Source organism: Buteo buteo, chromosome 20, assembly GCF_964188355.1.
Source record: "Buteo buteo chromosome 20, bButBut1.hap1.1, whole genome shotgun sequence".
Lineage (NCBI taxonomy): Eukaryota > Metazoa > Chordata > Aves > Accipitriformes > Accipitridae > Buteo > Buteo buteo.
In genome coordinates this window covers 23,788,312-23,860,023 of record NC_134190.1, presented here as the reverse complement: position 1 = coordinate 23,860,023, position 71,712 = coordinate 23,788,312, and the positions used below count along the sequence as shown (strand labels likewise).

General features: G+C 43.9%; 1 protein-coding gene across 7 annotated transcripts; it reads left to right on the top strand.

Annotated features, from left to right (window-relative positions):
* Window positions 1–15,464: 15,464 nt before the first annotated feature.
* BASP1 (brain abundant membrane attached signal protein 1) lies at window positions 15,465–66,461 on the top strand. Of its 7 annotated transcripts, none has more exons than XM_075052266.1 (2): window positions 15,465–15,694; window positions 64,857–66,461. In XM_075052266.1, the coding sequence occupies exon 2, from the start codon at window positions 64,866–64,868 to the stop codon at window positions 65,595–65,597; it is 732 nt and encodes a 243-aa protein (XP_074908367.1). In that variant the 5' UTR covers window positions 15,465–15,694; window positions 64,857–64,865; the 3' UTR covers window positions 65,598–66,461. The 7 variants fall into 7 exon arrangements, with proteins under 7 accessions (XP_074908367.1, XP_074908371.1, XP_074908370.1 ...); XM_075052270.1 differs by lacking the exon at window positions 15,465–15,694 and adding an exon at window positions 17,027–17,106; XM_075052269.1 differs by lacking the exon at window positions 15,465–15,694 and adding an exon at window positions 22,383–22,472.
* Window positions 66,462–71,712: the final 5,251 nt, after the last annotated feature.

Below are 71,712 nucleotides of genomic sequence, written 5' to 3'. Positions count from 1 at the left end.
GCATCTGTAAAAACTGCCCCCAAAGCATTTCCTTTGGCTGATGTGGAATGCTGACTATTCATTAAATCAGACACAGAAAGACATTTTTTTTTTGGCCCTTATGAACTTCTGAAGCTTTGGGGGCTAACAGCTGCTTATCTTGTGAACAGAATTTCCTGTTAGCATCCTTCCAGCCTATTTGTTCACTGGAAGCACAACAAATGTCAACAAAAATAACACACTATGTTCCAATTTTTAAAGACAATTGAGAAATCTCAGATGTTTTACACTTCCCAAATAGACTCCTGTTCTATTAATGAATGTGCTATTATGGCCTTGCTCAGATCCCGTTCAGTTCTGGTGACTGTTAGCTGGAGAGAAATTATAAAGATGTTGAGGGACTGAATATAAACACCATGTTCTTGTAACATACAATGCACTTCCAATAGCAGTGCTAGCAATCATTTAAGGAAAGATTGAATATTTTTATTTCTAAAACCCCATCTCTTTTCTTGCTATGACAGTCAGATTCAGAGTAAATCTGTTGTTCTGAGTCCCTTCAGGTTAGCTAATGAGCAGTGACTTTGGCTGACAAAATGAGGTGTCTCCCAGTCTCTCTACCCTGTAGAAAGCTGCACTGCCTCCAGAGCTACCTCCCTCAGCTAATTCCTCTTATAGTATCGGTGGAGGATCTGTGGACTAACCCGTTCAGGACATCAGACTATTAGAGTGTGTCCAGAGGAGGGTGACCAAGGTGGTGAAAGGACTCAAGGGTGAGACTAGGAGGAGCGGCTGAGGTGACGTGGTCGCTCAGCTTGGAGAAGAGAAGGCTGAGGGGTGACCTCCTCGCAGTCTACACCTTCCCTAAGGTGGGCAGCGGAGGGGGAAGTTCTGATCTCCTCTCTCTGGTGACCTGCGGTAGGACACGAGGGAATGGCGTGAAGCTGCATCAGGCCAAGTTCGGACTGGACATTAGGAAAAAGTTCTTCACCAAGAGGGTGGAATGATCACTGGAACAGGCTCCCCAGGGAAGTGGTCATGGCACCAAGCCCGTCAGAATTCAAGGAGCATCTGGACAACGCTCTTAGTCATATGGTTTAATTTTAGGTGGTCCTGCGAGGAACAGGGAGTTGGACTCGATGATCCTTACAGGTCCTTCCAACTCAAGATATTCTATGATTCTTGGGAGAAAAGGCAGAAAATGCTCTGTAGCCAATACTCCTGATGCTACAAACTATGCAGTACAGCTTTCACTTGGCCAAGAAATAGAAGATGGGAACTGTTCCTTAATTCCTGTGTGTGGAAGATTGAGTGGGCAGGACAATGATTTTCCAGGAGTCCCACTCCAAGATAAGGTAGGGTAAGCCTGGGCATAGCAAGAGCCCAGAACAGGTAGACAATATTCATCTGTGTACCTTCTGTAGTGCTCCCAAAACTGGGAGTTAGAATTAGCTATCAGACCCTGCTCTAGGAGCACAGCAGCACTGCTCATCCCAGCAGGCAGCCTGGGATGTTTGAATTACTTGAGAGCTGGTTTTGGCCCCACTTGCATGAGCTTAAAATAGAAAACAAAAGGTATCAGATTCAAACGGAGGGAAATTTGGAATCAGTAACTGCTATTTTTGTAGGACCTAGAGATAAACATGCTACTCCTTCAAAAGTTCATTCAGATTGCAAATAGTTGAAATGAGTCATTCCCCTCTGGTCAAAACTGGCCCTGATGGGATTCTGCTTGATCTTTTGTTTGGTGAATGAGCAGAAGCATGAAGCTTTCTGATAATGCCATTTCTAGCAATGCCTGCTGCATAGAATGGCGCTGATCTACTCTCTCCAAGGGTACTTGTCACCAAGAGTAAATCATCTGGGTGGCTCCCCAGTTTCCATCAGAGCAGGACACACAACGGCAGCAAACAGTGCTGCTCTGCTTGTTCCCAGGGACGTAACCTGAAAGCTACGCCTGCTTTCTCAAAGAGGGGACCAAACACATGACGAATCATTCATTTTGCTTAAGATGCTACTGGAGAGTGTTCTATACGCTGCTGCAGAAACCCAAGTGTCTAAGAAGACCACCCACCACCCTGGACCTAGAACTACATTGCCTTGAACTTCTTCAAAAGCATTGGGTGATATTTGTAGCACGCAAATTTGTGGTGCTTTGTGATCCCACCCAAAAGGCAGGAGCCAATTGGGAAGCTGTGAGAATCATGCACTGCAGGGCTTCACAGCGCTCGGAAGGAAGTGATCCTCCTGCTCGCCTTGCTGGATTAACAATATCAAGAGAAATGGCTTTGTGCAAGAAAACAAGGAGCTCTGTGAGCAATCGAAGTTACTGTAACAAGTGGAAGTTTGTTTTCCAGATCCCTGTAGCTGATGCTCAGTGTCTACCACACATGTGTTAAGCTGCATGTGCACACAGCAACTGCAAAGCACGTGTGTAGTAAAATCAGACCATCCAACATCTGTACAGCAAACCTGGTCTCGTTTATGTGAGCCATTGACTTGCTATGTACATGTGCCACAAGAGAGACGTTCTTAACATGCCCTTAATGCTTTTGTGCCTCCTGACTTCACTCTCCACCTAAAAATGTGTTCAAAGTTTTTCCTAAACCCAAGGCATTCAAGATGCTCATACAAGCACTTTCCGATGTCCCTGAGGGGCAAGCTCACATTGCAACCTTTCCCTAAAGTAGAGCAAAACCAGAATTCCTCTAGAAAAGTAGGTAATTTCTTTAATGAACATGTGCAAGCTTTTCATGTGAGATCTCTGTCACTGTTGGGTGAAACTGCCCAATAGGTTCAAAGTTGTGGAGGTGGTGGGAGAAAAGTTTAGACTTTGCATTTCTGCTTGCAAACACTCTATTTTCCATCTAAACCTTGCTACATATAGAGCATCAACAGTGGCACTGTCAACATTGTCCTGTACCCTGGAGTCCAGAAAGCACTTTTTCTTGTCACAGTATGAATTCTTGGGCTTGTCAGCAAACAACAAATACAGAAAACATACATTCTCCACAGTTGTCATTCACCCTAAGACTGAGACAAAAAATCCGAAGTAATGTAAAATGCATTTTCTTTGACATTAGTGATTCTTAACTTTTGGGGGGATATCTGCTTATTTACAACTGTATTTGTACCTTTTCCGTAAGGATGCTGCATTTCTATTTGCAGTGGTGAGGAAACCAGACGCTGTTCAAGATGACGGCATCACAAATTCAAGAGAGATCCACAAGCCACATGCAGTGTGACTTACAGTTTATTACATGGAATACAAGTATAATTTTCCTTGCTTGTAGCTGAAACACACTTTAAATTAGCTGGTTTATAAATAATCAAGTATATAACAAAATCCACCTGAGTACGAACCTGAAGGTGGCTCTGGATTCCTACTCACAAGCTCTACAGTCCAAACCTAATGTGTTTCCCACGTGAAGGGGGATAGTCATTCTTTCCTAAGGATGCTTTCTCCTCTTTGTGTGCATAGTAGTGTCTTGGGTTATGAAGAATTGATTCATTGTGTTCATTAGCATTTCAAAAGCATTTAGCTTGGCTGGAGCTCTATAAAAGATTGCTGTGAACTGTATGGCTGTATGTATATAGGCACTACTGAATACAATAGGAAATAGGATATATTTACGTTTTTATGAGAGTTTCCTGAGTTAAAGGAATGTGCTTACTACTTTGAAGTTGAGAGCAAGTTCTCTTTCTGCTCTTCCTCAGGCTGAACGGTCATGTGTGCAGCGGACCTGCAGTATCACAGCGTGGGTAAAGTCATTCCTGTTCTAACCATTCCTGTATTTTCCATGGGTGCAAATGCAGGTGTGGGTAGAAAACTGGATCTGAGTGCTGGGCTTTGTCTGGTGGCTCATCCTGGCCCATTTCACACCTTTTCTGCGCTTGCGAGCAGTGTCACAGGGAATAGCGGTGTTGTCCCCTTTCAGATCACAACTTCATCCACAGAAGGGTTTGCAGAAGGGTAAGGAGGACAGGTCCTAGATTTCTTCTTCCTCCAAAATATGAAACAACATTTAACCCAACAGGTGTTGCATAACTTGCGTACGTGAACGCTAGCTATAAATAGACATCAAGGTTGGAGAACTTGAATGCGGATCCTGTATTCCCTTCTATAACGTAAATCCCTGATGCACAGAGGCTGAAGCTCATGGTCAGACATGAGTAAGGGCTGTTTAGGAAGGGCAAACAGGGAAGAAGAGAAGGGGGGCTCGTCAAGAGTCTGACTGTCCAGTGCGCCAGTATAAAGCTGGAGGACATGCTCATTGAGCATGCCTCTGGGTCAAGAAGAGAGGAGGAGGGCACACCGAGCATGAGTCTGTAAGAACTACCTGACCAAGAGGACAGAGCGGATGAGGCTTTCTAAAATGACTAGTAAAGGTCTCCTGCATTTAGGCTCTCATCCTCATGTGGTTTTCAACCCTCTAGACACTGACAACATGGCATTATGTAAGCATTCCGGGAAAACCCTAGATTGTGTTGGTGAGAATTTTGCAACACAGAAACGTTAGAGGGTCAACCGTAGCTGATGCTCTACCAGACCTACTGCTCACAAACTGTGAGGAGCTAGTGGAAAATGCAGTCATGGCTGGCAGCTGGGGTTGCAGTAACCACAGAGTGACTGAGCTCAGGATCTGGAGGAAAGCTGGGAAGGAAAGCAGCAGGGCTAGGACTCTGGGATGCAGGAGAGCAGACTTTGGCTTATTTTTAGGGTATTGCTAGGCAGAGTGCCCTGGGAAGCAGCCATGAAGGGGAAAGGTGCCCAGGAAAGCTGGCTAATTTTTAAAGAAAACTTGTTGAGAGCTCAGGACCAAACCATCCTGTTGTACAGGAAGACCGGGAATTCTGGCAGAAGGCCTGCTTGGCTAAGCCAGGAGATTCTCAATGAACTAAAACACACAAAAAAGGAGTGTACAAGGAGTGGAAACAAAGAGAGGCAATGAAAGAAGAGTATAACGATATTGCTCGGCAATGCTTAAGGACAAATGCTGTAGGGACAAAATCGGGATGGTCAAAACAAAAGGTGGGTCTGGAGCTAAAACTGGCCAGGGACACAAAGGGCAATAAGAGATATTACAGGAACATTAGCTGGAAAAGGAAGTTGAGAGAAAAGGTAGGTCAGTGGATGAACGAGGAGACAGTCTAGTAAAAAACACGGAAACGACTGAAGCACTAAAGTCCATTTTTCGCTTCTGTCTTCACAGACAAAACCTGCTCCCAGAGCTCTGTGTGTACCAGCACGTATTTGGAAGGAGATGGTGGGTAGGGAGCACAACAGGTTAGGGGCTACCGAGAGAGGCTGGGAGGAGCTCTGTGGGAGGAGGTGGGTGCTGACAGAGATGGCTGATGTGATTGTGATGCCTCCATGGAAAATAATGACGGTCGGGAGAGGCAGCTGAGGAGCATGTCCTCTGGACATTTCCAAACCCCCAAAAGACAAGAAGGTAATAAGGACTAGTCAACACAGATTTCCAGAGAGCAAATCATCCTTTGCTAACCAGATTACCTTCTCTGGCAAAATGACTGGCTATGTAGGCGAGGGGAGAATGGTGGGTTTAATATAACTGACTTTAGTAGAGCATTTGACACCACCTCCTACTGTATCCCAAATCTCACTCAGAAGCTGAGGAAGTTACTGAAGTTATGAAGATGACAAAGCCAGATTTCTCTTCACAGTAGCAAGCACAAAGCAGGCAAGGGTAAGGGAGATATATTGTGACTTGGGAGGTTCAAATAGGACATTAGGAAAATATCCTTCACCAAGACGGTAGTGCAGCACTGGAAGAAGCTCTGAGGGATGCTGTAGAGTCTCCACCCTTGGAGGTTTTCAAGACTCTGCCAGATGAAGCCATGCTAGATCTAATTTAGTGCTAATGATTGTCCTGCTTTAAGCAGAAAACTGAACTATATACCTCCCAAGGTCCCCTCAAAACAGCTTTTGTGGTATGCTATGACGTGTCTCTAGTCCGAGCTGAAATCTTGCATTTCAAGGAGTTTGTTTTGCTCATGTGCTGTATATCAGTGAAGGATATACAAATCAGATTGTCAGGGAAAACTTCTGGATAAGGAACTCATTTCAGTTTATGGTCTATTTTCGCCTATCTCACAGCAGATGTTTTTTTAGAGTTGTTTGTTTGGAGAGAGAAGAGAAATATTATATTCAGGCACTGTATTTTGAAACGTCTCGGTAACCAATAAAATTGGATTGCACATAAATCCAGAAACTGATAATTAAGCAATCGAGTGGAAAGCAACCTCAAGTCAAACTGCTGACATTTGGTTTTTGTTTACAATACTAACTCTAATATACCCTGGTAAAAATGGCCTGGGTTAGCCTTTCTATCATAATGGGGCAGGAGCTTGCAGTATATTCTTCCCACGGTTCCTTACAGCAGAACTGCCTTGTGGTGGACTCAACATTCTTGTTATTTACTGAGTAACAAAGGTGAATCTTGTTCTAGTTTTCTTGGTATGAGAAGGCTGAAAGAAGTGGAGGCAAATCTTCAGCATCTTTAATTCATCACATGGTATCAGGAATGAGCTGTATCAGCTTAACGTGCCTTTGCAGCTTGTGCTGAAAGCAGCTTTGCAAATGTCAGTGGTTGCAGGGAACTGGAGGAGAAGACAGCCTTCCTTCAAGTTTCCTGTTTCTTTAGCCAGCTGGGGCATCTAGTGGCTTTTGTGACTAAATTGCTTTGTGGCTGTAAAACAAATTGCTGGCTACAGGTTAGCTCCTCCATGAGAAAGGCCTACACTGTAACTGGTAATTTTGGCAAAGGTTTTCAAAATTACACTATAGAAAAGGCTAGCAAGTACTTGCTTCTATAGATAGAAGAAAGTGTTTGAGAAAGCAACATGGGAAAGTTTATGCTTTTGTCCTCTAATATTGCATTTCATTTGTGCTCAGAGGCTTAATTATTCAGCCTGGAATATAGAGTAACTTTTGCTTAAAAACAATCTTTTAAAAAAAGTAACATGTAAAGAAAGAAGTCAACAGGATTTGCTTTAAGTTACGTTACTAAATTCTACAAACAAAAGAAACGGACATTGAGTAGAAGTGGGTGAACAAGAAAACCAGATGTAGGTTGTAGACTGAATGAGATTGGAGCTTCAGACCAGGCACATGGCTGTGCATCGTATTCACTACATACCACTGCAAATTCACCATGAAATTCTCAAAACTAAGTCTGTTACATCTGTTGTGGAAGAGCAATCTTTACTCAGAATATGACTGCCCCAATATGCTCTGGTCAGCTTTTCTTTCTAAATGCAGCTGTAAGGATTTTTATTCTTAGTACTGATGGCTTTCGTGCCAAAAATCAGGTGTAGGTAAGCTTCTTCCCAAACTGATCTGACAGCCCCTCCAACATCCTTCTTCTCATTCTGCAGGGAGGAAATCACCTGCTATAGGTGCAGTTCTGGCATCAGTATATCCTCCCTGATGCATAATTTCGGTCATGCTGGCTATGTTGGGACAAGCAGCAGGAGGTGCCTGAGCCAACTGCACCCTCATTAGGTACCGATAAAACAGAGGGGAACAGCCCCCCCCCCCCCCCAATCCATCCTTGTTGCCTCTTAGGCTCTTTTGTTCCCACTTATAGGGGTGTCACTCATCCTTATGCTTTTCATGATCCCTACACTGTACGGGAGCCTAGCCAGCATCACGATCCTACTGATCTGTTTGACTTGGCTAGGACCTACAGCGCACGGGTGTGTATGAGCAGGAAAAGTTTCTGCCTTGTCACAAAGACCTAACACTGCAGCACGACAGACTGCCCGGATGAAATCACGTGCAAGACTGAAAAGCAAGGTGACTGTGGCGATTTTGAGTTTTGATTATGACTTCATTTTACTTACATTGTGAATTCCTGCGGATCCCTTACATTCCCTTGGCATTGGTGAATGATGGTATGAGCTCCTGCCCTAGCCACGCTGAGTACCACAGCCTCCCTGGCAAAAAAGCCCAAACACTGGTTTGTAAGGGAAGGAAGGGGAGAGGGTGGACAGGGAGAGTATGAAGAAGAGCTGAAGCACCTCTTAAAACCTGAACAATTCATCATTCAGCTAACTGGCAACTGGTTTGTATTATGCTGTTGCCCAGTTTGCTTTCTCAGTTCAGAGAAATAACTGCTTGAGAGCCCCTTCTGCTAATGAGGTGGCTACCATATTTGGAACAAAAACTCTTTAATGATTTGCTTTGAAATCTTCGCTTATTAATAGCTCAGGCTTATGGAGCTCATGGAATTGAGGATACATTTACTAAACTGTGACTTACGTCCAGGTGTGGTATTAGCCTTGTTTTCCTGAGTGATGAATTAAACCACACAAGTTTGCTTGAAACTACAGAGCAGATAGGGTCAGTACAAGATGGCATCTATGAACTTCATTGATCAGAAGTAAAACCATATGTCTCTTCACAGAAGTCCTGTCGGACAATACATTGAGGAAGTCTAGGCTGTCAGGTCGCGCTGTGGCCCGCTGGTCACAGCTCTTCTGGAAGGTGCTGGAGACATCTTGGAAACTATGAGGTGCCAGAAACACTTGGAAAATACTCCTTATAGAAAGTTACAACTTTCCAGCCAAACAGGCTGCTTGTCCTGTGAGCTTTGTGTCAGACCCACCAGTGGTGGGGGCCTCTTTCGGTGATTTTGATGAGAAAAGATGATGCCCTCCTTGCCCTGTTGCAAAGCTCTTTCTCAGCTTTTTAACTCACTAAATAGAAACTGGAGGTGCTCTTTGCACTGTCAGATGTTGTTACCGCAATTAACTCATCTTCACTGAAGGACAGACTGGTGGTGCGGTGACAATAGCAGCCTGTGCCTGTCACCAAGGCTGTTACCTGTCTCTAAACAAATACGAGCTGCTGGGGAAGCAAAAGTGGCATCTGCCCTCATTATCTGAAATCATTCAGTTACACCGGTCAATGAACTGTAGCTGATAAAGCAGGGAATGTCTGATATTTCTGTGCTGGAGCACAATCAGTTATCAGCTTCTGGATCTCCACAGATCCCACTGGCCTTCATCTTTGTCTTTCTGAAGTTTTTTCAGTAAAGCTTGAAACACTTTTTGTGTGTAAGCGTTTGATTTATGCACTGTAACAACCTTGATCCTACCATATGTCAGAACTCCCCATGTGTTCTTTCATTTGTAGTATCCACAAAATTTACCCAATAAAGGCAAAAAGTACAGCCTGGCTACAGATCCTCTGTCATTCAGCTACAAACAGCTGGTAGCGCACATTACAAGGCTTATTTAAAGCTCGAGCACTTTCACCCACCCTCTCTGATAACTAAACTTGGCAAGTAAAAACACGAAAATAAAAATATCAAAGTAGTGTAGCATTTCAAAGAAGCATTCAGGAAGCAGACAGCATGTCTTGCTCCAACACGGAGAGTCCTGTGACTGAATGCATGGTGCATGCTTTGAGAATGTACCCGTCTCTGGTATGGGAAGGACAGGTCATCTAGGTGTGGCTGCATAATTTACCATCTAGCTGCTCACACTTGCACTCGCTAGTCTGAAGCCCTGGGTCCTTTCTGTGACGATCCGCTGCTAACATTTCAATTTCAGAGAAATCTCCGCAATTGACTCTTGATTGGAAGCAGAGCAGTGTTTTCGCACACGGGAGCGGTCTCGACAGCTCGTGCTATCGGCATGCCTGGTGATTGGTTGAGGCATGATGGTTTTGAGGCACGAGTATTATCTGGCTCTCGTTTTCTGGGAGAGCCGCTTCCATCTCAACGTTTACAAACGTTTTCAGCTTTAGCCACCTCAAACGTAGTTATTTAATTTGATTCTCCACAAGTCATTTGCAGCTTGTGCTTGGCACAAATAGCGCAGTAAAGTGCAAGAGGCAGACAGCTTTAAATCTAGTGCCTCCAAGCTGAAGGGATAAAGGGGACTAAGAAAGGCGGCTGTATAGGACTAGAGCTGCTGTAATTTATGCAGCTTTACACTCTTTTCCGTGACCACTTCAATCAGCAGAGATCCTCAGAACACCTCATTTCAGTCAATTGCTGACCTAGAAAAGCCCTTCATTGGGAGAGGGCAGAAAAGGATGGGGAAGGTATATAAACGAGTGCTGCAACCTAGAGCGGTAGGAAGACGACCAAATGCTCCTACCAATTTCTCCCCTGCAATGAACCCCCAGGCTTTCCCGCAGTCAGCTTCCAGGGCAGGAGCGGCAGCAACAACAGAGGGGTGTCAGAAATATTTGGCCCTGTTAGACAAATTTGAGGTGGGCGTCCGTCTTGTCCTTTCTCTGCTTTGGCTCTGTGGTGACACTGGCGCTGTTAGGAGAGTTTTCATTCTACGACTAAGTCTGCAGAAGTACAGATGCAGGTGCTCCTGAAGTGGCCTCACGGGACCCGGTTTGAATCTGAAAGCGGAGCAGTGGTACCAGTGGCATGAGTGCCTTCACCAAGGAGCAACGTGCCAGGTAAACCCGATGGCTTAAGTTGGAGTTACCTCAAGGAACTGCATCTTGTGCCGGCTTTACACAACTAACAGGGCTGCCAGGAGGCACCTGGGACAAACTGGATATCGGGGAGCAGCAAGCGTGCGGTTGCTCCACAGGGGAGGAGGAGGATGGTGAGGAGATAAACCAGATCCAGGGCCCATCCAGGAGGTTCAGAAGCAGCAGAAGATGGGGTCAGAGACAGCGATGGGGTCAGGCACAACTGTGGCGTCGCCGGGCCAGGGACTGATGGCCGGGGCTGAGCTGGAAGGGGGTCCTGGGCCATGGGCAGGGGTGGGGGAAGGCCCCCGGGGAGGTTTGGCAGGGACAGTCAGGGCTAACGGTGCCCTCAGGGCTGTGGCCCTGGGGTTCATAGCCAGAAGTTCTCTTTCGAGGTAGGAATCCCAAAACTCGTGTTTCAAACAGAGCAGTGTTTTAGTCCAGTAAGTAAAGTATATAAGCAGTCTTCATTGCAGAGATTGGATCTGGTACCACGTGCCAGAGCAGAGAATCCCGTTTTTCTTCTCTCAGGGTATTTGACACTCTTTTCTGTGTGCCTCACTTCTCCTCCCTTGTAGGAGGTACACCGTAGCTGTCACATTAGTTAGATCATCCAGTCAGCCATGCACTTGATCCCGCATTACTGACATTCTTGGAGCTGAATGAGAACAGAAGAAAATACTACATGAAAAGCCAATTCTGATCACTATCAAGATATTGATATAGTCACTCCAGCTGTTAGCTGAAAGACATTTTTGTGGCGTTGGAAGCCAAACAGCGAGTATCTCATTCAGCCGTTGCTTTGGTGAAACTTGGAAGTGAAAACAGAGCAAAGACTCCAAGATCTAACCTATAGATGGTCACAGAGAAGCCTGGCATACATAAATCATAAGGGAAGCTTATAGCAGTTGAGCACATTTGCTTCTTTTGTACATAAGTAACTCTACCTCTTCAGGGTAACTGGGGTAAGAGACAGAAATAAGCCAGATAATTGTCCTGTCAGAACAGCAACTATATCCATCTTTGGAAAAACTTGCATACAGACTTCTGCGGAGCAGGGAAGCCTTTTAAAATCGATGGCTAGCGCAGGACCTCCTGGGAGGCACATGTGCTTCGCGTTACAGATTGAGCTGAAGCCAGGAACGTTGGGGTAAAGTAGGGTTCACAACCCACGTATCCCTACCTGGCTACAGGCATGAAGCGCCACTTTTTATGGTATAAACAGAAACACCCAGTCTAGCAAAACTAGACTTAGCTAGGCCTACTGCCACTCAATTTTGCATCATTAAGATTAAAATTGCTATCAGAGCCTTGCGCCTGTCTTCACGTCAGGACTTAAATTTGGATTGAGGTGTTCCACTAGTGATTTATCGACGTTGTTATTTTGGGATTTTATCAAAGCTGTTCATTTTATGAGCTTTGCCTGCAAATCTATGAAAAAGCACCTCGTGTCTGCCTATGCTATTGCAATCAATTTTTGAAATTCATGTAGCTGGTATTTACATTTATGAGGAGAATGATATCCACTGCAAGTAGAAAATTTTACACATGCCTTACACTGACATCTTTTATTTTCCCAGAATAAATGGCTCTATAACTGGGTGAATCAACAGGGAATTAGACTCTAATTACATTGTAGATATTCATTATAAAACTTACTGCAAATGAATAATAATCTTATGAAATGTTAAAAAATTGAATTGCATGGTAAAAGAAAAAATGTTACTACGAAAATGCTTATGGGGGTAAACGGATCTGGGAAAAACCTCTACATACGGGAAACTGCGTTTATTCTCTTCTCGGTACAGCGGCAACTAGGTTTTGCTGCTAAACTGAACAAAATGCTCCCTCTCGTGGTGTGAGCTTGGAAATAGATGCAGCCGAAGTTTTGGAAAGCCCTGAGCTCAGTTATGGCTCTGGGTTGTCTTCTGTTTTGTTGTGGTGGTGAAGTGCGAGGAAGGAGGTGTTTCTCTGGCTAGGCTGATTCTGAAGGAGGAGCACAGGTGGGATTTTGGTGATTTTTTTTTTTTTTTCCTTGCTTGCTGGTCATTTCTCCCTTCCTACAGGGTAAAACGAAAAGGCCCCTACTTCCCCAGAGTAGGTGCTCCTTATTGGTACTAGGTTCTCCTGAGGAAAAAGACCAAATGCGATCAGGCACAGAAATGGAGGTGCTCGTGAGAGGGATGGAGCGATGTTGGCAGGGCGGGAGGAGAAGAGCGGAGGTGGCCTCGTGAGAAGGACTTTGGGCTTGGGCTGCGGTGACGCTGGGCGAAGAGCCCTGGCTCGAGGCGACAAGGGGAGCTGGCTAAGAAGTGGGAGGGAGCTTGGGTGTTTGTCACAGCGCAGTGACAGCATGGATTTCGGAAAAGCAGGGAACTGATCCATTACACAGAAGGACCTGGATGTACCTGTGTTTGCAGACCAGACCTGGTTCTCCATCTTTTCGCAGATGTCTCTGTTCAGTGCTTTTTCTTCTTCCTGAAACCCACTTTTTCTTTCAATTCCTTAGGCATTTGAGGAAAAGGTGGGGATACTTTACACACCCTTAGTTACGACAAAGATGTTCAAACGCTGCTTAGAATCCCCGTTTGGATAAATGTATCGCATTTATCAAATGAGACATCCAGATATCTATGGTATCTTGATGCAGCAAAGTAACTAAAGGGAGCATTTGCTGAATTCTGAATATGGGGGGCTGTCCGGAGTACACAATTTAGCTTGTAGGTGTATTTAAAAAGAATACTAGCTGGTAAACCATGGCTATCATCTCAGCCCTCTAGCTGGTGAAAGTGGGAAACGGATCCAACCCCCTCTCTAATTGGTAGCAGGAATGACTATTTCCATGCCACTTTTGGTTGTACAGGCTTCCCCAAGCAATGACTCAGTACACACCTGGGAATTTTATTTCCTGGATATACTGGGAACCCTGTGTAGCTTGTCTTTCCCCTATCAGGTCAGATAGTGCTTGGCTCCATGCAGGTGAACTTCCACCGCCTAACCCACCTTCAAAGACAGGCTTAAATCCTGGCCGACTTCTTTCCCTCCGTTACATTATTTCACACTGGTTCTGCAGTGGTTGGGCAATTTTACAGGACAATCTCGAGGGTCGAAACGCCACGGTCCCACGGGCACTGTTAACCTTGAGTGCCCCTGCCCAGCCTAACCTGGGCCTTTGCCCCAGCCCTACCTGGGGTCCAGGACCCCATTTCAGCCCAGCCCAGGCCCCCAGTCCCCAACTAAGCTATTCCGTGGGCGTGCTGCCGCGCTCTGCCTGCCTCTGCCCTTAATTCCCGGCTACGTTTCGGACTCATCTTGCCTTGTTGCTTCTCTCCCGCCCTGCCTCACAGCGTGCCTCCGAAATAAAACCGGGGAGAGGGATTTTTCACCCCCCCCCCAGGACCTTGCAGCAGACCACCGACAGCCAGGCGCCGGCGTTACTGCTCCCCCTACAAGGGATGCTCCCGGGTGGACTCCCACTTGCCCAGGCTGCTCGGGGGCTGCCAGCCCCCACAGCCCCCCGTGGGGGGGGACACGGCATCCACGGGAGCAGCTTCCCCCCCACCCCCCTCCGAGAGCTGAGATGTGTCACGCTGCTGCCCCCCCCAGCCCCCCTTTTTCTTTTTTCCTCGATTACCCAATTTAACGGTAAATGCTGCTTGCCTCACCCGTGCGGTGCAGCAGCCCGTTACCGTGAGTGGGGAGATGTCGCGGGTGGGGTGGGGTGGGGGGTCAGGGGGGGTCCCCGCCTGCTCTCCCTCCCCCAGCTGCGGCAGGGCTGGGATGCTGCATTTGGGCAGGTGTGGCATGCAGCTGCAGAGCGAGGGTTAAACCACCGGGAAAAAAAAAAAAAAAGGAGATACGGAGGAGAATTAAGGAACAAAAATAATAAAAAAAGGGGAAAAGGCTGAAGCGAAGGTTTGGAAGGCTGGCGTGTGAAGATTTGCACGAAAACACGGGGAATTATCCCTGCAGTCGCCCGGGGAACCGTGCTCCCTCCTTCCCTCCACGCCCGGGGCTTTTGTGTGACCGCGGGGGGCAGCGGGGGGGGCTCCCACCGTGCCGCCCGCCTTTCCCTGACCCCCCCCCCCGCCCCGGCAGCAACCGGATGCTCGGCGCGGCCACGGGCTGCCCCCAATCCCCCCAATGTATTTTTCCTTGCCGGGTGGTTTTCACCGCCTTTTCCCATCAAGGGGCCCCCGGGGGGGCGGTGACATGTCCCGTCGTCCCCCCCCCGGAGCCAGCTGCCGGCCCGGCCGCCGTTCGGGGAGCAGAGGGCGCCCGAGCCCCGCGCATCCCCCGCCGCCGCCGCCGCCGGGCTCCCGCAGCGCGGAGCGGGGAAGGAGCGGGAGGCTCCGCCGCAGGGCGGGTCGTGCCCGGCGGTGGGGTTTGGGAAAGAGGTTGTAGGAGCGCCCGGGAGACATCCGTTCTCCTGAGGAAACGGGTTGCTTCCCTCTCTATTTTTTTTTTTTTTTTTGTTGGTCTTTTGTGTTTAACGGGCAGACCCCTCTCCTTAAGCGTGCCAAAAAGCATAAACGCCGGGGTTTTCCAACCTCTTCCGTGGGGGCTCCCCGAAAGGACCACACGTGTAGGCAGGCGGCTCCGCTTCCCTCGCAGCTTCCCAGCTCCACCGGGACCGGACCCCCCCCCCCGGGGGGGGGGGGGCACACAACCACCGAGCTCCCTGTTCGCTCCTCGCCGCCATCCTCCCTCTCTAAAATTTTTTATTTATTTTTTTTTCTTTTATTTTGGGGGGGGTGCTAAGGTTGCAAGGTGCATTTGGGGACCTCCACGCAAGTCGTGTGTGTGTGTCCCCCCCCCCCCGCAGCGTGCCAGGCTTATGTCGAAACCCTTGGGTCTGCGCGCCCCCTAAGCGCAAAAGGCGCGCAGCGCATCTCCCGCCTGCAAAATAAATAAATAAAGCGCGTGTGGCTTTTGAACTGCCCACAGACTGTCACAGAGAGGAAAAAAAAAAAAAAAAAAAAAGGGGGGTGTGCGTGTGAGGAGGGGGGGGGGTGGGAGGGAAAGAGGGAGGGGGGAGAGAGAGAGAGTGAGAAATGCAGAGGCAGCAGCCGCGGTAGCGGCGGCATTGCTCCAGCAGGCACCAGTCACTCCAGTCCCGGCGAGCGAGCTGGGGAGAGGCGCAGCGCTGCCAGCGGGGCGAGCGGGCTCTGGGGGGGGTACCCGGGACTCTCTTTGTGACACCCCAGCACAGAAACACACAGAGGGGGGAGCGAGGAAAACCCTAAAAAGGTAAGAAGCGGTGTATGTCGCTTATTGCGGTATTTAGGTAGCAGATCTCGGGAGCTTTGGCGATTTTGATCGGGTCCCCCCCCCCCCCCCCCCACACACATCACCACCAGCACCGTCCCCGTGGTGTTTGGGATGGGGGGAGAGGGGAGTGGGGGGGGTTGGATGGGGAAGAGCGGGGAGAGAATTGGGCGCGTTTTTTTAGGAATATCGCTGCGGGGAGCTCGATTCCTCGAGAGGGAAACCGGCCCCGGAGCGGATTCGAGGGACAAAATGGACTGAAAGGCAATTTCGTGAAATTTAAATGCCCGATAAGCCTTTCTTGGGGGGGTGGCGGTGGGTGTGGTGGGGATAATAGTCATTTATGCCCAATTTCTTGTCGGTGCCTTGAGCCTGTTTCCAAAAGGAGCCTGCTTAAAAAAAAAAAACAAACCACCACAATGATAATTATAAATAAAACCCCTAAAGAACAAACCACCCCCCCCAAAAGCCCCCCAAATGAAGCGAAGCGCTGGGAGAAGAAAACCCACCGCGCTAGGAAGATGGAGGGGGGGGCGGTGGTGCAGGGAGGCGCCGGGGAAGGGGGAACGTGTGTGGGGGGGGGTGCAGGCGGCTTGCGTGGGGGTGTTCGGCGGGGGGCTCGGCTCCCGGTGCCGGGCTGCGGGTGGAGGGGGGTGGTGGTGGTGGTGGGGGTGCGGTGCCGGCAACAATGCGATTGTTCTCGGTGAAGGAGCGGCGCTGCCTTCGCGGTCACGCGTGTGCGTGGACGCGGCGGCGATTCGGATCCCTGCTTTTGGCGGGGGCGTTATGCCAAGGGTTTGGGTTTTTTTTTTGGGGGGGGGGGTCGGTTACCCGAATCCCACCCGGGCGGGGGCTACGAACCGGCCGTCAAAAAAACCCATAGGGACGGCCGCCGCTCCCCTCACCGCGCCTGCCTCATGAATATTCATCGAACGCCGCCCCCCCTCACAAATCCCCCCCCCTCGCCCCACGACATTTTTTATCTCCCCCCCCCCCGCCCCCGCCTCGCCGTGCCCCCCACGCACACGCGTGCCTTTGCCAACGCGCCTCCCGCGAGGAACTTTCCCCCTGCCCCGCCTCACGGTGGGGGAGAAGGGGACCCCCCACCACCACCCCCCCCCTCCTGTCAGGCCGGGTGGGCGCCCCACGGGGGCCGATGGCCGGCGCGGAGGGCGCGGTGCGGCGGGTTGTGGGAGGGACGCCCCTGCCCGCGCCTTTGTCTCTGCCCCGCGCATGCGCGGAGGCGGGGGCGGGGATGGGGCGGCGGAACAAAGGCGCCGCCGCCACCCCCGGGACGCCGCTCCCCTCCCAGCCCCGCGCCCCCCCCTCGCCCCCGGCCTTGCCGGGGCACGCCGAGACCTTCCGGAGTCCGCGCTGCGCCCGGCTTAGCTTCGGTATCGGGCTAGCGGACCCCCCCCCCCGTCGCCTCGCTGAGGCAAAGTGGGGCGGTTTTTTTGAAGGGAAAAAGCAGTTTTGGGGGGGCGGTGCGGGAAAAGGGGGAGCCGGGGGGGGGGGGCCTCTACAGCAGCGCGGGAGCGGTCCGTGGGTCCTTCGGGTCAGGGAGGGGACGTGGGGGCCACGGGAAGCTGCCACGCCGTGGGGACGTGTCTGCTGCCGGGCTCTGTCTTGGGTGGGGGGGACACACACGGGACACTCGTGCTCTGCTGAAGCATCTCCCTCAGCCCAGGGGATGCAGGCTTTCAAGAGGAAGATTTTTTTTTTAATTTTTTTTTTTTAAATTTTTTTGTCTGTGCGTTGGTGCGACATCTTGAGATCTCTTTTGTTCGAATTGTTGCATCTCGCTGCTGGCATCGGTGCGCGTTCCTCCTCCTCCGCCCCTTTTCCTTCCCCGCAGATGCTCTTGTCCAAATCGAGGATGCGTGTCTCTCTGTAGGGTGAGCGTGCTTAAGCCTGTTGGAAGTAGATAATTTTGTAAGCCAACGACTGGTGGTTTCTGAACAGAGACGACTGGGGTGTTTGTCCAGCTGGACGTAAAGGCGACAAAAGAGTACTGCAAGTGGGCTCCTCAAGAGAGGATGGCAGTGGGTTTTATTCCTTCCCCTCTAGGGTGGGGAACATCGGCTGGAAAACATAGACCCCAAGGACTCTCACATTGTGATTTTTGGGTATTTCCAGTGCTTTCAGTTAAGGTCCCTTCTGAAGAAGTGCTGCCATCAGAGCCCTAAAATCTGTCTTAACGTGCCCTCTCGGCAACACGTAGTCCAGTGGCCAGGCTTTGAACACCGAGGGTTTTTTATTTCCCCAGTGTAGCTGTTCCCCGTGAAGCAGGGGAGCAGCGCGAGCGTGGGGTGGGAGTGCCGCACCGGGGGAAGATGCGGCATCTGCTGCTCCTGCCGTCTCCAGCGGAGATACCTTGACCCGCACCATCCTTTTGTATTCAGGGCGTTTCTGAGAATTTTGGGCAGACCCTCGGAGCTTTAGGCAGGGGAGGGAAGAAGTAAGGGCATGGCCAAAGGTTTGTGCGCTTGCTGTCCCTACTCGTTGTCTCGCAGAACTTCCTCATAGGAGGGAGAAGCTTTGCTTTGTGATCTTCCTACCTACTGGGTTGTATGCAGTGAATATTTTCTTTTTGTCTGGGTTAGTTTCACTGGAGAGCGCCAGCTCTGGTCTGCGGATGGAATACACCCAAAGTGATGGGAAATTTGTGGTGGCTCTGCCTATTCTTGTATGCTTCATGTATGAAATAGCCAATTGTGTAATTCGGGGAAATTGTACGTAGCTGCCAAAAAGCAATCATGCAGCGTTTTCTTCTGTTTGTATGAACCTCTGAGCTTATCATATCCAGTTAAAATAAAATCAACATTAAAAGGTAAAACTGGTAAAATTACTCCTCCAGTTATTGCATGAACAATGATCAGGTGCTTTTTTTTTTTTTTTTTCTTTTTTTTCCCCCTCTTTTTCCATGCTGCTTTGCATTTGAAATGCAACACCCACTGAAGCAACCTGGAGATAAAAGGTTGATCTATTCCAGGCAGTGGCACGCCTTTGGAGCATACCCTTCCCCTGAGATTGTAGAGTGTGCATGCCCCACAATTTCAGAACCGTCTCTAGAGCTACCTCTAGTCCTTAAGTATTTTGATCTTTCAACGTCAAGTCTCTGGAATAAATTGTATTTTCCCAGTGAATCTTCTTGTGTTCTGCTGTGTTCCACTGGTAGCTTTGCCCCATGCAGTGAACCATGCAGTCCTTCAGCAGAGCCTCCTGTGTACAGGACGGCTGCCGTCTGAGCAATGCTAAATTCTTCCCTCGAGCAGGCATCCACCCATGCCCCCATGGGGTACACTGAGGGACAGAAGCTGGTTGCAGGGCAGAAACAGTCCTTCCCATGAAATCTTGGGAGACTTCTGTGTGGCTACATTTTCAGGCATTCAGCTACCATTGAGCTACTCATTATTTGGAAGCTTGCCATTGAAAGCTGTTTTTGCACCAATTTTGAAAGCAAGAATTTCAGAATATTCCCTTTTTCTCCCCCCCCCCCCCCCCCCCCCCCCATCTGCAAGAAGAGGATGCTGCATTTGTATGTACACATTTGTGCAGAAATCCCAGGTCTTGATTTAGGTCTGTAGGTGTAAATGTGGTGTCCTTGGGTGCACTGTAAATTAAATGGCTAAAATCTGAGTTCTTCAAATAAGATAACTGGATGCTATTCAAATATAACGAAGAGTTATCAACCAACATTCAAGGCCCTACCTTCTCTCCTACGAGGGTAGTAAAGGCAGGCCATTTTGAAGTACTGTACAGATGCATTGAGACAACTAAAGGAAGAAAACTTAGGAGGGGCTTGGGTTGTTTCTTCTATGTCAATCAAGAATGACAAGAATGAGGTAACAACTAGAGAAATCAAAGAAATTCCTGAAAGCATTAGGGACTTGAAAATAGAAACCATATGCAGCATAATAGAGGTTTCATGCATTAGTAGGAAACGCTTTCAAGATTTAAAAAAATGCAGGGGGAAGAAGGGGGGAAACACCTTGTGCAGAGTGAAAAGGACTTTAAAGTCCTCTCTACAGCATCATCTATCTCCCAGCTGTCTGTCTTAAAAGTGTGATGCCAGCTATGCTTCTTCCTTCAAGATGGAGACATGCGGTTAGTATAAAAATGTATCAGTTGGTTATTTGATATGAAAATTCATAGGTTTAAAATAGAAACTGATTGATAGCAACACGATTCCTCATACATGAAAGATTCCTGACTTGCCAGAATCAGAAAAGAAAATCCTTTGACTTTCTTCAGCACACCAATAAATGTAAAGAGATACTGATTTGTAACACATGTGGAATGGTCAGGCTTTGCCTGGGAGCAAGATGTGTAGTAATTCCCTCTTAAGTATAGTTAATGGAATTTAACTCTGAGGAAACAGTTTTATTAATAAAAACCTTCTGTCTCAGGATATAAATCAGAGGCCGATCTCTTTTGATGTGTTTGGTATTGTGTTCTGCAGAATAGAAATTAAGTAGGCTCTATAGTTGATCTGACTTGTGGGGTATAGGCTGCCAAGTACCTCACCAGTGCTGTAGTGTTGGGAAAGCCACATGCTTTTTAGTCACATGTTGCATAGTTTAGATTTTAGTCTGGTAAGTAGTGCCACATATGATTATGATCTGCTGATCCGGGGACTTTTTTGGTATATTATTTTTTTTTTCTTACCCTGTAGGAATTTGAATGTCTTTTCAAAAGATTTAATTTTATGTATGCTGCCCTAGCAGTTGCTCAGAGCAGCACGCACTTGGTACTTAATGTAAACCGTAGGACTGATGGTATGAGCTTCACTTTGAATAGATACTTGCTGTCCTTACGAAGGATTCAACACTGTGTAATAAGTATTGGGCCTTAACCACTCTACCTTTTGCTGCTTGTAAAGGTGTGCTGGTGGACGCTTGCTAATGATGTCGTGATGGTGGTTGTAGTACCGATGCATTGGCATGAAGAGGATGTGAATGCAATGTTGAAGCATAACCTTTTACTCCAGACAATAAGACGAGTAACTGTAATGTCAAAGCTTCCCATAAGATTAATTTTAATGGTAGAAATCTCTGCCATCATGACTCTACATGACAAATGGAAGGCACTTCTGTACAAATAGTAAAATCGGGGGGCTGCTGGCCATTTCCTGTTTCAGTAGTCCTTAAATACTCAATAGGAGGCAGAGCATAACCCCTGCAGAAGGGTAGAGCCTGGTTTTGGTTTGTGAATTTCTTTTCTGTGGTTACTGTTTTCCTTAGGTAATTGGTTGGTGAAGGAGGGGCTCATATTCAAAATTACGGCTTGATGTTATTAACTGTTTTAGGATGAAGTAGAAGGTGATCCCATAGCAGGATGCTGTACATGTGCATCTGCTAGACAAATTTAAGATAATTGCTCAACTATGGAGAGGAAATGAAGCAAAGTTAGACAAAACCAAGAATGGATCAACAATAATAGAACTGATACATGTCTCTCTCATCTAACTACCTTAGAAAAGCACGTGCAAACCAAGCGCAAATCAGGATGTAGAAAACAGGGAAAACCCAGTTGCAAACATGTAATTAACACAGAAGAGTCAAACTATGAGAAACCCTTTGGTACATCTGTTTGTCCAAGATAGACGGGAGCCTCAGAACTGCTACATCAGCTTCCTGTAATCATCCTTCCTCAAAGTGGTAGAGCACGTCATACGGGGGGGGAAGAAACAAAACCAAAACAGGCTAGGGGTGGTATAAAACTAGGAGTCTGGAAAGGGAGAGGGTGAAACCTGTCACGGCTAGATGCGGTGCTCAGATGGTTTCGGCATTCCCCATTCATAGGCAAAATTTCCTGTTGCTTGTATTTTGGCCGGCACTGGTAAGTGCGTGATTGACTTCTGCTACTAGTTGTGCCGAGCTGGTGGGAGGAAGCAAATTCAGTGAGCTCTGAGGTGGTGAAAACTGCTCTTTTGGGTTTCCTGCCATCACCACAAAAGCTGAGGCAAACGGGGAAGATGTGCTGGCTGCGCTACCCAGCAGGTTTCCGAACCAGATGGGCTGAGAGAGTGGGACTCGTTCTCCTCCAGCAGCATTGCTCGGCCCTCTGTGCCAGCTCTGCACCAGTGAACGTACAGCCTGCGCTGGGAATAGCTGCTCTCACTGGGGAGTGGGTGAAAGCTGCCTGTTGACTCTTGCTTTCCTTTTCCAATCTACAAGCCCCGTGAAGCAAGGGAGACAGCAGCTCCCCAGAGCGTAAAAATGAAAATCTGGCCAGATTTTCCAGGCTTTTCCATTCCATACTTTGCTCGAGACTGAGTAGAGCGCAGTGTTGGTTTGTAGGTTCGTTTCACTAGGAGCTTGCACTAGGAGCACGTGAGGCCTCTGTAGTGTACCCGAGTGCTCAGGATAGCCCCATAGCCTATAATTCAAGGGCCTAAATTAGCAGACCAAAGCAAATGTGGAAACTCTTTCCCTGTTTGCGGCTCATACATGCTCTGCATAACTCCAGCATTCATAGCGAAGAGCATCCTGCTGGCTCTAGAAAGCTGCATGTAGACTGTGAGAGTTCAAGGACAGTGGCAAGTTGTCCATGCAGACAATTCTTTCTGATGGAGCTGGTATCATTCACAGGGAAGGATTTTGGTGAGATGGATTTATTCGTTCTCTGTTTCTGTACACTGTTCCCTTTTCTTATTCCCTACCCTCAGAGAGCTTCACCTTGAAGAAAACCATCCCACAGTGCAGAGGTACCAGCAGAACCCCTTTTAAGCTGCTTGTGGCCATCTGACGTTCCACCGGTATTGTACATTTTAATGATTTCCTCAGTGCTAGTTTCCCTAGGTGATATTTAGAGGAACATTCAGCTTTCGGCATAGCGGCGCGTGCTTTACATCCAGTCGCCTTGAACTGATGACATTGCCTTAATGAATAATACTTTTAGAACCAAGCTAAGTAAGAGCTGCCATGTGCACTGAAATACGATAGCTCACCCAAGTGTACTCTTTTCCCATGCATGTAATATTGAATAAAAGCTTCAAAAGAGCTCAAGAAAACTGATATTATGGTAGTTTTTTATAAGCATGAGAATAATTATTCGGTCACTGGAAGTTCAGCTGTCATCCTCTTCTGTGGATGAGTCAGTGACTGACAGATTCAGGAGCAATTTACTGATGGTGATGGCAAGAGCAATGTGGCACTCCTCATGGTGTCTCAGTCCTGACTGAGCAGTACACTGTATTGGCAATCCACTACGGCACAATGTCTTGGAAGTGGCCTTCAGTGCTGAGGTAGCTTCTGTTACCGAGGCTTCAAACTATACTGCAAATCAGCTACAGGTGTTTTTATAAACATGTCTTGAAACCATGCTGTCACCAAGGCATTATGGAGAAAAACAAACATACCAGTCAACAAATGACAAATATAATGGATCTCCCTTGCCTGAAGCAGGATAAATATTGTGTCTTTAAATACTTGCCATCTCTGCTCTAACTTGGAGTTGATACCTGGAGGTTGGTGTTGAGGGAAAGGAACTGGCTTTGCACGCTCCCCCACAGCTATTGACTGTGTGAGGCAAGAGACTGAATATCCGAGTCCCTCACCGCCTACAACACAGAGGTGGTAGGGAGCGAAGGAAGTTCCGCACTGACAGATTTGTGGTTCAGGAAGAAAGTCTGTCCAGGAGTTTGCTGTGAAACAGTGGCAGTAAATTTACAGTCTGAGAATAGAAAAATTTATCTCAGCAGCTTTTTTTTTTTTTCCTTTCTACTTAAAAACCAAAGTTTTTTGGCACATTTGCTCCTGATTAAAGAAGCCATTGAATACTCTTCTTGATATCAACTTTGTATTCTAGCATGTTGGGATATACCTTATTATCTCTGCACATATTTCTAAATGTGTCACACTAAAAAAAACCCTGGTGTCTTCAAGCTAACTCTGACTCTGTATCCTTCCTTGCCATGTCCGTGTAGATCATTTGCTTCAATTAAATAATCACAACTGCTTATGTTGCAGTACCCCTTGGTTATCCTCTCTAGAAGTCCCCATTTTCCGCTGTGAACTAACTCAACCTATTTCAGAGAACACCTTGTTAATCATACACTAAACATGTAATATGTGCATTAGGAGGTATCCAGGACGCAGTAAGATGTCATAAGGTTAAGTGTGTACGGTCATTCCTGTGTAGTCCAAAACAGGGATATGAGAACAGAACCACTTATTGCAAAACTTTAATTCCAAACTCTGAAATGAATGTTACTAGACCCCAACTGTTTGCATGGGTATGGCTCCCAAATCTAGATGCTCACTAGAGTGAGATGATATCAACATGAGAACTTGATCTTAAACAAAGTTTTATGCAAATCCTGTAACAATGTGGAAATCTCGGAGCTCTGCCAGCCAAAAGCATTCAACACTTTTACCTTCTTATCACTTGAAGAAATATTAATGAGATTTCTCCTTCTGCTGACTGAGAGGGAATAGAATTTTTTCCTCTTTACATGGTGGTTTAGTTTTAAGCAAAACTGGCACTTGACCAAATGAAAAAAAACCCACCCCAAAACCTAAAAACCTGTATGTGATAGCTTGCGTTGTCAGTCTTATTTTCAAGAAGAACTAGATTTGTTTGATTCCTGTAGGACATGAAACAAATTGCTGCAAGATCATAATTAAACTACATTAGTGAGTTACAAAACCTTCCAAAACACACTTTTAGGGGAAACATTTGCTATTATAATAGACAAAGCTTGTCTGTCAAGCTGTGGCTTTGCTGGGCTACATATTGCATAAAGGCCAGTAGCGGTCACAGTCATACTGGCCTGAGTTGCTTCCATAGAGAAACCTTTGGATCCACTTCTAATTGCTTGAGATTTTCATTGTGTCCAAATAAAGCACAACATCTATAAATGATGGAGGCAACAACATGATTGCTGTGCAAATTCATTATGAATGCCATCAGGATGAGTGCCCTGTTCAGGCCAAATGAGTTCATGATGGCAAATATATATGCCTTTTTTCTGAAGTACAAGTTTGTCGCTACAGATAGAGTGAAGACACAAAATAGCCTTTGGTCGCTGTGGAGGGTCCCCAAGTAGAGGGCCAGAGAACTGAAGTGGATTGATTTAGATCATCTCCTGTACGCTGAGCTCCTAAAAAAGACCAAAAAACTCAAAGGAAATTATTTTCATTAGAATTACAACTAGTCATCTCAGTTAATTAACTCCTTAAACAGAGAAAACTTACAGCGATGAGAGAACCGAAATAACAGATAAAAGGTTTATTCACAGCCCGATCTCTGCCCATGAGCCCTTGCAAGTTTCAAATACTAATGTTGGTTTCAAGTACGCAGGGGTTTTCTGCATTGGAGCAAATTTCCACGGTCCTCCCTGGTCCCAAACTTCCTTCCCCACACCTTTGGGGTCTGCCTGTGGGTCTGCTACGTGCTCCTCGCAGCGTTTTTCCAGTTTTGTTTCCAAGATGCAGGTTGCCGGCTTGAATCTTTTGCCTGTCTCACCCTGCCGTCTTTGGAAACCTTCTCTCTTCTGAGCAGCCTCAGGGACTCCTGCGGGGAAGGAGCTCCTCTGGCCGCTCGGCCTTCTCAAAACAAAGAAATAAAATGAGACTGTCCGCAGGAGCCTTCTGTGCCGTCGTGCGAGCACAGTGGCTTTGGTGGGACCGCGTCCGTGGGGCACACGCCGTCTGAAGTGCCAGTCATCGGCTGCTGTGCTAATGATGGTCGTTGACTCCCTGCACTGGAAAGGAGACCAAATAGCTAACTTAATTATTACAAATGCCCTGTTGTATCTTAATTAATCTAGCCATATGATTCTGGTTCCCTGATCTAATTAGCTAGGGAGATAGTTAAATAAAACTTTCATGTATCTAGGCACATTTAGCTATTCGTGGTTAAATCTGCTCATGGTTCCTAAGAGACTATATTTCAAAGCTATGGAGTCGCAGCCGGGAATACTGCCCAGCTGCCCTTCATCTGAAATAAAAATACAGAGTTCACCTTAATTAACATGGTGGAATAATTTTTTGTGTTAACAATACACCTCCTAAGTAATAAAAATGTTAAAGCCTTTCATGGGAACAAGGAGGCATCTTACTCTGTTCTGCCACTAAGGAGTAGCAAGTAACTGTGTTGTACACAAGAAATGGGATTTCCGCTCTTTGAGTAGATAAACGTAACTTTAGATTGTATGTGGAAAATATTTGCCCTTTGCTCTGTAATAGATGGAAGATGGTCAGTAACCTGAGTTAAAATAATCTGTATAATTTGAAATGAATAAGTCAGAGTAAAAATTCCTTGTCCATGGAGGCATTTCTAAAAAAGACTGTATGTGGTAACCATAAAGGATATGTGATCAGAATTACCATAAAGAAGATTTTGTTGACCAGAAAGGGACAACAAGAATAACAGAGGTCCACTTCTTAGTTGTGCTAAGCATTTGCTACCAAAATAGAACAAATTGCCTTTTAACTGTCCTAAAATGGACATCTAAGAATTTCCTTTCATGTACTATGCGTTGAACGTTTAAAGATATTTCTTGCATGGGTCATATGCCACATAAAAGAGATACTGTTCAAGTGGTAAACAATGAGAGTGATCAAACGGGACCTATGAAAGGGAAAAATGAACACATTGGTTTTGTGGAGTATAAAGAAGAGAATGATCATTTTAAGAAGAGGTAAGAGGGTAACCAGTAAGAGGGTAACCACTTAAATGACACTTATTCTGCCTTGGGGCAAGAAGAGGGACTGTCTAGACTTCTCTTGAGGTCCCTTCCAGCCCTATGGTTTGTGGGACCAGGCACACGGGAGACCTTTGGAGTGAGCTTGTTCTTGAGTGCAGAAAAATTAGTTTAGTTGAAACACAATCATTCCCAAGCATACTAATTTATTGGCAGTATGTCTGAGTTCTGTTAAAATAGAGAACAAAAGGTAAACCCTCTGCTAATATGCTTTATGGGCATGGTATATGCTAGAAAGAAATATACAAGTAAGGCTTTTCCAGAGCTGGCAAGAGGAGATTTAATGTCTTGATGCTGAAGAGCAGAGCTTCTTAAACAGAGATTTCTCATAGCACTTTGGACAGAATTCCTGAAATGTGCTGTAAGTTTGAGGCCATTCTTCAAACTGGGGCTGCGCGACAAGAAGGGGAGTAAAGCTTGCAAAAATGATTGAGGCTTTTCACTTTCAAAATTTTATTTCAAGATGGTGATTTGTAGTCATGTGGGTAGGTTTGAAAATTTTACTCTGTAAGCTCAGGGTGAAATTTTGTGACTGCAGCTGAGGACCGCTGTGTAATACTGATTGGTATAACACTAGGATGCCTTTTGTTACTTAATCTATAGGCTGCAGAGACATTTGTTGGGTTGTTCCACAGATGAGTGGAGAATCTAACTGTGTAACAAAGGCTATACACACGTTTTCAACACATGGTTGCTCAAACTTAATGGCATAATAACAATAGCTTTGAAGGTTAAGCCTGACATAAATTAGGCTCATTTCTAAAGAAATCCTTGGTGTGTATTCATAAATGGTTTTGAATAGACTTAATGTTTAGCTGAACAAATATCTTTGTGCAGTCTATCTTTTGTGTGCAGGTGGGCAGCTGCTGTCGAAGTTCCTGGTTCCATACCAGGGGCTATCCACGCCACGGCTACTTTGGACTATGTGTTTGAAATCAATCAACCTTTTTGTACCTGAGGGCAACCTGAGATTTATAAAGTTTCTATGTATGCTTACTGGGCATAGTGTTGTGCTCTTAAGAAGCGCTTGCAGGATTTGTACGTATGTTTCTGTTTAATGAACCAGATTCTTGACTAGCTGCCCATATCTTGGTGTTATTAGAGATGAGGAAATGCTCACCTTCGTTTAGCTGCTAATTGTTAGATTATTCAGTGACGTACGGATTTTGAGCCATGCACAACAGTGTATTGGCATTCTCTGAAGCGAATCTCTCAATGAGGGAGGCACGTTTGGGAGCAGAACTAGAGTTGTGGGCTTGATTCTGGTTTTATTTACGTCGCCGATCAGTGAGTATTTGCTTTGAATCTAACTGAGTTGTACTAATAAAGGCAGAGCTGTGAGCTGCTAGAATTCCACGGTGGTTTGGATGGTAGGGTGGGCAGTACCCATTGGGTCTGATGCTCTTATGTGATATAACAGTGCTCGTGTTTGCAATCGCAACATGTAAGCATTTCCCAAAACATTAAATCCCGGTGTTCTGTCATCTGTCTGCTTTTCTTCATGACTTCGTCATTGGTTCTATTAAGAAAGTAATGGTAGGTTAATTTGGATAGTATCGATGTTGAGGGCGAGTTTCGTACTGCCTGAAGAGGAAGAAGGTTTATCTTTGTAGAAGGTAAGTGTGTGCAGCAGTGCAGTCTTCATGTTGAGTACATAGGTCAGAAAAACATATGCGTGAAGTTAGGATTATTTTGGTCAGAGACAAAATCTCTGACATTGGGTCTTATTACTATTAATAAGCTCATATAAACTGGCACAAAGGGCTGCAGAATAGTCTGTAGAGCAGAGATTTTTTTTTCCAGTACATGGGCCTGTACATGAGAAACAGCAGACCTTGTAATTACAGCAGTGAGGGAGGGGAGTGTGTCCTAGATATACTAGGCTGTGCAAGCACATGCTGCTATGCAATAATATATATATACTAGGGTAGGTAGGGAGCGTACACTAGTGCGTAAATGGGCAGTGCTCTCTTACTTCTCTGCTGTAAGATCTCCGCGTGGGACCTATTGAATGGGGATGGTGGGTTAGGGTGGTCATGGGGCTGGGTTTGAGTCAACCCCCTGCCTCGGAGCTGGGTTTTGGGGGGCAATCTGATTCGGTAAAAACTGTTCCCAAGTGATCCAGCCAAGCCTGTTTTGTCAGCTGCCTTATGGAGCTCTGCAGTACAAGCAATAGGTAAGCGAGATGAAGTGTGAAAAATGGCCACGCTGGAACTTCATTCAAGGGTTGATATGCCCTGGAAAATAGTTTTTATCTTCACGTATTATGTGGGTGCTGATGTTTAAAGTCCAGAGCTGGGCTGATTTGTCATAGAGAAATATCTGACATGTATAAACTATATATGGCTGGCGTGACTAATCTGCTTCTACAAAAACCTTTTCTACTTAAGAGACAGGCCAATGAAAATAAACATGAACTTTAAAATCAACCCTCAGGTTTGTATTTCAGGATTAGAATATGCTTTCGAGACTACTATCTGCAACAGTGGGATAGTAAAAACATTTCCATTTTCTACCATAAAGTAACTAGCCACTTAATAAAGAGTACAGTTCATAGATTTCTGAGGTTTAAGACCTAAAGCATGCAATAGCATACAAAGCCTATGGACTAATGAGTAGTAATTAAAGAAAGGCATATATCACATGCCTATTGGTAAAGCAACCTGAGGATGTGCAGCAATAAGAAAACCTGTTGCAAAAACTATGAGGTGAATTATTTGAAATTTTAATTTATTTTAATAGATTTGGTAGCTTCCTGTGTAGTACCACATCCTTTGCATTTTTTTCACCAAATGGGAAGTGTGATGCTGGTAGGAAGAAAGTTTAAATAAAATCCTATCAGCGGTTTCTAGTCAAGTGAAGAGTACTTCTGATGTTATAATTTTTATTTGCTTTTACTTTTTTTAAAAGATTGTCCTAAAAAGGTTTGAGATTTGGTCACGACAGTGGATCTGGCGGGGAATCTTTCAATGAAATGTTTTCTATTGGAAAATGTTCTTGCAGCTCAAATTCTGTAGGTGTAATCGTACGGGTTTTCATTTCTAGCTGAAAAAAAGGACAGACTTACCCACTTTGAGCTAGCTAATCATTTAGTGCATAAGAAACCCACGTGGACAGCCAAGATCCAAATTTTTGCTCTTGCTGATTCCTGCTGGGGGATTGGACTTGTCTCCTGTAAAGCAAGTGAGTAACATATTCAGCAGGCTATTGCCCAGTTTTGGTTGGGTCAGTCTCAGCCTCTACTGATGGAGCTGCCTACTCCTTGCTGTATAAACTACCAATTGGCAAGAGAATGTCTCTGGTCAGAGCGCTCACCGAGGTGTTGAAAGCTGAGGTTCTGGTCTGAACTGGACAGAGAAGAGTTGAAACATGCTCTTTTGTAGATGAAGTGACTTTCTTTAAGCAAAGGGCTTAAACCTGTGGCTAATTTTTTGCCTGTCTGAGTGCGAAAGCTCATATAAAAATGCCATAAATACCAATCTTTTGGGGGACTGGACAGTTTTTTACCATGTAGCTCTAGTATAAAGCCAGTGTCTTTGTTCGGATTCATAGATTAAATATCTACCCATTTTGCAGTATTTTATTTATAGGAGTTTCTGGGAAGATGTTCAAGTCCCCAGCTGCCAATTAAGTGCCTGGCACGAATCTTAACCACGGAGCTGGTCCCGCTACTTTACGTTAGAGGGAAATTGCATAGCATGAAAATTTTAAATTTACTTTACACCGTGTGGGTTTTTTCCTTATGTGCGAACTAATCCCATCTATGGCGTTGGATCCTTCCACCTCAAGGCTGCAGGCAGGACGGCTGAACTGAATCAGCAGCTCCTGAGGGTGGGCTGGCTGCACGCTCCCCCCTGTTGGCTTTGGTTTTTCTGGCTGGGCTCCTTTTCTCCCAGCTCAGTGAGCTGAATCACCTTGCCCAGGGCTCAGCTAAGAGCCAGACCAGCTGCAAGGGAAGGGGAGCGGGCAGTGGGCCCAGCCCACTTGAAACAGCAAGCTATTTAATTTGGCTTAGCTGTATCACCTAACTACTCCTTCATTTCAGGATATTAATGATTTTTAATGTTATTCCTCTAAGCATGTTTTGCATCTAAACCCACATGTTTAAGACTAGAACATCTTACGGCTAGGACATGGCAACATCACGTTATCGAATATAAAAAAAATTGCACAAACTTTTGCAGATTAAAACCAATTGTGGAATATTCCAATAAAATGCTTTTCGGTTTAAAATCTAGTAAGTGAATTACCTCAGTGCCAAAGGGCTAAATCTGCCCAAAGGTCACGGTATGTCTGAACTGACAAGGGAGTTCCAGTGTGGGAAATCAGAAGTGACTTAACTCAGACCGTGACCTCTAATGACCATCTACGTCTCTTACAGCCATATCTATTTTGTGTAAATGAAGATGACTCAGATCTTAAGCTTCCTTTTTTTTCGTCTTTTTAAATTGTTTCGATTCCTGTAAAAGCAAGCAATAACCCTGATGGTGTATGATGTGATCCTGTTGTTTACACCTGAATGGAGATTGCTGTGTAAAGCTCAGGTGTGAGTGAAGTGGTACGGCGAGTGAAGGGATGCCTCGGAGCATCCGACGCTTCTGTGCCTTGGGCAGGAGCCAGGCCTCTCAAGGGGTATTGTGATCCTGGCACTGCAAGAGAGCTGCAGAAGGCTCACCAAATTCTCACTTTAATGTTGTCTTTTGATTCAAATATTAAAAATAGTGAGTAGGTTGTTATGATAAAGCTATTAGACTGGACTGGAAACTTGGGTTCATCCTTTCAAGTGTTTCTGAACGTTCATTTAATGCTGATGGGGGGGAGTTGGGGGGATTTCCACGAGTTTTAATCAAGGGGACTACATTTTAATTCCTAATACATATTTATAATCTCTTCAAAGGAGTTCTTATTTTTTTCTGTTAGTATAAGAGTCACTCAGAGTTTGCTTCAAAAGAGAAAGGCTCTTTTAGCTCGACCGTTTCATCTGTAATTCCTGATTCCCACTACAAAACAGGTCGTGGAGACTACAGGTTATACTCCTTGATAGAATTAGATCAGTAGAGCAGCAATCAAAATGTGTTGCACATAACAAATTGCTACAGTGGTGCTGGTTTAAGAAATCCTTTATATCGTAAACAGGAACTTAGCACTTTTTATGAAATGTCTTATCCTGTAGATGGCTGCTCAGCGTAATTTGTGAATATGTGTAATTTTCTCACTTGGTGTACTTACAAGATGGCTATAAAACCCAGCTTCATTTTGTACAGGTTTTTTGTATTTATGTCTACTGTGTCAGCCATTTGGCTGCAGGAAAATGGTACCTCTTGCTCGTGGGAGGGGAATTTAGGACTGTTAGCCAAACTCGAGGCAGTTTGTCACATCAGTGAGGTAAGTGCATGCGCTATTCTTGTGTAAAGCTGTATTTTGTGAGGTGAGCCCAGCTATGATATTGTCTTTTCATACAGTAACTCACTGGGTGCTTCCTGCCTGTTGAAACTCCCGTAGAAGTCTTTTCTACCATGTCCTGAGGCAATGCAGTAAAAAGAAAGGACTGTTGATGGGATTTTTGAGAAACCAACTGCAAGGAAATTTCTTTTCTGATTTTATCTGGAAGCGGAGAACAGTTGGGCCAGTCCTAATCCATCAGATCTACAGCTCTAGATCCACAATTTTCTGCTCGTTTATATTGCAGCCATAAAAGTGGGAATATGTCCGTAGTGCATTCGGTAGCGTTAGAAGTGCGGGAGTTAGCTCTGTTCCCAGCAGCACGATAGCCATGTTCATGAGGAAGCTCTGTGGGAGCTAATTTTATCCGTGTGAGAATGTTTAGCCACCTCTTGTAGAATTTCACATATATTTTACCCCACTGCTTCCACTAACGTGGGCACCAGTATGCTACACTGCTCTGTGCCCCGTAGTTCTGCCTTCCAACTGAGTGTTTCAGTGTTGCATTGCCTGGAGTGGTAGGTATCCTTGTTCCATTCTTTTTAATTGAATTAAATTGAATAAAAGTGACATTTAAAGAATCAGTGTTAAATATACCAGTTTTATCTTTCATTATAAAGCTTTTTTGTGCACATAGCTCTCCAGAAATGCTTGTAAAATCCAACAGTCCCTCTTAACTTCAACCTTAAATAACTGAATAATTAGAAAATGGAACCATGAGAGATGACAGTAATGATGGAGATCCCACTACCTTATATTTGCACACTTCTACAAATGAATGTCACTATAGAGACTGAATCCCTCATACAAATGGTGACGGGTCCACTGTCATTCCTTCAGCACAGATAGTTAGCATAAATGCTGTTTACAGCAAACCGGTGTTCCCTCTGTTACAGGCAACAGGACACCGACCCCTGTTTTCTGTAAAACAAACTCACATCGAACGAAGGAATTTAAGCTCGTAAAAAATGTGATGTAACTTGCACTCAGATAACAAGTATATGGCTAAGCTTATCATCCCTGCTATAAATGCTGAAAGCCATCAAGGAGAACAGGCTGAACAAGGCACTCGGTGATTTGGAGTGAAGCTGTCTGTGGTCTCAGGAAGGTTTCTGGCCCGACCACCCCTGGCCGATGCCACGTGCCTTCTTGGTGGTGACGCTCCCCAGCGTGGGGGGCTGCTACGCCTGAGGGCTTACCACTGCCCCCGCCAACAACCTGCACAACCGCGCTGCTGGGTCGAAAGCGGCTTCCTTCTCCTTCTGCCCGAGAATTTGAGGGCACGTCTGCCCGGCCGGTGCCGGTGTGGTGGCTCTGTGACCACCACCGGTTCTGAGGGAGCCCAAGGCGTGGGCTAGGGCTGCGTGGCAGCGTGGAGCTCAGCCATCTGCAGAAACCGTGCTAGCAGCAGTGGGAATACACAAATAGCTAGCCCACGCTGCGCTTTGAGGTAGCCAGGTGACTACCAGCACCTGGTGTAGCTGGTGTTAGAGGTGGGCAGCGCGGTTCCGCGCGGCGGATGCTCGTGTACGAACCTGTGCCCGCCGAGACTTCTCACCTAATGCAGGTCAGAGTGAAAATCCATTTGTTAAAAAGACTCCGGTGTCTATAAAGGCTGCTGCCTCTGAGAGGAAGAAAGGTGACTCGTTGAGAACTTCTTGAGACGAGGAGGAAACTGTATCCGTTTTGAGCCGAAACTCAAGTGCTCATAATACCTAATCATTGCAGAAATCTAATCGGAGTATTAAGAGCCCCCCGTGCTCTTTCGCAAGGACAAACCTTTCTTTCTAAATCTCAACAAAGCAAGCTTCTAATGTGGGTCAAATGGAAATCCTGTTTATTAAAAAGCTGCTAAAGACAACTAGATTTTTAATTTCAATGGAAGAGGCTTCACTGCGACCCTTGAAGGCATGCCAGTGGAGTCTTCCAGCACATGCCTCAGTAAACAACAAATGAATCACTGAGGTGCTCTAACAAGGATTGATGTGTCCACCCAATTAGAGGAATATAAAGAGCGCTCCCTTGAAATTCTGGGTTCATTTGGGTTGCTCTGCTATTTCCGCAATCTAGCGCTGAAGCATCGCTTCAGGGGTATTGTTGGCCTCAACAACTGGCTTGTGTGCGTTGTCCTAGCTAACAAGTTCAAATTTTGTACAATTATTTCTCCTATGAAGTACTCAAAGAGTGAAATAAAAAACCCAAACCTCTGAATATCAAAGTCCAATCAGTCACTAGTGTCTGTTTAAGCTAAGAGCAAGAACTTCTCCAAACTTAGCACTGCTACAAGTGTGATTGATAAGACTCTTTAAACACCTGTTTTCAGGGGCTTACAGTTTCTCAATTTTACATGGGTTTAATTTTCTCATGCCTAAAATATGTGCAGTTCTGGGAGGTGAGAAGGTGTAATGCGTCTTGTCTGGTGTGGCTAATGCAACTGGTCAGATGGAGCAATGCATGGAAAATTCATTAAGTATTTTGAGACTGTTTCCTCTTTCTCTTGGAGCAATGTTTCTATATTCCATTTTAAGTGTACATGTAACTTGCACTGCTTCAGAAAGAATTTCCTCACGTCATCTTAAAAGAAAATTAAAAATTAGACCATTTTCTCACTATACAGAATATTTCTATTCCCAGACAAATAGTCCAATTGTTTGCACAGAACAACACATAAAGTAGCCAAAAGAAGGACATCATGCAGATCAACAATAAAGCAAAGATCCGAGTATGTTTTGTTTTGCAACCAGCTGCTGCCTCAACAATCGTGGAGCCCTTCAAGACTTCAGAGCCTATCTTGCAGGTACTATTTAAGGATTCACTCTGACAAAGTGTGTTGGCAATTTGAAATTCCCTGACCATGCTTCCAGGAAAAAAAAGGAATCATGTTATTATGTCTTAAGATAGTTAGATACTGGCACCTGAAATTTCATTTCCTAGACCACAGATAAAACCCTGACATTTTTAGCAAATTGCCTAGGCCAAGCAATAAATCATTACAAACCAGCTGATTAAGATATTCAGCTAATTGTTACAGTGGATGCTTTAACTCCTCCCTTCTTGTTGCTTCTTTCTATCCCTTCAATGTGACCTGGGTCTTAGTAGGGGATTGTAATTTAGCTGTGGTTAGCAGCTGTTTGAATTCAACTACAATTATATGCCTGGGTTGTATGGTGTTTTGAAGTCTTAGCTCACCATGTGTGAAGGTCCTTACAACAGAGGGCTAGTAGTGCTCTGAAACGCATCATTATTACGTAAAAAAAGATTTTGCTCTGTTCTGCAGTTTTAATAAAAATTGAAAACGTAGTGTTGTGGTTCTCACCGAGTAGCTTAAGAAACAAACTTAAATGCCTAAATTAAAAGCCTTGACATCTACCATTGGGGGAGAAAGCCAAGCTCCTCACTGCTCCTAATTATCCACTGAAGATAATTAGCTGGCTGTACTTGGACATGGTTATCATAACTCAGATACGACAGATGAAAACAATCTGAGGATTTCTTTGAAGCAAAGTAAAGATGAGAAGTGTGAGTTAGAAACAGGTTCTGGGAGGTGCTGCCTTTCCTCTTTGTATGGCCAGAATCCTGATATACCATGTGTTCAGTGAAGCTGTGCATGATATTTCAAAAAGTTGTAGATACTGAAGATTGATTTAAGCCAAATTTACTGGAGCCAGTAACTTCAAACTCAGCTTTGTGCTGTCTTTTAAGCCAGGGAACATTCCTAGCTTGTCTTTTGCCAATTCCTGATTTTTCATACCCAACAAGACTTTATTTTATTAATAGATTGGCTGTGTTGGGGATGATTTGATCTCTTATTTCTACTGTTTACGTAATCGAGTCACTGACCCACTGTGGAAATTCAGTAGCAGGCAGCTGTGATACAGAGTGTATGTGCCTTATGTCACTGACCTTCGTGTCCATAAACTTAAAAGCTGCTGCCTGGCCATGACTCTCCTTGCCAAATCTGCCTGCTTGCCAAGTCCTTGAGGACATAAAAGAATTGATGTGTTTTCTTAAAATTGAGGATTTTTTTTTTGGTGAGGCTTCCCATTAAAGTGGAAAAAAAAGAAAAAAAAAGCAGCACAGTAAAAATATTCTGGAATTACTTCAAAAAGTATCCCACTACAGTAGTGAGTGAGACCTCTGTATTTAAAATAACCTTAATGGAGTTAAATGCTAGAGTGAATGGAAAAACAGATGAACCCTCTGCTTGTATTTAAGCCATTGCTTTCTGCCAGTACATATTTTTTTTTGTAGTGCTGGCGACTGTTTCACCTCTGCTCCTCTTGGGCAACTGCTTCGGGACTGGGCCAACGTAATGGACAATTCCTCATTAGCTCAGATAATGGGAAAGGAAAAAACACAGATGAGGAAGGCTGGGTAGAGAGAAGTTTGATTGTACAAAACTCCTTGATTTTAACTCCTGTTCAGTGCCAGACCTAATCTAGCTGCCTCCAAGCTCTCCTGAATCTTGACCCCACCTTTGTCAGCCCTTTGGGAGGCGGCGTGCGGGCACAGACGCTTACTCTTGCTCGCTATGGAGATTGGAACAAAGACCAAAATCTGTTGGTATGAATTAAGGATTGCCTTGCTGCCTTGAACAATCTCCTTCCTCTTTTATCTTCCTCCTCCCCCCCGAGCCCCTCCACCCCCTGAACTCCAAACCCAAACGAGGTAGCAGAGATTGTTTCCAGCCCGGAGTTCTCAGCCCAGCACGTAATCTCTTCCAGTCCCCAACAGGGTGATTTTCCCTTGTTTGATACTTCTGTTTTCCTGCTCTGGGGACGTTGCCCTTGCAGTTTGGCACGATTGTCCTACCCCTTATCACAGCAACAGCCTCTTTCAAAGACATTGATTTAACGTGCAGAGCCCTCTCTATAGCTATTTACTGGCACAGACATCCCTGCCATTCGGAGTCCCTCTTGTGCACTTTCCTCATCCTTCTCCCAAATCCTTCATGTCTTTGGACCTCAGGGCTTTTCTTGCAGTCGGGTCCCATCCTAGTTCTACTTCTTGTGCTCCCCCACGGTGCGAGGAAATCCCAGACCTGTGCCTGACCATGGGCTCCCCTTCGCGCTCAGCTCTTCTCCTTCTCTCCCTGTGCTCATCCCTGCCTGGGTGCAGCTTAGGTGAGAGCCTGCCTGGTGCTGCCAGGGCTCACGGGAAATACATTTCCAATAGACACGGCAAAACTTGCCAAAACCTTGCGCCAGGGCACAGGATAGTTTGTTCTGGCAGGCTATCTGCCCCACAGGCTGCCAGCTGGCAATGATTCTTTTGTGTACTTGTAGTATCTCCAACAACACTGGTCCTTCCATACTTTGGGTTTATTTTAAATCCTCGCTTACATGTCCTAAATTTTATCGCATCGTTTTTTCCATTGAGGGCTACAGGAGTGAATGGAGCCCTGTAGGCACGCACTAAGTGCCGTAACAAGCGCAGCACGTCCTTGAGCAAGGAGCTCCTTTTGTTCATTGACCATTAGCCACTTCTTCAGTTGCACTGAGTTGAAATTCTCTCATGGGTTAAGAAATTCTCTGAGGTAGTTCATCCTCCCCCCCCCCCCCCGACAGTTGGGTGTTTTGCAAATGAGTACTTCAAAGCAGAAGTCTCATTCTCTGGATTACCTCCTTTGCTGGAGAAAATAATTTTAACTGGCAAACGCTTTCATTTAAATACTTAGAAAATTTCCTATGTGCTTGGTAGGTTGGAAGTAGTGAATAATTGAGGTATATAAAATGGAAAGAACTTACATAACAGAGTTTCACAGGCCTGTGGGGAGACCTGAATTTGCTCAAGCCTGCTCTGCTGCATGAAGCTCCTAAGTTTTTACCTTGCAAATTCAGATGAAAACATAGAAAGTATATCAGACCAGTCATCTCTTCTAGATCAATTATGAACTTTTCCCAGTGTCATTTCTTAGGACATTTTTCACTCTTAAATGAACATTTTCAGCTATCGCTTTTGCATCTTGCCTTTTGGGATACATTCTTAGAAATGAATGACTTGACCCGTATCAGGAACTCCTAATTCTTTGCCTTACCTTTCCTGGATCACCTCACTGCCACCACTGTCAATGTTGAGTAATAATGAGTTTTCCTGCAGTCACTTCAGACCCCTCACTGTAAACAGCTTCTGTTTGCATCCATTTGACTCTTTAAGGACTTTCTATGCTAATCTGTTGGAGTACACAAACAAAAGAATTAAAAAAAAATGGAACTGTCTGAATAACATTCTTTTTCATCATGATGGCATGGCCGATTCCTCTGAAATAATACTGATTAAGTATTATCCACATCACTGTTGTACTTTTTTAATTTTATTTTTCTTTATTGAAGACACAATAAAGCTGAATCGCTTCAAATTGCAAACTTCTTTTAAATTATGTCACAGCTACTGAGATGCGTATCTCTGGGATGATAATCCTCGCTGCCTCTCTGATTTGCAGATTCCTTACCAGAATAACAGTTAAGACTAATTCTCTTGCTGAGTGCTAGTTTTACTGGAAAGCTGCAGACCACCTGCTGTTTATACTTGAATCTTCATTACCATCGATGTAAGCTTCATTTTTGAGACAGTGATCAGAGAAAGACAGTTGGTTGCTTGAGAAACTCTGGAAATATTTATCAAATAATGCTGTGGCACTGACATCCTTGCATGTAAAACACCTTCTTTCTCCTAGTGCAGGTGGGCTAGAATAAGTTACTGCATTTCGTACAATAAACGCAGGATGGAAATCGTGAGGTTGACTCCATCTGTGAGATGTTACTTTCTTTCTCTTCAGGTTGCTGTGCTGAGTCTGTTGTTGCAATGGGAGGCCATTGCGTTACTGGGAGAAAGCACTGCTTATGCTGAACGCACCAGAATGCGTAATTCAGATGGTGGGAGGAGGCCTTCTTCAAGTCATGCCAGGGATCAGAGTGTAAAATTTAAGGAGTAAATTTAATGAAGAACAGAGGAAATGTAATCCTGGATCTGGCCTTTTTTATTGTGTACAGTGGAGTAAATACCATAACTTTTTACTAATAAGACTGGTGCCTGTACGACGGAGTGGCAGTTTATTTTAAGTTCTCTTGCATTTGGAGGATTTCTTTTCCTAAATATATTTCATGTTTCACAAAACTAGTATCTTGGAAGTGTTGAGTTTTGAGGATGCTCACAGTTTACGATTTATTCCCTACAGTTAGTCTTCAGACTGCCTTTCTGGCATCAGAATCCAGTTCACCAAGGTGATTTCCATCTCTCCGTCAGGCAGAAGTAGCAATGGCACTCCTTTCTCTTAGCACGCCTGGGGCAATCCCACAGCAAATTCTCTTCCAGCTTTGTACTTCACTTTTGCAGAGTTCGCCACTAGTATTGAAATAGTCGTATTCATTTGGAGTTCCTGTCTTTGTCTCTTTGCAATGGCCAACATGCAGGAAAGAAGCTTAGGTTTCTCTGGAACCGTGGCTTGTTTTCTGTCATATGGGGACTCTTTGTTTCTAAGTCTTTTCAAGTCAATAGAGCAGGCTAAATCCAGATGAGGTGGGGCCAGTTTCTTAGAACGTTTGGTCCTTGGTTTCACAGAATGGACACACCTTGAAGAAGAGGCAGTCCTGGTCCCCCCCGTCATTCATTCTGGCAGAATCTGATGGTAAAATTGAGGTGTGAACCACTTTGTCTTCAGGTCTGGAAGCAACAGAGTACACGCATGCCCTCTGAATCCTCTTTTCTCCTTGCTTAGGCTTGTACCAGACATGTTTCACTACCCTGGTATGCAGCTGGAATCTCTTATGTTAAAAGATAAAATTTTGATGATCTCCTACTCTTTTTACTTTTGGCCTCAGCACAGTTACTTGCAGGGCGATGGCAAACATTTCTGTGCAGCCTTTGTAAAGCCTTTCCTGGTTCGGACTGAAATTCCAATGGTGCCTGTGCGGCTGCTTGTATGGAGAGCTTGTATGGAGCAGCCTATCTCCTTTTCTGCTGTTAATTCATTCAGAGCCTACAATCATCCCAAATTTGTAGATATTGAGGACTCTAGCAGTGCGAGCTGATAGCTAGCCTTAGATGTTTAAATGAGCTCTGCTGCAGTACTTCAAAGGTATTACAACACCAAGGTTAATGATGACCTGGTGACCTACCACACTCTTATTTAGTTAGATTGCCCAGAGCTGATGCAGTTTTTTTAGATAAAAACAAGATTATTTGGAAATTTGCTTTAAAAAACTTAATATACATGAAGTATCAACCTTTGGGTAACTCATGAAGTGATCTAAATTAGAAAGGACCAGATTAAACAAATGTAAATTCTTTACTGTGTGTCTCTCTGTCTCTCACTATGTCGCATGAACCCTACCAACTCTACTTTTCTTCCACTTTTCAGCTAGCTTGTATCTATATTCAGCTCTGTATTTGAAAACTTGTGAACTTACAGTAGTTTCACTTCCTGCACAGTTTCTGTCGTCCCAGGCTGGTGTGCGGAACGCACGCCTGCTCTGCCGGCGCCGCGTTGTGAAACTTTCTTCTTTCAGAAGCTGTGCCCCGGGGAGTGGGAAAGCTATGTTGTAATGCCAGGAGGGGGGAAAAAATACCCAGCCTCGTCATCTATGAAATCGTCATTTCTCAGAACCTGAGCGGTCATCTTCTCCTCTGAAAAAGGTGAAACCGGGGCCGTGTTTGGATTCTTTTTTCGCTTATTTTTGAATGGGAAGCTGTTGACTCATGACACTTGCTGAAGGAGTAACTTTGTGTACGTGCTACCTGTGCTGTACCTTTCCCAGACAGGAAATAAAATTATCCCGACATTAACCAAATGTCTCTGCAAACCTTAGCAATTCTGACCTGACAGAAAGATGGGGTCTGGAAAAACAATTCTCTGCAGTATTTACTTGAGCCTTCCTTCTGTCCACACAAACCAAAATTAGCAATGTCAGTGTAGACGTTGGGTAGTTATGCCACACATGGATTTGTGAGCTTGCATAAACATCTTGTTATTAAAACTTTAAATATTTACACTGAGATTCTGCTGCCTTCTGGACTCTTCTGAGATTATTTCTGAGCACTGAAGTTGGGGTTTCTTAATTGAGAATATTCTAGAGTTGTCTTTTTAACATAAAACTGCTTCAGTGCTTTTCTAATCAATGGTTACAGATTAATTTACACTATATCAGGGCTTAAGCGTTACTTAATCCTTTCACAGTTCTAGCAAAGACTGACCATTTGATTATGTAGCTTTGAAAAAAAGCAGTTTTAAGCAGGACACTGAAGCAAAATTAAGTAGAGCTCCAGGTGCTGACTTTTGCTGGTATCTCCGCATTTGGATTCTGCAACGATAGGGCATATTTCTTTGTAGGGCCCTTAGGAAATCAAGGCTTGTGCTGACTGTTCCTCTTAAGGACCCAGTATAAATCCCCCTAAGTGAGACTCCCGTTGTTTTTGGTGAGACTTGAATTGGGGCATTAAAGCAGAGATCATTATAGTAGGTTAAACTTTAAGCTCTTTTCTGTTTAGCTGTATATAAATATAACAAAACATGTCCTTGGCTTGCCAAACATTATCCAGTTGGCAATCGCATGGCAAACAACGTGCTGAAGATTAAAAGACACTGTGCTTTAAACAAAACTTTCTGTGCTTGATGCAATATTTCCCTTTTAATTATGCAGAGAACTATCACTGTTAAGTGGAGGCAAATAATTGCCATGAAAATTTGTAGATTTTCTGAGCAGAAGTATTTCTTCAAAATAGTAGTGGGGTAGAAATAGTGGGTGGTGGGAGATGAGAAACAACCGAGTGTACCTGATAGAAGGACTGGCTTATAAATGACTGGGTGCTGCTCTTGAATATGGACCTGGAGGAGCTGCAGACTGCCAAACGTCGCTCATCGAGTAATGCAGTGACAGCTCTCTTTTTAGCAAAGCAGCAATGGCCCCCAGTCAGTGTGGAGAGGGGAACCGTGGCATGAGGCAGTTTGTGCCAGGGAAGCAAATTGTAGCTCCAGTTATCTGCAGTGGATCTCTTAGTTTCAATATTTTTAGCATAATTTGAATTCATTCAAAGATCAAGCTAACCCTAATTTTTTCCTCTTTTAGAAGTTTGGAGGGAGGTAAAAGAAGGATTAAGTAATGACTTAGGAATTTTACAGTGAGCATGGATGTTGGCTCTCTGTTGCTGTAGCTACATCATCCATCTCCACATACAGTAGCTATGGGAACCGAGCTATTGGACCTTGCAAGAGGAATGCAAACATCTCACTGCTGGTTTGCCATTTGTCAGAGTCCTTTTCTCAGAGGTCTTAACATCATTTCCATTCTGGTCTTAGCTTGTTCAAGCCTAAAACTCTAACCGTGGCATCTCCCTCCTACAGAGTCAGTCTCAAGGCAAACAGGTCTCTTTTCTCCTTGTTCTTAGAAGTCTTCCTATCAAATTCTACTTTGTCGACATAGTTTTCTTGGGGTTTCTTCCTCCTTGACCAAGCAAGGACACTGGGTAAAATATAGCTGTAGAGAACAGAGGAAGCCAAACGGGCAGGGAATAGCCTCTCTAGCATCACAAATAGCTTCACCGCTTAGGACCCCTGCGGTTGGGCAGCTTAGTCACAGAATCCCATGGGCGTTGCGAGCCCGAATGCTCTGTTTATCCTGGATCTCAGGGAATACGGTGGTGGTGAGTAATTTAAAAATGCTTGATAGCAGAGCTTATTAAAATAAATAGTAACAATAAACTTACTGTGTTTCAGAAAATGTAGCAATCAGCTGCAAGGAATAAGGGGCATTAAGCAGCTGATCCAAGAAGCAGCTTTGTAAACAAGGAGTGCTTATACTCAGTAGAACCTCTATATGTATATATACGTATATGTATATTTATATGTATACAAATTCTTAAAAATAGTGTAATTTAAATATAGATACAAATGGAAGTTGTAACTATTTAGTGCTCCTTTCTACACAGCATCCTGACATATGCTGCAAAATTCCTGTCCTTTCCTGGCTGAAGGATTGACAAAATTAGGTATGTGTATATTAGGCTACTTTACCTGGGCACTATTAAATGTTGGTGGCCTTGGGGAGGAACAGAAGTACCATAGATATTGCTCTTTCAGAAAGCTACAGGAGAAGAAACGGGGCAGCTGCAGTAGGATACTTACATTGATGAAATTAATGTTCACAGCATGACTCTGTCCAAACTTGGCTTAATACATTGTAAGCGATTTACCAAAGAGAACTGGTATATTCAGGATAAAGCCAGCCACAGTGTCCTGGTTTCTGAGAGCAGAATATAGTTGAGTTTGAACCTCAAGACCTTGATCCAGGCTTACAATTTTTGGCTTCAAATCAAACCAGTAACATCCTACTTCCTAGGAGATGAACTAAAATAAATCACCCGTGAAGCCTGGTTCTGTTTCTTGCTTCTATCTATTCTACTGCAAGTAAGATTTCTTATTAAAATCACCATGGATACATCATCCTTATAATCCTGTGAGTCTTTTTCTGGTTATCTGCTTAGCTGCAGAAAATTAACTACCCTTGTGCCTAAGAGAAATGAGCTGCTGCCCCTCTCCCAAAATCCCAAATCAAAGCAGCTCACTTTTGAATCAACTGTGGGCATTTTGACCCAGTTCCACCACGGCAGATGCATTCGATGGTGCTTCGCCTCCATCCCAGTGGGATCTCCGTGCTGCGTGGCGTTTTGCAGTAGCAGAGAAATAACACGTGGTGCGGGAAGTTGCTTAGGCATCTTCGGAAAGAGTGGAGTAGCAGTTCAGAAGCAATTGCCCTGACACAGAGCTCTTTCGCGGAGGCCTGTGCATACTTCAGCAAAAAAAAAAAAAAAAAAAAAGCCTCTATTCAACAACTGGTATAATTGTTATGGACCAGTTGGTTATTACTGGTAAACTGGTAAAATCAGTGCTCTGATTTGTATCAGCATGTCTCTGCTGTGAAAATAGGAATGTCTCTGATCTACCCTGTTGCTTATAGGCGTGAATTCGAGTCCCTTAAACTCGGTGACATGCAGTACGTTGGGCTACTCAGCTGTTGTTGAGAGCATCTCCTGGGCTGTCCACAGCTGGCTGCTGGACAGGCCGTGATCAGAAAGGCAGGGCAAGGATTGAGGATCCTGATTTAAGTAACTGGGGCAATATTTTGTACATCACCGTACTGCCGCCGTTACCTTCCACTGATGTGGCCTTTCAGTAAAAGGTAGCACAAATGACGCCTTATGCTGTACGTGTCCCTTCTGGGTTCCTCCTTAGCAGCACAGATGCGGTGTCATTATGTGCTTCTCAGCGAAAGAGGCTGCATTAAAAATGACTTCTGTTACTGTTTAACGTACTGCGGCGAATGCTGTGTCGATCTGTAAATCAAGACATTTGCTCTTCATTTTTAGCAATGCCCTTTCCCTGAACTCGTTTAATGAGACAGAGTTGAAAGATGTTTGTATGTTATCCAGCTGGACTGGGCGCACGATTCTTGAACTCTGACTCTTATTACGTTCTCATTTTAAAGTGTCCTGTGTCAATAGAGAGTGGCAGCTATACTCTTAAGGCAGCCTTGTTTCACATAATACCGCTTTAATGTTGCAAGCAGTGTAATAGACAGGAAAATGCCTGAGACTGGGAGAATTTGGGAATTTCTTTGTTACTGAAGTCCTTGGCAGCTGTGTTTCATAAAAGTGAAGGGGCACTGTAAGTGAAGGGGGAGGGTAGTTTATGAAAGGTAGTGTATGAACCAAAATGTGACATACAGCAGAAGGTGACGGTGAAGAAGAGAAGACTGGGCGATTTATTATCCCTGTTTGCCACAGAAAACATGCCCAGAAATCAGTTCCGGCATATAAATGCAGTTTATGTAGTTATAGCAATATAAGCAGTTATGAAAGTAGTTATAGAGGCGTAGATCATTGCCTCTAATTTCAGATATCTGTTAAAGTAAGATAAAAAAAACTATGTTGCTGAGTAACCAAACTATTTTCTATCTGCTCTAGATTAAACTCAAGGTGAGAATTTTTTCAACCCGTTTAACAATTTTTGTGCCCCTTTTCTGCTGAATGTCATGGCAAACGTGGATGGCTCAGACTCCTAGGTCAGCTCCGCTTTTCAACCCAACTACACCGAGTAGCCGTTTACCAAGAAGGTGTTACGTATACTGCTTTTTTCTGTACATTTTCCTCCTAAATTTCATCTGATGTCTTGCTGGGCCTAGTCGTCTGCATTCAGACCCCGCCACCGCCCCCGTGACACCAGGCGCTTTGGGCAAGCCAGGCGTGTGTCCAAACAGATGCCGAGCTCCAGCGCTGGAGTTGCTACTACTGGTCTGAGAGAGCTTTTGTTGTTGGCTGCTTCGCTGTTTTGTTTTGGCGTTTTGCTAACGCTGCACCTTTCCTATCTAGGCCAGGACAACATCTTGCACCCGTGCCCAGCAGCCGGCGTAATGGGACATTATCTGACTCGCAGCTGGGGCTGGGGAGTACTTTTTGGTTTCTACCCCAGGGAAAAGGAGGTGAAGGCCGTGGCAGCATATCATTGCTCTTTTTGAGCATGAGAAGGATAGATTTCCTAGATATCCTTCTCTCTGGTTTTCTGCGCTCCCTTCTGGCCCTCCTCCTCACAGTGGAAGGGTGAACCTCCTCCTCTTTCCATCGAGTAACTCCAGCTTCTTCCGTGGGCTCTTCTGCTTCGTGCCGGGGCAGAGGGAGCAGAAAGACGATGCCGGCTGGTGCCAGGGAAATGAAGATGCGCAGGACAGCTCGGAGCCGAGGGGCGCTGCCGTGGCGATAGAGAGCTAAGCAGCAATATGGACCGCGCTCACCCTGTATACAGGTTGCTTTGGTTTCTTGGTTAGAACAGGGGACCTCTTGCCTTCTCGGCGTGATGGTCCACACTACCCTGCACGCTGGGATAATTTACTGGCTATTCCTTCAGTGAGGAACATGGTAGAAAAACGGAGGAAAGACAGTGGGAGGGAGGTGACCTGCCATGTTCCAGTATCCGCCGTAGAAGCAGATAAGAGACGTCCTTTCCTCAGAAATGTTCTAAAGGGAAAGGGTCGCCCTTTCGTCCTTTCCCCTTCTCTTGCAAACTCTGTTGGACATAAAAGCAGTTTCGCTCTTTAACATTTACGCAGATTGACCTCGGAAGTAATTGGTGGCATCTTAAAATGACTACTAATCCCGGGGGCTGCAAAGACATCTGCTGTTTGTCAGATACTTACACAACATTTGAATAATCAGAAAAGCATAGGCACCAATTTAGTAACCTTTCCTAGCATTGTTTGTTACACATTTGCTGTTAGACCATGCTCAGTATGGACAACAGCAGTGAGTAACTTAATTTTCTGGAGTACAATAATTCTTTGCACTTCAGTAGCTCATGTTCTGGCTAGTGGACTTAGTTTAAATCTAAGTTTTAACTCTCCTCTGTACCTTCAACTCTCAGATTCTACGCATGAGCTTTTCTTGGCAACTATGCTTGTAATGTCCAGGTTGGTTCCCTAATGCCTTAATATTTTTGAGATCTAAACCACTGCTGTAGAAAAGAATTAAAGCGTAGCCTAGAATGAAACAACTATTGAACAATTTTTATGCCTCTTTTCCACAGTATGTATTAGCAAGTATGGGTTGTTCAGACTCCTAGATCTGCTATGCACTGTGACCCAATGATATCGAATACTTATATACAGCTGAGATGCAAAATTCTGTAGCTTCTCAGGAGAAAAAAGTGGTAGGATTGCTTGCATTTTTCTTTTTTCTTTTTGCATTTAAAGTAGAGTTGAAACTTTACCTCTTGGGAAGATTTAGGTGGACAGGAATAATAACCTTCTTGAATCTATTGTACCAAATTTATGCTAGTATCCGACTGGAGAGTGACTCTTATTAGTGCTATAGAAACCTCCCAGCACTATCATGTTCCAAGAACAAAAGCACAGCTTGGAGGTGTTCATATAGTAATTGTATGGAAGTGTCTTCATCTAGATATTGATGTTTCAGGCTGTGACTGGTTGTTCAGCCCACAGTGCCTATAAATCTGCATAGTGCTACTTGTCTCTCAAATCTTAGCAAGATGAGCAGTGGAGCATGGAGCCTTCCAGAGCTGCAAGGTTGCTGATCTTTCCAGGTGGGATGTTAAATGGAAAATGAACAGCTCTGTGATTGGTGTATTCCCATTTTCTGTGGATAACCATTGATTGAAAATGAGCACAGATTGACAGGCTTAATGAAGTTTCCCACATCTGAATAGGAGTGTAGAGTGACATTTACTCTTTTCTTTTATTTTCTTTTTTTCTGTGCCTTTCCAGTACCAGATAAGAAGGGGAAAGTATACCCTTTTCTCAGGTCTTTTTACCTCTTTACAGACTCCAGACTTTGTTTCCTGGTAAATTTAATTGTAGACATGGTCTAATGTCTCTCTTTTTAACACAAGAATGTGTATGTGCACAAAGTTGCTCTCCTGTTGCTCTCTTCTCCTGTCTATTTATTAACAGAACTGTCAACTGCTTGATAATGTCACGTGAGGGAAGACAGGGCTTTATATTTTCTTAGACATTAGTCCAAGATAGAGTTATAGAGCGCTAATGGAAAGTCAGGCTTTTAATTTCATCCTGCTCTAGTCAAATATTTAATTAATTGTTGCATGCTTTTGCAGCTGAGCATTAAAACTTTTGTTCCACACGCTTAATCACATGCGCCGAATCTTCATAAGCCCAGTGGTGCATTCTGCTCCACAGCATCGTGCTGAAGTGCTAGTCAAGGGGAGGCTGTAAATCTCAGCAATTTACAGTGGGGAAGTGGTATTGTACCTTGCAAATGTAAAGAATATGCTTTCAATAACCTTCTAAACAATGTTTTAAAGTCATTAAAGCAGTCTGGGGAGGGTGACGCTCAGTTGAGAAGAGAGTTAATCGCTCTCAATCTGTATAGGCAGGTGGCCATGTACAAGTGTAATACTTCTTTTCTCTGGCTATTGGCTTGCAGATATTGATATCCATCCAGGTTTACCATTGATACTAATGTTTTCCAGCTGCTGCTTGCTAGTATGAGCATATTTCTGGTAACTGAGGATCATATTTGAGTAACTGTAGATGTCATGCAGTTGGGCTGCACATGAAACACTTGATTTTTTGAAAAAAAAACCAGGTTGAATGTGAGGTTCAACAAAGCCAACTGGCTTCAGGGCCTCTGGTTCAGTATGCTTTGATCCAGCTTCTAACTTCATTCATAGGGCTAGCAAACAGTGCTGGAGTCTTTCTGTCTCTCTTCTTGTTTCCTAGTGAAAGGGAATTGTACTGGCAAATGCTAGAGATGTGATCAAAGATCCCAGCTAAATTTTACCTAATTTTAAATTCCCATGTTTTAATTTTTGGATTAATTCTATGCTATAAATAACATAAATAAAATCAAACGATTGTTATAATGCTCCAGCTGGAAAGCCACTCAGAGCACCAAAAATATCAGTTAAGTGCAAATGAGCAGAGGAATTTATGTCAAAACACTCCGGAAGCTCAGAAGATGGAGAGCTAACAGCACAGATCGTCTTGCAGTGATGCACTGTAGCTAGCTTGTAGACAACTACATTGTTCTCAACTTCTTCATTTTAAAGTTAATTTAATTTTTTAGGACATTTGGATTCTCCATGTAGGTCTGAAAGGGAAAAATGGTTGGGAGTGCCTCCTTTCTCTACCTGTACTGATTTTGAGAGACTCCCATCTCTGCACTCCAGACATACCAGTTGCCAGACACTCAGTTCTCTTCTTTTCCATCCACAATTCTTCTGTCTTCCCTGTGGCCTTGTTCTACTGTCCTTTATCAGGTTTATTTCAAATGGTGCTAGTTGTCTTGACTCCTGAATATGTCAGGTTAACTTGTCAGAACTAAGCATGCTAAGGAGAAACACTCATACGAATTTTAAAATAAATTTAAAGAACTCTTGTGTTTCTTGAATTTATCTGAATACCAGGCTAACAGGTAAGAATGACTGAAATAAACTGACATTCATTTTTTTAATGAATATTTCAGATACCTTTCTCTCCTTGCAAGCATGCAGTGTTCCCAGCCTTAAGCACCTAAACTGAATGATGTCGTAAGAAACCATGAGACAAAAAGTGCCTTCTGGGTTTAGGATGCTTTCAGGACTTTTCTTGCTGAAATAAGGGTTAGAAATGAAATCTTAGATTATTTTTTGTAATAAATACTAGAGCTGATGCTTTAAAAAAATTCCAGTTGCTCCGAGGTTATGATAAAATTATGAGCTAACAACTTACAAATGTAAGAGTTCATAGAAACTGAGTTCATTTGAAACTGAGTGTCACATGGTTATGATCCCATATTATTTAGTTACTTTAACCTCACTTCTTTCTCAGGCTAGGATCTTTAAGATTTGTTGGCACACGTAACATTTTTGCTGACTGGCCTCTGACAAATATGATAATGAAAGTAGTTTTCTTTTAGTTCAAAAGAAAAAAGACCCTCTTAATCTTTTTTTTTTCTTCCTCTGTAACAGTTATTTGAACTTTTTACAGGGAAATTATGCTTATTTTTGAAATTAATCTAAAAACTTTTCTTGCTTTTACGATGAATGTATTTTCAACCAGTGACTACAAAACAGGTTGTGAACCTGCTCAACAGACACTGATACGAGATTTTTTGAAAAGCCTCGTGTTTACGTAACTGCCACGATGTAACCTGCAAGGAAGCTGAACTCTCTGCAACCACACGTGTATGCCCTTCATCTACCCGTAATGAAAAAACCAATTACATCAAAAGGTACATAAAAAAAAAAAATAAACATCAAAGTCAATGGGTATGAATGGGTGCAGGTACTAAGAACCGAGACCTACACGGCCGTTCTTCATTCCCCTGATATTATTTACCTGGCCAAATTTGTGCCGCTGTTCTTAATTTACTTACCAAGGCTTCTGAAACTCCAGAATACAGACTAGTTTGAGTAGGCAGTGTGAAAATGCTGCTACTGAGGGGAATTTACCTAAACTTGTCACCCTTCAAATCCCTAATTCCTGCCATTCCTTTCGTATCCTGCTCTGTTGAGCATCATCTCCAGCAGCGCCATGTTGCTATGTCTAGTTGATATGTAATTGCACGTTAAAGGAAGACACTTCTTAATTTCATGGCTTTTTATGATTGTAATAATGTAGCTGCTACAGCTCAGATCTGTAGGTAGGAAAGGCAGCTTCTGCAGTATGTGACAAATATAACTCAGAATTTTCAAACTTGTGTAATCTTTAAAAAGGTCTGGGAAAGTTAGTGAACCAGTTTAGAGCTTCCTCTTGCATCTGTTCAAATTTGAATAATTACTCCTAAAAGGGATGTCCTTTTAACAAAGACAGGCATCTAATTAACAAACATAGAATAAACATAGCACTGACCATAATGCATCAGTCCAACACCTGAAAACCTAATGAGAGCACGTTAAAAGGGGTCTATTGTAGTTTTTCAAGCACTCACAACGTTCTGTTTAAGCAAAATGACTTTGTTTTCTTACATCTGTCTTTAATAAAGCACTAAGATGGCTGCCAAGCAGTAGCTTTGTCTTTATCCAGCTGGATACACCTGAGCTTTCTTAGCTGGAGAAAAAATCCTTCTCATCAAATGAACCAAAATTGAGCGAAATGTGCGTATTTGGCACTATAAATCAAAATGTCCCTGTACAGATGTTCGCAGCCTAGAGGCAAAAATGCAAAGGAGCTTGTTTCCAGAAGGAGCTTTCAGCAATACCTGAAAATGTTCAGAGATGCTTTACGGCTCCATATTACAATATTAGCGCACTACTGTGAAATGTAGATGAGTGACTTGCTCATTATGCTATTCTAACATGTGTGAAGCTTCAGAGACGGTAATCAGTAGTGCCAATATGCAGAAAAACAGCCTTCTCTAACAGAGATCTGGGGTGGAGAAGTCATACAGAATGAGCTTGCTGTTTAAAACAAGGAAAAATATCTCCAACCCTTTATAGCACCTGTTGGCGTCCGGCAGAGCTTTTCTGAGGATGAAAAGTGCTATTATCCCATTTTGCAAACGGGGAAGTTGGGCTGCAGATGAGGTGGCCTTCCACCCAATAACAGCTGGAGGAGAGTGAGGAGGTTTGGGGCTCTTGCCTCCTCTGACCCCAGACTGCTGTGGACCCCTGAAAACAGGGAGAGACAGCGATTCTCAGGATTTTGTCCTACATTACGGTTTTCTTGCAGTAACACGTGTCTGCATTTGGGCTTTGGAAGGGAAGATCTCGCCTGGCATTTTTACCATGGGACGCTTTGTGCTATGACAGCTCCCAGAAGCTTAAACCAAGGGATATTGTCTCACTGCTCTAGGGTGGCAATTTCACCTTGAGAAGGTGACTCCTGCTCCAAATGAGCAAGTTGTGATTTTAGGGATATGAGGTTGGTTCTTAGACTTGCGGAGAGATGCAGCGCTGGGACAGGCTTCACACATGAAGCTAAGTGTGAATGACAGGGTATGAGAAAATGTAACGGTAGTTTTGCATTATTTAAGTTGTCCTAAATAAAGAGAATAATTCCTTCTGTATTTGATTTCTGTGTTTGAATGAAGTGGCTCATGTCAGATTCTGTCAGGAGAAGTGTGTGACCAGAGAAGTTTGCGGTCACTGGCAACAAGCTTAAAAGGACCCCTCTTTTTAGCCCCATATATTCACACAGAATAGACTTTGAAAAGAAACCTTCTTTTTAATCATTCCTTTGGAAAAGCTAATAAATACTTAAGTAGAAGACTTGCCCTTTTATAGTGAAGAATTGCTGAGCTGAAAGTGGGCAGTGAAATTGGCCATTTATGGAAAGAAGTTTTTTATTGTGTTTTATGTATAAACCATAGAATAAGCTTAACTATGGTATTGCTTACCAGTTACTTGTGAAGAAAAATATAAGAAATAGAAAAGAGTAAGAAATTGTGGTAGGTAAGAGACTTAAATGAAGTTGTGGGGTTGCAAATACTCTTAAAATAGTTACGTGTTTCTTGAGACATATTTCTTGATACTGTCTCACTTAGCATTTTCTGAAATAGCATGAGACCTTTGAAAGTAATATTTCCAAATATGGATGTGAGACTTTTATGCACTTGAATCATATTTAGACCTGGGCCCCGTGTTTGGGACGTGTGAATTTAGTGCTCAACTTGTGCAGAAAACTGCAGCGAGCAGAACTGCGTACATGAGTTCTGCAGAGCTGAATGCCTCCTGCCTTGTGACAGCCGACATCTTAAACTTTATGAAGCGCAGCTCCCTCTCCTCACCTCTCAAGCAAATGAATTGCCAAACCCTGGGAGCCAGAGCGGAAAAAAACCCCAAACTGTAGTGCTGCTCAGTCTGACCATTGCTACCTTGCCAGCCAGAACAGATTACAAAAAACCCTCTGGAAAAGCCAGTTATTGTCAGGAGTCTTGGCAGCTGTGTTCTGTTAACAGCATTAAAATGAATTGCTCTCCTCTTACTCCTCCTAAAACGTGGACGTCCTGGGGCACGGATGGATTCCACGTATGTGCTAATACAGGGGACAGCAAAATGGGACCCCAGTGCTGGTTTGAAACATGGGCTCCTACTGAAATGCATTAGTGCTGAAAGAGCTACCAGAACCTTTCTAGTGGTATTTTTATTTATGGCTCTGTCTTGAAAAATGAAAACCAATTTTCCGTATTTCTCAAGTCTCCATTGCTTTGATAGACTTCTCTCACTTGAATCCTGAAATAGCTCAGTTCTACTTTATATTGATGTTTACCTGCCTTCTTTGGTTAGAAAAAATAATTTTTCAAATAGCCATGGGCTGAAAGCTCTTTAAACTGAAGGAGCGACTCTAAGAGTTCTCTATAAATAGCTTTCGGTACAGCACATGGGCCTTGGAAAGTAAGCTCTTTTCTGTTATATGGTCTGAGCTGACCAAAATTGCAAATTGGCATACATACAGCCTTGATGGAGGGCTAGTCTACATCAAGAGTAATATAATCTAAGGCAATTGATATGCATTCTGAACTGCAGAAATTGAACTGTGGCCATATTAGGTATTAATTCCATTCATTGACACAAAATGCAAGTCAGCGCTCAGGTGAGGGGGAGCGAAAAGGACTACATCCAACTCCACAGCTATCCCTGCAAAGCTATTTTTCTTTCGCTTTCATTTAGTGAGTTTAAATTTGGTAGCTCTAAGATGGACAGCTTTCCTACTGATACTTAAATGGAAAAGAAAACCAAGCTATTTTACTGAAAGGAGATATGCACCTGATCACCTTTCCTGATTCCCAGTTTTCATTTCATTCCTGCTGCATTGTGTGTTCTTCTCCTTTTTGGGTAGCTGCTAGCTTGGAATGGTTCTGGCTGAGTAATTATTAAATCGGATTTCTGCCTTGCCCGGTTTGAACATAAATCTCTTAGCGCGGTTCATGGATTGCACTAGCTGCTCACTTCACATCTTGCCAAATGGGCTTGTTTGCTTCCAGCCTTATGTAACCTTCCCTCTAGCAGGGCTGATCCGCCATCCCGCTATAACCCGAACCAAAACCGAATAAAAGAAAAGAGAAAGTACAGCCAGTGAAGATGACAGAAAGACACTGAGGCAATCGATCTAGATCTGGGAGTCTTGAATCCGAGGTGACATATCTAACAGCTTAACACAGGACGTGGTACGCCTTACTGCCTGGCATAGCTCTTACTTTGGGAGTGTTAGAAACACTTCATGTTTTCAAAGTGGATTTCAAAAGCAAACCGTTGTCGTGTTGGGACACAAGGCAAAGCTCTCTAATAGAGATTGGTTTTGTTCTGCAGCCCCCTCTGTCAGCTTGCACCCCTGAAACCGAAAAGCAAACTCTGCCTCTTCGCTCTGAACCCTCTACGGCGCACTCTGAATACGCGATAGCTTGTGGCCGAGATGTGGCACTGAAGGAGCGTGACAGGCTCCACACGACAGCGTTTGGTCACGCACACCTACGGGTCTTCATCTGGGGCAAAAAACACAGCTCTCGGTTCTCAGGTTTTGGAGAATATTGCCAGTCTTAATAAAAGATTGCCTAAGACATCTCGGTGTTTTGAACAGTCGTTAGAGGAGCGTAAATGAGTAGAGGTGAAAAAGATGGAGAGAGATATTTGCAAGACACAAATAGAAATCAGCTGCTTAGTGCTCTTTGCTTGCCAGTGATTGTTGTGTACCGGTTCCATGTTATTTTGATAATCCTCCCCCAGTGACTAAAGTTAAACTGGTAAGCCTGGTAGTTTGAATGTAATGCTTTGTTTAAAAAATGGAGGCGGGGGGGGGGAAGGGAAAAAAGTCAAAATCCAGTATAAACATGCATTCTAAATAAGATCAAAAAAGAAAGACTGGAACATGATCTTTTCTTTTGTGTTAAATGTATGCTATTTTAAAAAAAACACATATTGTGCTAGTGTGAGAACCAGGAAATGAGAATGACCAAAGTGACAAATCTAATATAATAGACCAAGCTACAGCCTGGTAGAAAATGTATATGGCACAAATGAGTGTCTGGGAACATGAATGTAAAAAGTTTTCCAAGATGTTGAGCGTCCAGGCTTGCATTTCTCTCATTTCTTTCGAGTGTGTCTTTACTACAAGACATTATTACAACAGAGCTGTGAGAAGCTGAGAGCTGATAAGGTGCTGACACCGATACTGTGGTCACGAGGGGTTTTTTCTTAACAACATGAAAAATACTTGTAATTCAGCCCAAAGTCTTGCAGGGTTTAATTATAGGTAGTTTTGAAGTTATGCAAAACATGACTTGACTTGTACACATTGACTTCAGTACAGAATTTTTTGTTTAAAATTGATTTCGTACACAAGACCGAAAGTCAAAAGTTGTTACTCCAAGGAGAAATGCAGCAGCTCTTTAGGAAGCCGGTGTAAAATACCCTGTAAGTGCTGCTGAGGTGGTAAGTAGGTTTTGTGCCGGTTGCTTGCAGGCGGTTAAATTCCACCAGAGGCATGGTGTGTAATACTGTCCTAAAGACATAGGTGCACTCAGGTTTCTAATGCAATGTTAAACTTGCAGGTATTTTCAGAATAACGTTCCAATTACTAATTTAACTGTCCTTAGCAGTTGTGTATTAACTGGAGGATGAAACTGGTTTAATCCCGTGACTCTTGCAGATACCTTCATTTCTGAGGAATGCCGTTGGGGTGTGCAGGGCTGAGGTTATCGGGAAGGTGGGCACGTCACCGGTAACTGAAGGAGCTGCGTGTTCTGTGACGGAGATTTGGGAGGAGAGAACTGTGGGTGTTTCTAAAATCAACTGACCCCTTCTAAAGTCTAAACCTGAAGCTGTGGTACCTCCTGGAGCATCAAGTGGATGTACGATCATTTCCTTTTGAGGAAAAATAGAGAAAAGCTATTGCTGCAGCTTGATATAGAGCTGCAACAGATAAAAGGAGATAGAGAATGTGTTAACTAGATCCTAAACCTTAAAATACTTCAAGAGTTGGGTAATGAAATAAAGGAGTCTACAAGAAATACTTCATTGAAATTGCTAATCTTTTGTTTTGCTGGGTAAACCAGATGCTGTGTATTTTGGAAGGAAGCGCTTGCGACGTTCTCATGAATGCCAGGACACCCGCCGCAGCGGGGAGCGCTGCGTGGCGGCTGGCCGTGCTTCCCGGTTTTCCCCCTTTCTGGGGTGCAGTTGTGGACTCATTTGCTGCAGTCAGGAATGGTGCGCTGCAGTCCGTGCGGCTCGTATTTAAAAAGGGAAAACAAAATTGAGGATTGGATTTGGTTCATAATTAGAAGCGTGGTTTCATTGCCTGTAGTGAGGGTGTCATGTAAACAGAAGAAGGAAAATACATAGTCTAAGGATTGCCATGACCTCCCATAGGTCTGAGCTGTCTGTTAAGAGCCCTGCTCCTAGCTATAGGACGTTTTCTTACAGACGGTGCTTTTTCCACTGAGCAGCACCATGAGCAGCCTAGAGATGGGAAAGAAAAATGATGAAGAATATAGCAGTCACTTGGAGAACCCATTTTTGAAGTAAAACTGGTAGTTCCAAGATTTCAGAGTTAATGTATCCATTTCTTATAGCATACTGTAATTTATATTTTAAGGACCGTCTCAAGATTGATTAAAACTAGTGTGACCAGTTAAATGGGCATTAAAGTAATACGGGTTTTTAAAGTGTGGAATGTTAAACAGATATAACGTAAATGTAGATCCCCATAAGCAATTGTCTCCAGTGACAGTTCCCTAGTTAAATACCCTAAGGCCTTTTTCAAAAAGTGAATGTGGCTCTCCTTCCTTCTCCAAGTGAATGTCCTTGTTAAGGAAAAGGCAGGTAAGTTTACTGTGTATGCAAATAGTAACCAAGAAGATTCGCTATTGAAGAAAACATGTAAATGAGGGTTGTAATTTCTTTTTTTTTTGGTATAGAAAGAATGAGTTTGAAATCTCTTCATGTGCCTCATACTGTATGTTCTTTGTCCAGGATGAGGCTAGAGAAATATAAGCTATAAGTGTTAAGCTTGAAAAAAATCCCTTTCCCAGTGTACAGTCCCTGCAGGAATGAGGTCTTCCCACATCTCCTCTTCACCAGGATTGTAGTGTGGAGGAGGCTATTTCATTTTCATTGCTTACTAGCATCTGACTGTTACATTTTTGGAGTGTCTCTTTTGGAGGCACCCCAAACATTTCAGAGGTCTGCAAGCCAAGCGTATTTGTGGTATTGAGATCCATGATAGAGATAGCGCTGGAGGGACGAAATTCAAGCAAAATGTGAATTAGAAGGAAATAGTCCCATTATCTAGGCTTTCACCACCTTGCCTGTTTTTGTAATTAGACATGGTGGTGGTGTCTTAAGTATTTGAGGGAGGCAAAAAGTGGCTGGCCATAATTGGAATAATATGTGTGGAATCTCGCCTCTCCCTTGGCTGTGCATGTTCCTGGGACCTGAACAGTTTGAAAGATGTGGGTAATAACCACCTCTGAAATTTGCATCATTTCCTATTTAGGAGCTTAATTCTAGGATACCGATTACAAAGCTTTGGCTAGTGTAAAATATTTATTAAACTGCTTCCTGGGGAGTCATGCACAAACCCCAAAGTGATGTGGCAACTTAGAAAGAATAAGGAGGCGGCACATGCTTATATTTTTGGCTTAGTCTTTCAGGTTATTTTGAAGCCTGCAAACTTTTTCTACAAGAGGCGTTCTTGTAAAATTAATCTCAGTCTCTGCAAAACAGGTGTTTACAGCAGAGTTTCCCCTTCCAACCGTGTGCCTAACAATAGCGTGATTAAGATCTCAGTCTGGGGCAGGCTGACTTTTGGCTGCATGTGTGTACCTGCATGAGCATGTCTTTAATTATTCAACAAAAAGAACGTATGCAGTTAATCTGAATATAGGAGAAATGCTTTGAGCGTGAGGTGGATCTCAAGTCTGTAGGAAGGCTGGTAGGCTGAACGGAGCAGATGAGGCAAATAGAAATTGATGGCAGCGGTTTTAATTTAAGCAATCAGAGCATTGGATGCACTGAACGCAAGGCTGAGCAACACATGCACTGCGCTGTGAAAATAACCTATTTTATGCTTCTTCTGTCTTGCTCAGTTTTTAATATGGCTTGTGTTTCTGTTATAAACAATGCAAAAGAGCCTTGCAAGAGCTGCCAAGGATGAAACCGGAGGCACTGGCAATTGTATCTGCGCTGCTGGGCAAGGTAGTGTTGTGTTGGATCACTGAAAAAAACCCAGTTGTGGCAAAACAGTGCGATTCTGGTTTGAACTCAGCAATAAGAAAGTATCAAATAATGCTAACACTAAAATGGATCAGCTGTAGACATTCATCTAAGGAGAATAGGGGTGATGTTATTTCTATCCATATTAGCTGGTCTAATAATAAAAGACGTTATCTCTGCCTACAAAGCACAGCCTGGGATTTCGCAGACAGCAGAGAATTTCTTCCATGCCGCTCGTTGACTCGGGAAGGCAAGACTGGTCCATGTTCTGCTCGTGTTTTCTGCAAGACGGCTTTTTGTAGCTGGAGAAGCTCGGGGTGTATCGGCTTAAAGACACGAGGTGTGTGGCGTTCGGGAGCGTGGTCCCACAGCTCGGCTCTGCAGCGCGGGTCACTGCTTCACTGAAGTGGCTTTGCTATAGGGTGGCACGCACAGACTGCATCAGGCAGGACCTTGATGTAGTTGTTTCTGCGGACTTTCCTACGGCTGAAGGAGTGCTGGTGTCCGACCAGAGTCAGACTGGGTACTGGATCTTCAGTCGCTGCGTGTCTCCAGGTTCTTCAGCTCTGCAGTCCTCCAACCCAAGTGCAAAGTCTTCGATAGTTGCTTTCAATGTAACCCACAAAATCTTCGTCACTCTTTGGTCAAATAATGGATAAATTTTATTTTTATTCAGGAACCCTGCCTAGCTAGCTAGCTTTTTTCCACTCAGGGTCCAAAGACGAATTACACATGCGAAATACTTTTGGTTTCAGGTTGATGCTAAACGAATTGATAAATTTGGCAAAACCTTTGCCTGTGGTGAAACTGCTGGTCTTCATTCCTGTTCTGTTCTTGGAAAAATAGGTCTCTGATGAATTAATACATACCTTAGAGCTCAAGTATTTCACATGAGTCTTAGTAATATTTCAGGTACAACTTTTTAATTTGCTCTCAAAATAATTGTCAGGTGATTATTAACTTTTCTGATAACTTGCTGTATTATTAGTGCGTTATGCTTCTCAAATGAAGCAGTTACTCAAGTACAAGTTCTTAAATAGCCAGGCACAATTTTACATCAGCCTGCAGTGTGCTTAAATTATTATTACTCTCATAATTGGAGTCTATTATCAATGATCATAATTCAGATATATTAATGACAAATGTCCCATATTAAAAAAAGCATATCATCCTTCCATTTTTGTGTGGTGTACGTGTCCCCAGGAATTTTAAAAGAATATAAAAATCAAAGTTCCTCTTTCTTCTTTTTTTTAAGGAATTTGCATCAAATATATTCTACTTCTCACCACAGGAAAATAGAACTGAAATGCGTCTGAGAATGAAACCCTTAGACTTGGCAATATTACTTCTTAGAATTCCTTTATTGGCTGCATATTAAAAGAAAACAGGACAGTACCAAAACTGGAATTGGCTTCTTTTAAAGATCAAGGTTAGAAAATCAAGTTAGTACAATTTGTGTTTTAAGCATTCGCTGTTCTGTTACTCTATACTCCTTTACTAAATCTTGAGATTCATGAGGCTTTGGAGGAAGGAAAGGAGGCACAGTGGTTACAGGACTGTGCACATGCTGAGGGAAGGAGAAAAAATTACCTGTGGTCCATGAGGAAAACAGCACAAGTGCCAAGCCGAGATGTTCCCACTTTATTATCGTGTCTCTCACAGCAATAAACACACGGGGTTGTTCAGTGTTAAGACTTGGCTTGAACGGCCGGGGCACGTGGAGACCACAGGCCCTGTTTTGCTGTGTGCATCTAATGAACTAGCATCTTATTACCCTCGCATATATGGAATTTCCATGAGCAGGTGTGAGATTGCAGGAGGTGCCCGGCCTCTTGGGGCAGAGCCGTGGGCTGCCCCCGGCCGTCGCTTCGGAAGGGAGAGGTGGCCAAGGGTGGGTTTTCCTGCTGCCTCCCTTGCCCAGCACCAACAACCTGCCTGGGTGTAGGAGAACCAGTTCCCATCACTGCTCTGAAATGTAAGGAACACAGAACAAGAGGGGAGGGGAGGGGAAGGGAGGGAAGGGAAGGAGACAGAAAGAAAAAAGAGAAAAAGGGGAAGAGGAGAGAAGAGGAGAGGATAGAAGAGGAGAGGAGAGGAGAGAAGAGGAGAAAAGAGAAAAAAAGAAAGGACAAAAGAAAAAGGAAAAGAAAAGAAAAGAAATGAAAAAAGAAAGGAAAAGAAAAGAGAAAAGAAAAAAAGAAAGAAAAGAGGAAAGAAACAGTCACTACTACTGAGGTATGAAGAGGTTCAAACCTGAGTGAGACCTAGCATTTCTGTTCTATTAATTCCAAGTAACATCAGAGGAAAGGGAAGATGTGTGAGGATACTTGAGAAAGAACAGAAAATCATGGCTTGGTTGCTAAAAGACAAGGCTAGCGAGTCAAATTCTATCTAGGTGTATGCTACAGACATCTTCTAACATTAACCTGGTAAACTGATTGACCTGGGCTGGTGAGATAGGAGTGTCTCTGAGTGTGTGTGTTTAATGGGAAGCATGAAATAGTACTGCGTATTTTGAGAAGTAGTGAGGTTTTTTTTTTTCTTTTATAAAAGTTTCAGGTAATCTTTGGAAAATTGTGTCTGGAAATTCTTTCCTTAATTTGCTATATATTCCCTTTATAAAAACTTCTTTGTTTTTTTTTTTATTAAATAGAGGTATAGGGTGAATCAATGAGGTAACAGATCTGTAATGGTTTCTTCAAGATCTTTTAATTTATTTTGAGCAGCTGGGGGGTGGGGCAGTTTCTGGGATCGGTATTTCCTTTGATTTGGAGTGTTGAAACCCTGCCTTGGGAGGGATGTGCATTTTACAGCTCTTGTCTGCAGGCGATGTGAGATAACTCATGCCTGGGAACAGGCTTGTGCAAGGGGTGCTTTGGCCTGACCCACCGCACGTGCCTACGTTGCGCTGAAGGCGGTGGGATTTCAGGAGATACCTATTGTCTTCCTGAACTGGTTTTTCTGGAGGTGGACTGAGCTCCCCACGCTTCGCATGATGTTGAACAGGAGCTTTGGAAGTTTAGCTTTGGCAATCGGACTGTACAGGTGATATCTGTGTTTTCGTCCTTTCCCCATGCACTGTTCTCTGTACCGAGAATGAAGGTGACAGCAAGGCCGTTTTTGTGGAAGTGTATGCTAAATGAAACGTTTAGAAATTTATAAACGCATAAGAAATGTAATTGGGCAGACTAATCTTTACTGCCAAAAGACAGAGATACTAAGAGTCTAATTCTAGGGGCTTTTTCAATACAGAAGCACAATTTGAAATATAAAACCTTGAAATAATATTTCTTTTCCCAAACTGTACAAATGTATGCTGCCTGTATTCCAGGGACTCATCTCTATTGGATCAGCTCAGTCTTCAGGTGTAAAACCTGAAATGTTCCGTGAGCTCTTCTTCCTGCTGTATTATGGCCTCATGGACATTAACTCTTTTTTTGACACTGTTATCCCAGAAAATCCTGACTATCACAAATATTCAGTTTTCAAAGTGCTTAACATGCTCTAGGTGACCTGTAGACATGGTATTTTGTAATACAAATATAGTCAGCTTATTCTATACAATAAGAAAGATACTTGTGCGAGCTCTCTAGTTCTCTTCCTGCTTTCTGCAGGAGAACGGAAACTTCAGGATGAGAGCAATGAACAGCAGCTCTTAGAAACTGAAGAAATCCTTGCTCCTGTTGTAGAAGTCCTCCACAGGGGTCTCTGGATCTGTCTCTTCTCCCATGAGAAGAGCAATACAGTCAAAGAATGCTGAGCACGCTGAGAAGCCGAAGTCTATTATAACTTTGAAGTGCTGTGTTGAACCTTGCTCTTCTGAAGCACTGGTCTGCCAACCGGTTCATCCAAGTTGCCTGAAAATAACTGATATATTGCAACTTCTTGTATAAAATCTGCTTCTAGACTGTCTCTGTCTCAACCCTTTTCTGTCCAGTAGCGAAGAGGCACCGCCATCAAATGCTGTGCCATTTTATAGGAATGGTGCTCAGCACCAAAACTTTCAAGGATCTTCCTTTTGGACGTTTGCTACAAAGTGCTTTGCACTCAGCTGGTAGCTGCTAGAGCTCGTTCAAGACCACTGCGTGTCAATGGTAGTGAAAATAACTGAACCCATGCTGGGTTTTTGCCTGGGTAGTAAAGAGTTGTAGGCAATTATTTTTTTTCTGGGGCTGTCACTCCCAAGGTGGATGCAATGGTTATGGGGGTTAGGGAGAGGCAGGGGAAGCAGGAGAGGCTGAGCAATAGAGCCAGGGCCATCAGTCTCGCTGGGGCAGACGGGGAATCTCCTTTTTGTTAGACTTTAGTCCTTTGCTGGGCTGGGGGGTGAACAAAAAGGTCTGTACTTTTGCAAGTGTTAATATGTAGGTAGTAATACAGAGTGGATTTAACACCGTATGAATACATACCTCAATGACTTCAGAGACATTTCACCGAGATTCACTTTCGTGTGGCACCAGGCAGGATTATCCCCGCAAGAATATCCAGCACAGTCACAGAGATGTTTAAGTGGCTTAATCTACATGCTCCTTCCAGGTTCAGCTGGTTGTAATTTTAAAATACTTTTTAAGGTCTGCTTTGCGTCTGCTGCGCCCTGAGATTTTTTGCACTGGGTGGTTCAGAGCTGTGCTTCAGGCACGGGTAAGGTGGGACAGGGACTAAATCAGCATCTGTGTGAGGCAGTGGAGCCCAGATATGTTATCAGGAGGCTGGGGAGAGGAGGAGGAGACTTTGTAATCAGATACAGGGGGAAAGGAGCAACATAGCGCTGCTACCTGCAGGGCTGGGCGATGACCTTGATGGTTGCTGTGCTTTTGCATGATAGCCTGGCATAGCTGTTAAGATGATGATCTAGGCGACTTTTAAATAGGGAGACGTGAGATTCAGTGTCACAAAGAGGGAATCTATTCTGTTATAAAGTAGTTGAAACTATGCTGGAAGGTGGCACTCCATTTGTAAGTGTAAATATTTACTAATAGGGCATAATGATAGTCTCTGCACCTCTTCCCCATCTTCTGCTCCAGTATCTCGAGCCAGCTGGCTGTGATGCAGATTGAGACACAGCGATTTCACAGCATACCTCCGAGCAAAGACAGTGCACGTTTCTTTTCATAGGTTGGGAGCACATTTCTCATAGGCATGCTTCTCTGCTTATTAGAGGTCCTTTGGCATACACATTCTGTAGCCAGCTGTATCTGAGGTTAAAAGCTTTTTGTGGAAGAAAATATAAAATGTGGTGAGTTACTACAATCCACAAAATAGCAAAATCTGGAAAAATACAGAAGATAGAGCAAATGAAATTAGTCTCACAGTACCTGGGCTTTGCCGGGAAACAAATACAGGCTTAATTAGGGTTTGCAAATTAGGATACGCACATGACTTTGGTATAAATCTCTGATCCTGCTGACTTGCAAAAGTCCTTTCAAAGTATTTGGTTGTAACTGTACATAAACAATAAGCTGGAGCGATATTTATGGAGTATCAAGAAGCCTGTAAATTTGTCAGATAACAAACTAATGTCCATAGCCTGCCCTAAATACCTAAAAATCCGGTATCTCTGCCACGAAGGTAGAGATTAGATTGCTCAGCTGTGGCTCTGTGGAAGTTAATCTTTTTATTGCTGTTCCCCATAAAATTTCAGAGAACAAAGTAGTGTTTCAGTAACATTACATTATCGTTTCGCAGGGCTGTGTGCTAACCCTTCAACAGTATTTGCAAATTGTTGTTCTTTTTGAGAGCCAAAATCAGCAGGGGCTCTGCTGACCATAATATCTCATTTTTGCCCAAGACATGTGGAAACTGCTGTCGGGCTGTGCTTGGGCCTTGTATCTGTGTTAGCAGAAAATCGACTGAGAGGCAGCTAGTTCTTAGTGGGATTTAAAATTATTTAATATTCAACCTTCTGTGAGCACTCCTATGAATTTTTACTGGTTTGTTTTCACAATTTTGGCAAGTGTGTGAAAAATATAGGGCCTATAAGTCTATCTACCTTTGCAAAACAGAAAATGAGAATGATTCATCTCCCCTGGAGAAGGTCTTCCACATTTGTTTGGCAGTACCTTGAAAAAAATAACTTTCTCCTATTTTCAAGTAGTGTGAAGCTAGGAAAAATTTTTTTCTTAACCTTTTATTGAGTATGAATGATATATTTGTTTTAATACCGGAAGCATAATTTTTTAGCCAGTCATAGAGGTTTTTGTGTTTGTTAATGACCCGATGCATCTGTAAGTGTCTCCTTCTGTTTTAATAGGTAAAGTTTGCTTTGAAGTACTGTGAAAGATTTTGTATATTCTTAGTTAAGACTCCCACATGAAGGGTATATAAACACTGATATGGTTACACAGGGGCTTGACTTCTTTTAAACAACTGATCTGTGTACCTGATGGCTTGTCGTGCTTGAAAACCATGAGCAGAAGTTACAACGCACGCACCCCTCTTCCCCCCCCCCCATTTGTTATTGCATAATGTCACGTACCACATGGAAGCCTGTAGTCAAAAGGGCCCGTATTTGCCTCTGTCGTCTTACCGAGTGGTCGCAAGCTCGCTGCGTTTCAAGCTCCGAGTTTCCCATCCCGCTGCGGGGGGGCTGTGAGATGCTGCTGTGTGCGGGAACGGCGATCCCTGCAGGAGCTGTGGGGTGGGAAGGGGCTGCGGGGGGGTCTCTGCGTGGGGACGGCCCCGTTCGGGAGCTGCCTCTGCTTCTGGGGTGCTGGAGGGTGATGGCCGTACCCCTCTGGGATAGTGGGAGCGGAGTGAGTAGATGCAGTCTTCCATCTTATGGAGAACATCAGCCTTCTCACTGACTCTAGGCTTGCTTTGATTTTTCCAAACCTTAGTGAAAAGCTTGTTAATAGCCTTTTCTAGAGTGATGGTGGACTTTGTGTTAACCAGGGGTGGATGCCAAGATTGAGTCAAATTCAGTTTGTGCCCAACCTGAACGTAAATACATCTTTTTTTCTCCTTCCACCCTTTGTATCCCTTGCTCAGGACACAAGAGATCGTGATGTACGTTAGTCCTCCATCATCTTGTTCCTCCCTCCCCTCTGAAAAGAAACCAGGGTTGGAGGGGCTCAGAGCAGGACTCTTCACAGGGGGACGTGGCAGAAGGGGGTTTGCTGACCGAAATGCTGCAGGGCTGAGCGGGACGTAAGCTCAGCGGCAGTGGTGCTCGGCAGCGTCAGCGCGTTCAGCTGATAACAACGCCTGACCGAACCTGATGTAGTCTCCTTTTCAGGAGCCAGCATCGGTTTTTCTCCTGCACCTCAGTTGACCTGATTTTGATGCTCTCGGTGATAAATGCTGGGCTCTGGGTAACCATCTCCTCCTCTTTTCTGTTACAGAGCTCCAATATGGGAGGCAAACTGAGCAAGAAGAAGAAGGGGTACAGTGTCAATGATGAAAAAGCTAAAGACAAAGACAAGAAGGCTGAAGGAGCAGCAACTGAGGAAGAGGAGACTCCAAAGGAGGCTGAGGATGCTCAGCAAACCACAGAGACCACAGAAGTGAAGGAGAACAACAAGGAGGAGAAGGGCGAAAAGGATACTCAGGTCGCTGCCAATAAGACGGAAGAAAAAGAAGGGGAGAAGGAGAAAACAGTGACCCAGGAAGAAACCCAGAAACCAGAACCAGAGAAGTCGGAGGCTGTTGTCGATGGGAAAGTAGAGCCACAGAAGACCAACGAACAGGCAACCAAGCAAGAGGAGCCGACTGCAGCCTCTGCTCCCGCTGCCAGTAGCGAAGCACCCAAAACTTCTGAGCCTAGCAACGATGCAAAAGCTTCCCAGCCTTCAGAAGCCACAGCTCCCAGTAAAGCAGATGACAAGAGCAAAGAGGAAGGGGAAGCCAAAAAGACTGAGGCTCCCGCAACGCCCGCAGCCCAAGAAACTAAAAGTGAAGTGGCCCCAGCTTCAGACTCAAAACCTAGCAGCAGCGAGGCTGCGCCTTCTTCCAAGGAGACCGCGGCAACAGCAGCACCTAGTTCCACTGCTAAGGCCTCGGACCCTGCAGCCCCACCAGAGGAAGCGAAACCTTCTGAAGTTCCAGCGACTAATTCGGATCAAACCATAGCAGTGCAAGATTAAATTGGACAGCCTGTTGAAACAACCACTTAAAACAACCTGTGTCTTTTTTTTATTTTTTCAGCTATACTAACTCGTTTCAGATCTGAAATAACAAATGTGTCTTGCCCAGAAAGAAAAGGTGAAAAAAAAAAAAGGAAAAAATGAAAAGGATGTCCCATCAAGTTGGGAGGGAGGGAGGGGGGAGAATCCAAATAGTATTTTTGTGGGGAAATATCTAATATACTTTCTGCCAACTTGACACAAGTCCTGGATTTAAAAAAAAAAAGTAAAATAAATGGATGTCTGAAAGTACAGCACATCTTTTGTATCTGAACTGCTGTAAATGCACTCCACCAATGTATCAAAATCTTCTTTTTGTTCTGTAATGGGGTTTGGGAGTGATGCGTTTGATTCTGCCCACTAGGTTTGTGCCAAGGCAATCAGATCTTTATGAAAGCAGTATTTTCTGTGGTTTTTTTATTTACAGCCTTTCTTATTTTGATATTTTTTTTATGCAGTGGATGAATGCCAACTTTCAGACAAAACCCACTTAGCTGTCCACATATTTCTCAATGCCAATCCTCCAATTCTTCCTCTCCAAATATTTTTTGGGAGTAAAAAGCATTCTCATCCTACTTAGCCTACCTAGATTTCTCATGACGAGTTAATGCATGTCCGTGGTTGGGTGCACCTGTAGTTCTGTTTATTGGTCAGTGGAAATGAAAAAGTCTGCGTTCATTGCAGTTCCAGTTTCTCTTCCATTCTGTGTCACAGACACCAACACACACTCATTGGAAAACAAATGAAAAAACAAAATGTACAATGGATGCATTGAAATTATATGTAATTGTATAAATGGTGCAACAGTAATAAAAGTTAAATAATTTAAAAAATACAAAAGTGTAAAGACTGATTAAATCTTCACTTTTTACCCCTTGGCAAATAGGCGAAGGAGAAGAAGTGTTACATCTGGGGCTGTTAACTCTCCTATTTATAGCGAAGTAGAGGCAAAGAAAGAACCGTCAACCTCATGATCCTAGAAACAGGTTGCCGTAAACTCCTACTTCAGCAGCCACAAGCATTCACAGGTGAGGTTGGAAGAAGTGGCAAATGAACAGCATATCTCATACATGTTTTATCCCAGGCAAAGTAGAAATGGCTTTTGCCTGCCTTAACATGTGAAAAAAATGCTCTCTTGCTGTTTTAAAGAGCCAGAGGCATGCTGACTGGGTTTTAACTGGGAGTAAGACCGTGGATTCGATAAACTGATCTTTTAAAATGAGGCAATTCAATTTAATCCTAGTCCTCTTAAAATATTCCCAGTGCTGATCTGCTCTGTCCTTTTCCCCATTGCTGTTGTGCAGGAGATGAACTGCAACTGCCACAAAGGGCCAATTCTGTGTATTTTTTCAAATATGGGTACCCTTGTGTAGCTGAGCAGAGTTTAGACTAGCATAAACAACATTTTTCAATAGTTTTGCCTGTTTGCCCCATTTTTATTCAGCAGAACTGCTGAATAATTGCAGTTTCTGCTGAGTGGTGTCCTTGCTGGATACAGACAACTAGTTCAGTGCAGAGCCCAGGATTCACAAAACTGGTTAAAGAAGCATATTTGGTCTGCCCATTAATAAGCTCTTAGGCTGAGCAGAAATTCTGAGAGAAGTGGGCAATGGTAAATAGAAACACCGCTTGTACACATACCAAAGGGACGAGTGGACTTGTATTCAGTAAATAAGGGAAATGGTGTTTTAAAATGATACAAATTATTTCACATACTCTCTCTTCATGCAGTGAGGATGATTCACTCTACAGACTTCCATAATTCTTATCTTTTATTCAGAAGTACAAGGTTCCTATACCATGCTGGGGATACTGATGTGCAGTTGTGCACCCGTGGAAAGCTTACTGGAACAGGCAGGAGTAGTTCTGTCGGGTTTAGATCAGGTCGTTCACTTACATGAATCTTGCACCACCATCAAGCTTTTGCATCCTTAATGCGAAGGAGCCAATTTCAGGCATAACATGTCAAAATAAAGTGGATTCTTTTGCACAGAGAAAGGTCATCTGAGTACTCTGGCTTAAAAAGAAGGCAGGCTTTTTTAGATTAAATAGCTGGAGCACTGCAAGGGGCCAGGCAGATAACACATTTGCAGTAGTTTACCAAGCTTTGTGCACATAAAGCTGTCACAATCTACAGCATCTTTGTGTGGCCAAGTTTGCGGCTTTCCTGCAATCTGCAAGAGCCTTCTGCCATCGTTTCGCAGTGTAGATGTGTCCTGGAAAGGGAGAAATTCCGTCCACAACTCCCCCGTGGGGACGAGTCCAGGACTGAGAGGAGGAGAGCAGGGATCCTGCAGTACTTTGTGGTGCCGTCGTACTGGACCGGCCCGAAGCTGATGGGACTAAATCTGTGCTCTGCCTTTGGGCTGGAAGTGGCTGCCATTGGACAACAGGTATGTAACTTGTTTGCTGGGAGGGTATGTGAATGTGCCTACTAACAATATCACACCTTGGCTGGTATCACACCCATTCACTTTCAATATAATGTTCAAAATCTCCCTTAATCTCCTTTACTAAAATAGTTTGACAACCAACACATGCCTTGTCTTCCCCTGAGCTTTCCTCAGTTGGCATACTTAAAGCTGGTGAGAAGATCTCGAATGCAGTTTTACTTTAATTCTTTGAGGCAATTAAAAATACCACAGCTGTATCATTTCAGCTCCACAGCTCCACAGCTGTATCCAAACCCAGCAGCTTCTGTGGCAGTTGACTGCAAACTCTTAACACACATGCTGCAGTTCTCACAGCCTGCTTGCTGACGGTAGTTTCTTCCTGAGAGTGTCGATGGTGCAAGGGAATGTTGTGCCCCACGTGGCTGGATATCACTAGATATGGGCAAAGAAATAGGCAGTTGTGTTTGGGAAGCTGAGAGGCAGTGTAGCCAAAGATGGATGCACTTGAATAAGTTCTCAAATATTCTCAAAAAATAAAAAGGAAAGTTGCCATATAATGTTTTAAATTCTTTTATTAATAGAGGGGGTGGCAAAATTAGCCGCGTCATAGTAGTTAAAATGCTTAGTTTGTAACTGGTAGTGCCAAGGCATTCTGGCTTAGGCCATTGCTGGACAGTACTGCTATTCTATACCTACATATGCAAGGAAAGGAATCATCTCTGTTCAAAGAGCTTATGAACTAAGCGTATATGGTTAAGAGAAATGTGAAGCATGTTGCTTGCCTGAAGTGGCATGAGAAGAGGTTAGAGCCTACAGCCCTGCTTTTCTTCACCTCAGTCCAGTACCTCATCTCCAAGATCCTCTTTTTCTGAGTTATAATCACTCTTTAATAACAGTAAAAGTATGCTAAGGGTACAGAGCTAACAGGCATGTTAATGCTTTGAGCGTAAGCACATTGCAGATAACCTCAAAGGACCCAGCCCTTTTGTGAAAGCGTGCCAAAGGAATAGAGAAATTCAACCCTGGGAAAGAACCTTTGCTATTGTTTAGAGCCCCTACAGAGAGATGTTTGCAAGGTCTCCCTTGTTTTGCCTTGGAGATTGTCAAGAATCTGCTGCTCTCCCTTCGACAACAGGAAGGTCAGTGCCATCGGCTTTGCTCACACTTTGCTCGCACTTTCACAGCAAGGAGAAATGCAGCTGCTGTTAAAAGTAATGCAGCTGCTGTTAAAAGTATGGCAACTTAACCTGTCTTTTTTTTTTTTTTCTTTTTTTTTAACCATACCTGAAATATGCCTCGTGGTATTTTTCTAATGACATTTTGAGATGAAAAACCAACTAATGTTAAAATATTCATAATGAAATAGCTTCCTAGGAGCAATGCCAACCACTTGCCCTGTAGCTGGTTTCTGTACACTTATGTGTCTGTACAGGATAGACACTTCCATGAAGAAACAGTAAAATAAAACATTATAGGATGTGTTGGTGTCTTATGTGACAGCACTTCTAGGCATGTGACTGTGTGACTGCCAGTACCTAAACAGTCAATGACTCCCAAATTTCTGCTGGCAATTCCTTTGTCCCAGCACTTAATTAGAAGGTCTATCCCTTCTCTGTCTCACCTAACAATTGCCTTCCCTGGATCAGCTTGAACCCCAGCTTGGTTCTACTGCACTGAACTGAGCCTGAAGCAGTGGGTGAATCAAGCCCTCGGTCTTGCTTGAGGAGCTTCTTCTCACTAGATTGCATTTCTGTGACTTTATCCTTATTTAGCCAAACTGGGGAGTGTGGCAAGAAATATCTCAGATTTGCTGCCAGCGCTGCAGAAGGCATTTTCTCACAGTACATTTCCTCAGCACATCTACTGCTGTACTTTCATTGCTGTCTCCTCGCACTAAATTCATAGTCTTTAAGGCCCCTTTTAAAAGATTTTTAAGATGCTAATCACTTGGTTTGCTTTTTTTTTGGTGGTGGTGGGGCGTGTGTCAAATATTTTTTTCTGCACCAAAATCTCCATATTTATCCTGAGTCTGATTTGGTTGACTTTCTGCCTTTAATTTACTTTTTTTTTACATCCTGTTTTATATTTAACCTTCCTACCATATTTCATGCAATATGAATGCATATCAGCTGTTAAGAAGTCAGATTTGGAAACCGTGGCCCGCCAGTCATGGGAAAAACACGGCACAAGGAAGAGCAGTGTACATGTGTTTTCCTTCACTGCTGTGAAACAGTCTTCTCCGGGCCTGGCAGAGCTTGCTGCATTTATCATGGTGGGGTCAGGATCTGGCCACAGGGTCAGGTAAGCAGCAGGAGGTATTTTTAGTTTTGTTTTGGGTTGGTTTTTTTTTTGTTGCGGGGAGAGAAGGAAGGAGTGGATATTTCAAAATATGGCCACAAGAGTTGGGACACAGGGCATATGACACAATCTTTTTGTTTCCTGGAGACAACACTGTTGTATGTTAAGGCTGCCATGGGGTTACCAAGTCTCTCCAACTTGTCAGGATACTTGTCTCTCTTTTAGCATATTTGCTTGTGTAGGCAATAAATATTAATTCCAGCTCTTACTCTCATGGCTGTTTAAATGTATTGCTTCTATCTTTAGCTTGTCTTCCCTCCACAACATAAGTCTTGCATCTCTGAAAGCCTCCCATAGCGTCAGGAGGCTGACTGAGCTTCTTGATGGCTTGGCTTGATCAAGATGACTTTTTTTGAGATTGTTCAGTCAAGTGAGGTGCAGATTTGATTGAGTTACAACTTTGTTTCACTTACTAAGCAAAAGTTCAAAGGCTTTACATGATGTTCCTGATGACGGTAAGGTGAAATCTTCCTACAAGCCCTACCAGTCTGTTATTTGGAACGTCATCATGTTGCTGCAAAATGAGTAACTTGCTAAACATCACTGCTGGTTCAGCTGGCCACTACTTTTAGATTATTTGGTGAAGTTCAACATTCAGTCTCACTTGAGAACTAAACAACTCGTACTGGGCTCAATACGAGGACAGAATAGAGCTGTTCACATTAGGAGGAAGAAAGGTAAGAGAATTCAATTCTTTTTCCTCCATTCAGTACCACCCAGTTCAGACAACCAGTGTGAAACAGGAGTCTGTCCCTAGATGGTCTTTTCACTTTGGGAACGGGGCAAAGCTCATAGCAGCCAGACTGTAAGTCATACTAGCCAAAGAGTGGTCTTTAAAACTTAACAGTTAGTACTTTAAACCTTAAACCTGAATAGTAGGTGTTTTAATCACAGGCTACACAGCCCCCCTGAGAAGCTGGGCTACTAGAGATACCCAGTGTGGCAGGAAGCCAGCAGCTGAGCTTCTGTTCAATTTATTCCAGTGGTTCTCATTTTTAGCACTCCTTTTCCCCTATCCCTCTTTTATTGGCTTTCTACCAGTTTTAAGTTTATTATATGTTAATGAGAATAGTATGCTGTAATGACAGACCATACTGGTGCTCCATTAATAGCATTTTTCTGGCTTTTAATGTTTTTTTTGGTAGAGTTCTGGCATTACTTGCAGGATTCTGGACTGGGTCCGTAAAAACTTATGTGTTTACCGAGTAGAATATGAATTGATCTGGTGGAAAGGAGAAGCTGAAAAAATAATTATACCATTGGACATGGGCACAAGCCTAAAAGAGCAAACTTTTTATTCTGCAATGGTCTGGGATTCTGAAATG

Excerpts from the sequence above, each read along its gene's own strand:
- BASP1 (XM_075052266.1), top strand. The coding sequence starts at position 64,866 with ATGGGAGGCAAACTGAGCAAGAAGAAGAAGGGGTACAGTGTCAATGAT.